Source organism: Puntigrus tetrazona, chromosome 16 (assembly GCF_018831695.1).
Source record: "Puntigrus tetrazona isolate hp1 chromosome 16, ASM1883169v1, whole genome shotgun sequence".
Classification (NCBI taxonomy): domain Eukaryota; kingdom Metazoa; phylum Chordata; class Actinopteri; order Cypriniformes; family Cyprinidae; genus Puntigrus; species Puntigrus tetrazona.
In genome coordinates, this window is record NC_056714.1 from 4,809,053 (window position 1) to 4,879,857 (window position 70,805).

General features: G+C 39.3%; 5 protein-coding genes across 13 annotated transcripts in view; all 5 read left to right on the plus strand.

Annotated features, from left to right (window-relative positions):
* The first annotated feature begins 2,461 nt into the window (after positions 1-2,461).
* Positions 2,462-8,288, plus strand: LOC122359903 (haze protective factor 1). 2 transcript variants are annotated; one of them, XM_043260122.1, is made up of 9 exons: positions 2,462-2,557; positions 3,830-3,893; positions 4,277-4,501; positions 4,837-4,862; positions 5,066-5,161; positions 5,279-5,438; positions 5,533-5,600; positions 5,676-5,780; positions 6,905-8,288. In XM_043260122.1, the coding sequence occupies exons 2-9, from the start codon at positions 3,830-3,832 to the stop codon at positions 7,157-7,159; spliced, it is 999 nt and encodes a 332-aa protein (XP_043116057.1). In that variant the 5' UTR covers positions 2,462-2,557; the 3' UTR covers positions 7,160-8,288. The 2 variants fall into 2 exon arrangements, with proteins under 2 accessions (XP_043116057.1, XP_043116056.1); XM_043260121.1 differs by having other exon boundaries at positions 2,463-2,557; positions 5,530-5,600; positions 6,905-8,281.
* Positions 8,289-9,736: 1,448 nt separating this feature from the next.
* On the plus strand, positions 9,737-31,391 carry inpp5b (inositol polyphosphate-5-phosphatase B). Of its 7 annotated transcripts, XM_043261158.1 has the most exons (24): positions 9,737-10,004; positions 10,090-10,160; positions 10,609-10,688; positions 10,919-11,016; positions 11,093-11,122; positions 11,214-11,324; positions 13,092-13,229; positions 16,091-16,166; positions 17,574-17,744; positions 18,517-18,618; positions 18,714-18,828; positions 19,088-19,204; positions 24,006-24,193; positions 24,288-24,399; positions 25,250-25,359; positions 26,015-26,150; positions 26,234-26,344; positions 27,345-27,510; positions 28,176-28,411; positions 29,029-29,139; positions 29,549-29,633; positions 30,480-30,607; positions 30,685-30,796; positions 31,069-31,391. In XM_043261158.1, exons 2-24 carry the CDS (start codon positions 10,104-10,106, stop codon positions 31,206-31,208), a joined length of 2,730 nt encoding a protein of 909 aa, XP_043117093.1. In that variant the 5' UTR covers positions 9,737-10,004; positions 10,090-10,103; the 3' UTR covers positions 31,209-31,391. The 7 variants fall into 7 exon arrangements, 6 of the variants coding, with proteins under 6 accessions (XP_043117093.1, XP_043117092.1, XP_043117095.1 ...); XM_043261157.1 differs by having other exon boundaries at positions 9,737-10,160; XR_006252810.1 differs by lacking the exon at positions 31,069-31,391 and having other exon boundaries at positions 9,737-10,160; positions 29,029-29,136; positions 29,545-29,633; positions 30,685-30,710.
* Positions 31,392-32,421: 1,030 nt separating this feature from the next.
* On the plus strand, positions 32,422-46,423 carry mtf1 (metal-regulatory transcription factor 1). 2 transcript variants are annotated; one of them, XM_043261798.1, is made up of 12 exons: positions 32,422-32,562; positions 32,980-33,056; positions 34,545-35,049; positions 39,924-40,162; positions 41,399-41,530; positions 41,678-41,751; positions 42,583-42,713; positions 42,813-42,887; positions 42,971-43,073; positions 43,556-44,085; positions 44,367-44,424; positions 45,125-46,423. In XM_043261798.1, exons 2-12 carry the CDS (start codon positions 33,034-33,036, stop codon positions 45,526-45,528), a joined length of 2,274 nt encoding a protein of 757 aa, XP_043117733.1. In that variant the 5' UTR covers positions 32,422-32,562; positions 32,980-33,033; the 3' UTR covers positions 45,529-46,423. The 2 variants fall into 2 exon arrangements, with proteins under 2 accessions (XP_043117733.1, XP_043117734.1); XM_043261799.1 differs by lacking the exon at positions 32,980-33,056 and having other exon boundaries at positions 32,426-32,562.
* Positions 46,424-49,504: 3,081 nt separating this feature from the next.
* On the plus strand, positions 49,505-54,142 carry yrdc (yrdC N(6)-threonylcarbamoyltransferase domain containing). The gene is made up of 6 exons (XM_043261088.1): positions 49,505-49,748; positions 50,132-50,327; positions 51,218-51,332; positions 51,660-51,779; positions 51,852-51,982; positions 52,518-54,142. The coding sequence occupies exons 1-6, from the start codon at positions 49,601-49,603 to the stop codon at positions 52,585-52,587; spliced, it is 780 nt and encodes a 259-aa protein (XP_043117023.1). The 5' UTR covers positions 49,505-49,600; the 3' UTR covers positions 52,588-54,142.
* An 11,708-nt stretch (positions 54,143-65,850) lies between these two features.
* The window catches only part of LOC122360358 (protein lin-28 homolog A-like), a 10,833-nt gene continuing 5,878 nt past the window's right edge, over positions 65,851-70,805 (plus strand). Inside the window, exons 1-3 of the mRNA XM_043260890.1 lie at positions 65,851-65,860; positions 66,806-66,981; positions 70,508-70,692. Coding sequence (XP_043116825.1) covers positions 65,851-65,860; positions 66,806-66,981; positions 70,508-70,692 — 371 coding nt within the window. The remainder of the gene's footprint in view (positions 65,861-66,805; positions 66,982-70,507; positions 70,693-70,805) is intronic.

The window sequence follows — 70,805 nt, forward strand, 5'->3', positions numbered from 1 at the left end:
GGGTTCATGCGCGAGGTACTTCTGGAGTTCCTCCACAGATTTGTCAGTGTCTACATAGATGACATCCTCATACTCCGAGAACATGCCTGAACATCCACACTGTTGCAGAGGTCAAGCCCAAGTCTCCATCCTGAACCACTGAAGCCTTTGCACCTCTGTAACAGGCCTTCACTCAAGTTCTACTCCTTGTACATCCAAATCCTAAACTCCAATTTGTAGGAAGTGGATGCCTCCACTCATCAAACTCAAGAATGGAGGCATTGGCAGGAGGCAGCAGCATATTCATTCCCCGTATAGCGACGGTAAAAGGTTAAATCCAAGAAAGGCAAAATGGGCTTTATACTTTAGTCATTTTAATTTCTCCATTTTGTATCACCTAGGTCAGTCCCATTGAAAAGGAAACCCCAGCCAATGCTCCAGGCTGTCCCCCTAACCTCCAGTATGTACCACGATCTCAACGCACTCCGCTCACATCTCTCTGGGCACTGGCTTATACTCACTGCTAAAAGATTGCTTCTGGTGGCCTCAGATGGTGGGGGATATGAGTGGGGGAAGGTTCATGCAGGGGTTGAAGGAGTGCGCCATGTCCAGAAATTTGTAGTTAGCTGGTGTAATTTGTTTCTGTTCATAAAGATGCATAAGACCGTACAAACTGCACTGTGATTTGCTGGAATATCTATCTTATTGTCGCTCACATTGGTAATCAATTTTTTAGTAGCTCAAGACAGGATGGAATCACATTGCTGAACTGCTCATACTTATCAAGCTTCAACTACTGATTTTTATTTTTTTTTGTTTTTTAATTTTTATATGGGTGTTTTGTCACAGACTGGGGAAATCTGTGCGCTTATTTTTTGACACAAAAAAATAAGTTTAAATTGAACTGTTCTGTAACGGTGTTATAGATACAATTTAACCACTGTTTTTGAAAGCATAAACAAAACCGTTTCATGGCACCTGCAGCAACACTACAGTGAGAATTAAAGTTCTGCCGCCTTTCTTTGCATAAACACTTGGGCGGTGTTATAAAAATAAACACACACCATAATGTAGATGTTGCATTTATGTCTTGGTTTTTTGACTTCCAGTTTGTTGGTTATTGCTCAAGTTACCTGGTGTGTGTTGTGCAGTTAGATTTTCTTTTTCTTTTTTTTTTTTTTTTAATAAATGAATTATTCTCTTCACCCTTTTTCGTCTTAATCCTTTTGTATGTGCACACCACAGTGACTGTGAAGAAGAAGTGGAGATGTTTAAACAAGTAATTGCTTCTTTGGTTTTGAAACTTTAGTGACCCTTTTAAACAACATCTACTGTCCTACAAAGTTTACCTCCAACCCCAGTAAAACAAGGACTTCAGGTGTGATGAAGCAGGTTTGGAGCTGAAGTCTGCAAGAAAATCGTTCTAAAGAGCCCTGGTCTATATAATAGGGTTTAAAATTGATGTATCAGAAGATGAAGCGGTTTAGAATGGGCGATTCAGAATTAACTCTCTTATTCCATATACATAAAAACAGTACACTGTAGCATGGTTTAAAATGTGTGAGAAAAGTGTATCAATTATAAAAGATGTTACAGCATTAGGAAGTCCCTGAAATCCATGTTAGTTAGTCTTTTGAGCACCCAACAACCCTTGAGTCTCTCAGAGCTGGTGCTCTGCATTTTTGTAATACACACCGTTACAAAGGGGTAATTGTTGCGGGAAAGTCTTGATTTCACCCGCTGAAAATACCTTCAAAGTCCATCTTACAGTAGTACCCAAACAGTATCTCCAGATCATTTGAGGCTTGCAGTGAATATGTGTATGTGTAGTATTGTTTGAATATTGTAGGTACAGTTACACGACAATTTTTGCAGACAGAGTACAACACTGTCAAAATGATCCCAGTTCACAAAGATATACAAAAGCTACTATAAATGCTGTATTATGCATGCCGGGCCACTAGTTGTCGATTTCAAGTTTTCCCAAATTAAAAAAACGGCACTGAATTAAAAACATGCATCGTCCTGAAAATTAATGGCCAAAACTTTCAGCAAATGTGTGTAAATGTTGGTTAAAATCTTTTAGGGTTACTTTTAATACCTTAAAATACACATTTATTACATATAATTAAATAAAGGAATTTCCCTGTCAAAAATGTTTTTTTATATATTATTTACATATGTTTTATTATTAGTAATAGTAGTACCATCATTACAAGGCTAATAAATCAATCTAAGTTGGTGCTTTAGCATTTTTGCTTCTACGCTTTTTCATTTTTCATTTTTGTCTAGCAGTTTCACTTCTCGTAAACATAACGTCAATAGTGAGTTGAATAGATCATTTCAATAAAGACACACCCCAGCATACTAGTTTTTCGCATGCAATCAGCAGACCAATCCCATCAGAGTTTCCACTAATTAGGAAACCTTCCCTCTGATGTCACCACACTGGAGGAGCAAATAGCAACAGAGAGAGAGAGAGAGAGAGAGAGAGAGAGGTAGGGGATCATTCATAGACACTCATCCAGAGCTGTTAAAACTCCAGTCCAATCTGTGCTTTCCCACTAGTTCGGCAAAGGTAAGCAGCATATGCCGTATTAAGATGTTCTAAGAGTATAAATGTGAGCTAAAGGTGTAGCTGGACTGATTTTTGCAAGAGATGCTTTTGTGCGGAGAGGGTTGCCATGCTTTCAAACAGGTGATACCGTGAAAAGGATGCTACATAAGACAGATGCTAAACATTACATGTGTGTTTTTAGTGGGAAAAAACCTGTTATTATCGTCTTTTAAGAGTTATTGCTTTATGCATGAGAATTTGAATGAGATCTATGCTTTTTTCTTATTTATCAGTCATAAAAATGATTAAAAGTCGATGGTTTTTGAACGATTAACAACATCAAATCGTTGGTAAATACAAAACATCCTCATCGTTATTTTATTTTCATTTTCCCATTTAGATACTTGCATTATTTGTGCAATTTACTAGCGATTTCTCAGCAATTACCGTAAATGCTTCAACCTTTTTTTCAGTGCATCTTGTCTTTTATCCAAAGCCGCTTACGAGAACAATTTAGGAGCAAAAAAAAAGGTCTTTGAGACAACTAGATTAACAGAGAGAGAGAAGACGAGAAATGCAAAAAGACGGTCAAAGTCATACAAAATCAATTTTATTACTATGGAGTAGAAAGAGAAAGAGTCATAATTTGGGTGAACTGATATTTTCATATACAAGACATGGTTTCCAGGGCACTTTCCTGATGGTGTTGATCACCGCCTCATGGGGAAAGGGGTAACAAGCCGTGCTTTGCACTTACGCCCGTGGGATTCACAGAGAACAAACAAGTTGTTAATTGTGTGTGGGCAAGCGGCTTCGTGGCAAGGGAACTTTTGTAACTACGATCTTCCAGAGATACTGTACTTAACCATACATTTCTGTGATGTAACATTGATGTAACACCGATGGCCGCACCAAGATGCCTCCTGTTTCAAATTCAAACCGAATCAATGTAGCTCTGTTTCAGCCAAACAATCGCCATCTATTTCGAAGAAATTGTCTCTGATGACACGCTCCACAGCAGATCAAAGCAGAATATCATGCTCAGGGGTCACGGGAGGTTAGGCTTGTTCCGCAATGCCAATTATGACTGGTCAGGTTTGCATAGCTCTCGGTGAAATTTTTTTTTCCAACGTCATGGATGCAAACCACCATCTAAGAATAAGTCACAGGGAAAGGGCTTTTTTGCCCACTTTTGTATTGTTTGTTTGACTTTTGAAACAGCAATCAAGCTCAACAATATCCACGATCACTTTAATATTCTTGCTGTTTTTCATCATTCTTTCATGCTTTCAGATGGCACTGGGAGGAATATGTTGCACTATCGATATAAGCAAGAACCAGAGGTCTTTGAAAACAGGTTAGTCATTGTATCTTGGAATGGTGTGTAAATTAATATTCGGTAGCATCTAAATTGGTTTTATTCAATTCAAAAATGTATATAACATCACTGTACCAATATATATATATATATATACTCACATTAATTTACACAACTAATATTTATTGGTATAAATAGCTCCCTATGGCATGGTAACAATTGCAGGTTACAACTTTTAACAGAGGGAACTTTTCATGTAAAAAAAACCCATTTATGTAAAGAAATGCATTAACATTTATTTCTTGTGTGCATGGTTTTCCATGCGCTTCTCAACTGGCCAAGTTACATTTAACCACATGCAAATACGGTAAACGTCCTAGTTGTCGCAGACATTTGCTGCCCCTTATCTGTCTTTCCAACAGGCTTCCTGTTTTTCCTTTTATTGCAAATGAGCCTGCTCTCTAAAGTACGGACTGACACGACTGCTAGTCCAGCAAACACTCAGACAACAGCTGTGTCGTCATCTTCGAGCCAAACCGGGAGTTCAGTAAGCGTGTCCCTCTTTTCTGCTGCCACATCAGGCTCCTCGGTGACAGGAACGTCGTCTGTCACATCCATTAATTCGAATGCTACTGTCTCCTCAGCAGGTATTACTACGACTGATATTCTTATTCCTTTTCTGTAGGTCTGTCTATATCTATCTTGTGCAGTTGTGGTGTCCATTTACATGTAGTTGTTTATTTAACCGTAATAATACACAAAAAAGTAAAACAGAATAGAATAGAAGCACACGAGGACTGACGGAATAGAAATAGAATAGACATTGCATGTGTATTTATATATATATTCTTAATGTAATATATTAATATATTGACGTGTACCAAAATCTTTCATCAAAGTTGTCCTGTTTGTTCCCTCCCTTGAATGTTCTACATTTTATTTAGTCTTATTTACTGTTGTCCTGATTTCTCTATATTTTCAGTGAATGCATCTTCGTCAGACAATGCGGTAAACAGTATCATTTACTTAGAGATAACTTCTCACTTACAAATCGCAAGTAATCTTCGCAGTGAGCTGCAAAGAAAAGCAAGCGGCAATTTAAAATAAATACGAAATTCCGAAAAACGGTATTATACCGTAAATTAAGTAGTGTTTTCCTGTAAATGTAATGTGTTGTAATAACTGAAACCGCTTTTTACCCCCCAAAAAAGCTGTCCTGTCCAGCATTTGTTTGCACGAAAGACTGTTACGAGCAGTTCATGAACGCGACGGCGAAGCCCTGCCTGTCCGGTCAATACGCCTGTGAGGTCAGTCCGTCCCGCTGCGCTTTCACACGGGAACCTCCAGCGGAAAGCAACCCATGCAAATCGCGCACTGATGCAGGCTTGATTTAAAGAGTTACTTCTCGCTCTGTTGTGCTTCAGATAATGAAAGGGGACGCAGGTTACTCTGTCAGCTGCAGTGCCTCGTGTGGCGTGTCCTGCGGGAACGGGACTCTCGCTAATTGTTCTGTCAACTGTTGCAACACGACCAACTGCCTCAACAGCACCCTGCTTGGCATGTTCAACTCGGTCAGCACCACAGGTGACCCCCCAGCTCCTTCTCTTACTGTTTCTGACACGGAGTGGAAATGTGTGAACGCTGACTCTTTTTATTACTGCTATCTTGTCGTTAGCAGCTACAACAAAAACCACTACTACAACCACAACCATGAAGACCACGCTTCCAACCACCCCAGCAAGCAACGTAAGAACTCTTTTAACTGTTTAACGGTTTCTGGCACCTTCTCACGGTTCTTTTCGTTTTTCTCACTCTCAAAAGGGCAAGAAGTGTCATAACATCAAGTGTAATGGAGCAGCGTGTTACAAAACCTATAACGTCGCCAGTAGTGTGGTATCGTGTATCGTTGGGCAGGACTACTGCATGGTATAGTAAAAATAAATCATGCTTATGTTTATTTCATGAATCGTCTTTTTATTTATTTCGATTGTTAAATGTTTTAGAGTTTGGGGCGCTGTGCATTTGTTATAACAATTCAAAATCTATAAAAATTCAATGAAAAACCATGTAAAATGAATCTATTTTAAAGTTAATGTTGTACCGGCCTAATATAAAACATAATGGTAATAATTGTTTTAATTATAGGCTAGTGATATGCTGAACAGATACTTTGCTTTTTTCTCCAAAAAAAAAATAATAATAATTTTAATTAATTATAACTTTAACTTCAGTTGTGTTTATAATAAAACTAATGTTTTAAAAAGGGGAACAAGTATTGCATTGACCTACACTGAGTGACATTTTTGCTTATGTTTAGAGAATATATAAAGTGCTTTAGTTATTATTATTATTATTATTATTATTATTATTATTTGTATGCATGTTTTTGTTTTTAGCTAAATTTAAGGTTTTAGCCAAAACATAATACAAACAAGATAACCAACATTCAGTGTTTGTTCATGTTCATACTAATATCAACAAATGACACCTTACTGTAAAATGTTACTTTATATGTTATTTAATAAAAAATAGATCTGTTTCTTTTTAGTGCATATTAGTTTATTAAATAATATAAACACAGAGAAGTTTAGATTTAAAAAAATGTATTAGGATTTTCTCAAATTAACGCTAAATATGATTAATTAAGGCATTAGAAGAATTTTTTATTATTCGTGTTAACAGATGCAGTCGCCTCAGAAGAACTAAGAAAGTTAAGTAAAGTGTTACTATAGAATTTGTGTAAACATTGACGCCCAGTCAAAGTGGACTCTATAATAAGCATCAAATAATGATCATATTGGTTCTTCCTTCCTTTTTCATTATCACTGAAACACACACACATATATATATATATATATATATATATATAATATATATATATATATATATATATATATTTAAATAAGCGCTTATTTAAATATATAAACACTTTTATACACACGCACGCACGCATACATGGTTTTTGGTTCGTTTATTTAGCGTGTATTGATTTAATGCTGATCTCATGCTCCGTACGTGAAATGAAAGCAACTCTTCGTCTCGCTTTCTAGCTCCAAAAGACGACGTCCGGCAGCACAGAGAGCTGGCAGGCAGGATGCAGCACGGACTGCAGGAAGTCGACGGCGTGTTCAAGCACCACCACTACTGGCTGTCTCCTGGAGTGCTGCAACGCCACCACGAGCAGCTCGTGCCTCAAACTGACGGGCGACGTGAACATGCCCAGCTCGGCCCCCGGGGGTCCTCGCTGTCCGGCGCTGCTCACGGCCTCTCTGCTGCTCTTCTGGATAGCCAGAGTCTTCACTTGAGCACAGCAAAGTCATATTTAATAGGCAATCCAGGGAAGTGCCGTTTTCTTATAGGAGAGTGCATGTGTCCGATTGTACTTATTTTACTGTCACTTTTACGTTCTTTGTCAAGTAAGCAAATGAAGGTGTGTGTGTGTGTGTGTGAGAGCAGCATGAGAAGCAGAATGCGTGCATGTGTGTATAGATGCCAAATAAGCTTTACATCGGGCATCTGTAGAGAGTTTTGTCGAGCGGGAACGTGCCTGTCGTTGGATTCTTTATCACAGAGCTAGACAGAAATTATACAGAGAGGAATATAATGCTTTGCTTCTCACGAGCCGTGCATCTTTGATTAATTCCCGCTCTTTTTTGACGTCAATGTGCACTGTAAGAAAAAATCTTTAAAAAACGGACTACGTCTTGGAAGACCACTATCGTTGCAGTTCAAGGACATCACAGTGCACGACCGCTAAAACACCCAAGGAAAATCGATACATATTAACAGAGGGCTGTATTTTTATGCATTTTTCATACAGCGTGCGCATGTTTGAATTTTGATTACGGTCAATCATAGTTATCTGAGGCTATTTTCGTTTTTTTGGTTTGGTGTCCGCTGTACACGTTATGTGCTTTCTAAAAAAAAAAAAAAATCTCTCAAAATACTCCAAAGAATATTATTAGGATGCTCAGATAATCCATTTTCTAATCCATTATTTGAAATAAAAAGCTGCTTTTTCAATCAGGCGGGCTTCACCCTCTGTGCATGCAGAAATAATAGCTACGTACAAACCTGTTAACCTCGAACGGAGTGTGCACTTTATGCATCAAAATGGAAATTAGACAATGTAAAATGTTTATAATGCCTTTATAATATTGGACGTGCAGAAGTCTATACTCATAAATATAAAGCTTTATTTTTTACAGAGAAATGTGTTTATTGTAAGTGGGTATATAGGCTACGCCGGTTTTTAATGCGTAAAATCTGACTTCACAGATTCTGTCGAAACTACTTATAATCTAATAAATGTCACGAATAGGATTTTGACAGCTTGGATAATAAAGGTTGCAGTGATTTTTATTGCTCTGTACTGCTTTAATCTGACAGCAATGAAATACTACTATATATATATATATATATATATATATATATATATATATATATATATATATATATATATATATATATATATATATCTGAATTTCAATGAGATTATAACCAGCTTCACTGTTACAAGAAATAGATCTTAATAACTGCTTTTGAAATTAATAAATAAATACTTATTCTAAGCACCCGGTAGTAAAGCATTTATTGGTACATTTCTTTACGTTCTCCTAAAATGTATTGCATTTCTTGAACTACTGTATTAGCAGATTAATTAACATGATAATTAACAATTAAAACATGATTCAAGTTTGGTCATTACAGCCATACAGCCATATGTAAATTCTGATAAAACGGTAATTATTACTACACTGTTCATTTTTTTAGCGTATAACTCTACTGGTTGTACTGTTTTCGGCAAGTGTAGTATGTAAAATATTCACTACCTGGAAAAATGTAGACTACAATACACCACAAAAAGTACACTACATATTTCTCAATTACTGAATGCAGGTGTTTCAGTTAGACCCACTACCTAGTGTACTTAGTCATGGGTCATTCTAAAGAGTTCACTGAAATTAAAGAGCGTTGTGGAGCATGCTGCATAAAAGTCAGCAACGCTCTGCTGATCCCATAGCTGAAGACTCCCAGACTTTACAGGCATTATCATCAGCACAAAAGCAGGAGCTTGGGTTTCTGCGGCAGAAAAAAAAGCAGCCATCGCTGGAAACCAGCATACCAGAGCTTTTTGGATACGCTACGCTTTCTATTTTTTTGGCGGGGGGAAGACCCCTTTCTTTTACAGCATGACTGTGCCCCGGTGCACAAAGCAAGGCCCGTAAAGACATAAAGACTTTGACTGGTCTTCTCAGAGCCCTGACCTCTTAAAACACCTTTGGGAAGAACTGGAACAGAGATCGGCGTCTGACCTCATGAATGCTCTAAATCGTGTGGAAACGCTTCAAAATGTTGTTGAAAAGTCTTATGAAAGTGAAAGAGAAGAGTAAAAGAGGGGACCGACTCAATCAATGCATATGTTTACTATAATTCCCTGTTGGTGTAATGATAAGGTGCTTTCAATACTTCTGTTCACACACACACACACACACACACACACACACACACACACACACACACACACACACACACACACATTACAGTATGATATACAATTAATAAAAGTTCAATTACATAAAACAAAAGAAGTATTTGAATTTTCAGTTATCATTTTATTCTTATTTAGCTCGCAATGTGGCTAGTTAGTTTACCTAATTTCTATTTAGCTTTTTTGCTAACCATCACTTGACGTAAATAAATGTCTACATTTTTTAAGCTTTTCGTTTATTGTTATTCGTGTATTCTATCTTTATTCTCAAGATATTCACATTTACCTTTTATTCATTTATTTGCTTACAATAACGCTACCGTTCTGTATTCGGAAATGGCGCTAATCGGCGCTTCAGAAGCGGCGGACGGTACACGGACCGGAGCGGCAGCGCCACCTAGCGCGCGGGCCGTGAGGAAGCGACGGGCGGGATCCGAGTCCTCCAACAAGTTTGGAGTTTCAACAGTCTCTGACGCCGCTTCTTGGCCAGGAGAAAAGTAACGCGTCAAAAGCAGAGAAAGTCAGAAATAGCGTCGATTGAGCGACCGCAGACGCTGTGATAAAACTGTTATTCGGGGGCTGGGCGTGAAGTCTTGAATCTGCTGCGTGGCACTAGCGGACGGGAAGTCGCTGGACTCCATGAGGAAACCATGAAGACGGTAAACCGCTTCGGACCGTTATCCGGCACACTTTGAAGCCCTATTGACGTAAAATGATCGTAAATGCGATTTCTTGCGCGTGAAGGCTCGCTGCGAGTAATGGACCAGTCCGTGGCAATCCAAGAGACTTTGGAGAAAGGAGAAAACTGCACCATAGTATCCTCTCAGCGCAAACCGTGATTGAATTGCAAATGTGTATTTCTGTTTTGCTTTTTTTAATTTGAGGCCATGTTTTTTTTTTTTTTTTTACATAGGAACTTAAGATTGTTGCGCTTTCTAAATATAGGCTACTATTTATATGCGCCTATGAGAAATCTGTTAACTGCAGCGACCGTCACGTAGTTAATAATCCCTACGGGTTTGTTTACAATGTATCTTACTAAGCACACACAGTTTTTCTTTTCCTCTCTTATTTTTTTTTATCGAGCATGACCGGTTTTAGTGGAAAAAGAAATTCCAGCGCGTCGGTCCCGGCGCGTCCGCTAGATGTCGCCAGTGCGCGGTGTTAAAAATGGCTCTTATGAATTGAACGCCGGTCATCTAATATCTCTGTTGATATAAAGGCAGTGGGGTTGTGTTAGATATCCTTAGCAGCATAACACACGCTGTGGAGTGCGCTTCACTGCTGAATGATGTGAGGGAGAGCAAACTGATCGGACTGGTGCAGCGGAGCAACGAACATGCGTGAGTTTCTAAAAAAGAAATAATTTAATGGAAACATTAGCTAATTGTTCACAGATCATAGTTTTGCTGAGTTCAAATTGCTCATCTGGGAAAAAAGCTTTCTACTTTTATCAACGGCATATAAAACGTAGCATTAATAGTTTTTAATTACTTGCATAATTAGAAAAGAGTTTCTAAAACCGATGCTGTGTTTGCGGATGTTCTGTTTATATTTAATTTACATTTTTCAGGTTATTCATATATTCCCATCGAAGAATGGCCATCACCGGAGATGATGTCACACTGGATGAAATCATACCCATTTCTTATGATTTCTCAGTTGTTGAAGGTAACTGTTGAAGGAAGTTAATATTCGGTGCTCTTATGATAAATGGATTTAATGGCTTTATCCGATATGTTCACAGTTTCGTCTCCGGATGAGCTTGCTGTTGTTGGTGAGCATTTGTTATTTATTAAATATCAGTTCATCTATATTCACTGTCTCTCGGGGCTATTTTAATGGCCAGTTTATTTGTCGTCACAAAGGAGCCGATACTCGCGTACGAGTAACTTTTTTGGAAGAGGAGTTGGAGCTGAAGTTACCGTTCGGTTCTCACACCCGTCTCTTCCTCAGCGAAGTCAATCGGGCCTGGAACGGTAAGACGCACGATTCTGTATGACTTCGGCTCAACGAGTGAGTCGATTATTTGTTCACTTGTTTGGCAATGAAGGAATAAATGGCAGCTTTATTCAGTTGGGATGCGCTAAAATGAAGAGACATTACAACTACGTTTTAAAAACGTTGGTGTAAGAACACATTTGCAACCCGGAGCGCAAAACCAGTCTTAAAGGGACACTCCTTTTTGGAAGCTCATTCCAGAACTAATAAGTTGAGTTTTACCCTTTTCGAATCCGTTCATCCGATCTCCGGCTCTGTCACTTTTAGCGTAGCTTAGCATAGATCATTGAATCTGATTAGACCAGTAGCATCGCGTTCAAATATGATCAAACGGCTTCTATATTTATAGTCTTCTTTAGTTATATTGAGTACGCTTTGTTGGCGTGGCTATTTCCACTAGCTCCGCCCACCAACATAGTAGTCACCGTTACAAAAAGATAACTGCTTCATATCAGTTTCAGTGGTGCAGGTGGTAAAACATATGGCGATCGTATTTCGATGTAGGTCCGAATTCGTATTACGTCACATCATCATAAAAGCATTTATGCTCAGTAATAATAAACGAAATAATCAAAAAGGTGTAGGGAGGGCTTTATTGTCCCAATAAGGGTGACAACCGTGACATCTATTTAATAATTTGAATCAAAATTAATATTTAGACTTAATAAGTTGCATTCTGTTTTCTAACGTCCTTCAATACCGAGGTGCAGATAACTGCCGCTTGCAATAAGTAGTAAGCTATTAGCTGTTTTCCAGTTGTCATGTAGCTGTGTTTTGTCGTAACAGACCGCGTATCGATGTAAAGCAGCTTTGAGATGATGCACAAACCTCAGTTTTGGAAAAAGTCCATATTTGTCAGCGACGCGTAAGAAAGCGTTTCATCCGTAGCGAACCTGCCAAACGCGTTTCCATTCATGACAATGCTATTCCGAAACTCATTCAGACGTTGAAAGCTATATATATATATATATATATATATATATATATATATATATATATATATATATATATATATATATATATATATATTTGCTGCCATAAAATAAACTGAGCTCATACGAAGCTGAGCAGCCGGTGTGCCCGACTCTCGTTGAACAGCTAAATCTAGCAAACACGCGTTAGGAAAGACGTAGGAGACAGCATTGAGGAAGGGAAGGCGGAGTTTGGGTTCAAAAAAAAGCAGGCTGTCTGCTTCTACTCAGTGTGTGGCTTTTAACACACAGAATAGGCAGCGGATCGCTGTTTCGTGATCTGAACGTGAGCGTTTTAAAAGTTCCTCCGAGGGTCTGAACCGAAGTCGACCGGATCTGAAGAGGAAGCATGTGATGTTTGACGAACGCTGGAAGGACCTTCATCGCTTGTGCGCCCATGGCGAGTGTCAGGGGCTCAGCAGATGTGCAGGTTAACCGGAAGAATATCAGAAATTTACACGGTGAGCGACTATATAGTTGTAAGGTTATTTGCGGTCGTATAGAAAGTCGGACACAAGCAGCCTGTTGCTTGCAAAGGGAAGTCGCAGCTCTTCTGTGTGATTAGATGTCGATGTTAGTGTGAAATTGCGGCTAGTAGTTTAGAGAGAGAGAGAGAGAGAGAGAGAGAAACGGCAGCGAAGGAAAGAAGAAAAATACACTTCCTCTTTGCCTTTCTCAGAACATGCATAGAAATGATTGATGTTCTCCGAGAGTGAGACTCCGCAACCGGGCTTTTCATCCATCTGTTTGAAACGAAACAAACGTATCTTTCAGATGTCTGTGAGCAGTACCCGAAGGAAGAACCGAAATTTGACTGGCTTACAAAGTACCGTAAGATGTCCAAAGGAGCCCGATCCCTGAGAAAGTCGGTTGGAGCGACCGCTGTCAAGATGAGTCAAATTAAGAAATCAGGTAAGCGCTGCGTTTGCCGCCACAGCAATCAGTTACGCTTTAAAATACTTTAAAATGGCTGTTTCATAGTATTATCAATTAAATAAAACTGCATAAATTGCATTTGCACGTGTTCACAAGATGACGTACTGTCACGTATTTCATAAGAAGATGGCGTGAAAGACTTATTGTGATGCTTTTGTGTAGATCTGCTCATTTTAAATTAGCTAAGTGCTGCATTCCTGCATTCCACACATCATTACGAATGAAAATGCCCCTTTCAGTAGGTTTGGTCACGTACCTGTGATATGTCTCTGCTCTCTGTAGGATATTTGCTTTAACTGATTACTGTACAGATGTCTCTACAATCAGCAGCACACTGAAACCCTCACAGAGGAAAAGTGGCCCTTGTACTTTCAATTTGCATGAAGTTCTTGTAGTAAACAGACCAGTACAGCCACATGCCGGCACGGCATCATCAGCGCTGTTTTATAACCTCAGCGAAACCACAAGCTTGTTAGATCATTAGTACTCATCTGTATCTCCTGATGAGATGTCAGAGATCATCATTTCATTAATCATTAACAGGGTTATTATATAGGGTTATAGCTTACTATATAGTGTTATAGCTTACATACTCTCCTAGTATCCATATGTTGCATTGATTTGAATCTGATCTCGTTTCGGAATTATTATACATTTGTTAAAGGTTTAAGAAAACCTTAATAACACTTTCTGTAATACAAAGTGATAGCAGAAGTCATATTTACATTATAGTCGTATTAGTTAGATAGCAGTGGGATACATCGTTAGACTGGACTTTTGGTGTTTGTAAATAACACGCTCTTTGTATTATGTTTTTAAAAGTTTGCTGGAATAGTGAAAACATTATTAGCTAGCTGAGTCTAATTCTCAATCGATTGCTTAGCGTTAGATCGCTCTAGTCTGCAAACGTGAGGCGTCGTGACGAATTCTACTATGGCGAAGGCCGCGCTCGTGAATAATAATCGAACGCGACGTCACGCGAACAGCTAATTTGATTGGCCGCGAATCTGACGTCGGTAAATAAGCGCTTGCGAAGACTCGTGATTGGACACTAGAGGAAGGTTACGAGGCGACGTCAGTAGGACGATTTTAATATTCATGAGCTAATCCTTCAACATGCTAGGACTCGGTGCCAAAAGCTATTTAGAGTCAAATCGAGTCGGTCCGCGTGTAACCGCAGTCAGAATGCAAAAACAGGGAGATGTCTAATACGACTGAATTAAATGGTAAGAAAAGTGCTCTCGGTTAGGTTAGTAATCCGGTAACTACATACATCTCATTGTGTGTGTATAAATAGGTAGGTGTTTTCTTAGTTCGTGTTGACAGGAACATCTCGAGCAGGTATAACTCTGTTCTTCTGGGTTGTCTCAGTGAAGTGTGTTTTGTCGTGATTGACTCTGGCTGTGTACCAAAACACACTGGGCTGCCTACTTAGACAGCGGTTACGAATCCGACTGCTAAAGCGCCAAAAACGCTAGAATAATTCTAGAGCTACTTACTTAAAGGTACATGAAGGTATTGATCTCGTGTACTGTATGGACGAATAGTCTGACAGGGTTATAAAGTATTAGGTGCTTTGTATTTGCTTCTATCGTTACTTTTCTGCTCATTTGCTTGTTTCTCACTAACTGTTAAGCATTAGGGGGTAGTTGAGTGTAGTGCACTGCTTTGTGATATGTTGTTCCAAGTGCATGAAAGTATTTTATTATAGTATACATTATTATTATTTTATATTAAGCAGCGCACTTTCTCTCAATGTTTATGGTACACCTCAGGAACATTTCAGAACTAACAAAATATAAAACGCATTAAAAATGATCTGAAATAAAAAGAGCACGAGCCCGGGATTCAAAAATATGTTTATAGATCGCAAGGTAAATAAGCAGTTTGTGGCTTTGGAGCGTTTGAAATTAGGGTTTTTTTGCCATTGAATGCTCTTTGCAAATGCTCTTTGCATCTATAAATCTATATCTAATGCATTATGATGCATTTTTGAAACGTAAATATTTGTATCAAATTAGAGAAATGAAAAAAATAATTTTCGTGTATCAAATTAGAAAATGAAAAAAGAGTAATAAATGTATTTTTTTATAACTGACTTATTTCTAGAAATTGCAACCTAAAATCTTGATGTCAGAAAGTGTAATAAATGTATTTAATCATAAATGGGCGGGTGTGCGCGTTTAGTTTATTACATTTGCGACGACTCAGAAGTAGCTCTTCTGTATTTTTGACGTTCATCTGAGTGTAATCGATTATTTTTTTGACGTGTCAACAAAGTTATGACATTACAAAGTCAAAAAAGGGAACTCTGTGTACAAATAAAATGTGCACGCGTTTTTCGTGCTGACTTTATAATCAAATCCTCACGGAATCTGGCGACGTCTTTCTTCATTGTCACTGAAACATGTCGCTCCAGCACAGAGGCCAGTATTAGCCGGTCAAAGCTGTAGGAGTTGTTACCGAACTTTATTGTGTTAAGGCAGAAACCACTGTTGCCAAACCTTTCCTTTGAAATTTCCTGCACTGTATGAAATGGTTTTGAGGAAGCTCGTGTTTGTTTTTGGTCCCTCCCTCATTCCTCTTTTTTTTTTTTTTTTTTTACACCCTCGTGAGATACACCCTGGACGCTCGTCCCTTCTGATTCACGATGGCCGAACTTTGACCCGTTCCGCTCTGCTTGTTATCAGAGGAGAGAGTTTCCTACAAATTGCTGCAACCAACTGGCTTTTAATACGTTCGGGTGCTAGACAAGAGCTGAAGGATTGGCGCTTCCCGAAAAACACTCCCCTGAAGTTATGAGAGCTGAACCCTGAGATCTGTCTTCTTCTTTGCAGAAAGAGCGCACGCGGCCAATAACGGTGGACAGAAGAAGGAGAACGAGCGGGCCAGAGGAGATGGTGCGCATGAAAGGTGCTTTTTTGCCACAGTTGGCTCTGGTTATTTTTATGTTGCACACACTATGTAGTTATAACCTAACGGCCGGCTGCCTGTGGGCCAGATTCAAGCTTGTCGATCTGTTTTTAATTAGACCGTCCTATTGATTTTGATTCAATCACAGCTGCCTCATTCCAGAAACAAAGTAGCTATTAGACTGCAGTTATAATAAATGTGTTTTAAAAACACCAGCATCGCTGTGGTTTTGTTTTTTGAAGTAAAGTTAAAATCTTAACGCTTTAAATTACGTTACGCGTTAAAAATATTTAAGGTTATGCTTTATTTTGATGCTTTATTTCACTTTCGATATTCTGCTGAGTGTAAGTAATTACTGCATGTCAACTAAATCTTATTCATTTGTGTTCAGCGTCATAAATAACCTGCCAATGCAAATAAAACAGTGATAATTAGCCAGTCATGAAAAAGATGGAATTAAACAAATATTAAAATATATACTTTGTTGTTTTTGCATCGATCTGAAGATTGAATGTGAAATTATTGCAATATGAAAGTGTATTTAAGAACTTTAGTGATAGGTGGGATTAATCGTGATTCATTTCAGAAAAAAGTGCGTCTAATTTAGTTTTTTTTATTATTTATTGGCAGCACAAGTTTATTTAAAATTTGCACAACTTTTATATGCATCTGGCTGTAAAATATTGTTTTATTGTACGGGTGTAAGAAAAAAAAAATCTATGCACATATAAATTGCGGTTCCGTCTTCTGCTTATTTCAACAATTTAAAAAAAAAAAAAAAAAAAGTTTTAAGTTTTTTTTTTTTTTTTTTTTTTTTTTTTTTCCTTAAACAATAAGCTCTGACTGGCTCACATCCAAACCACATGTTTAAAAAAACTGGCTCTCAGACAGCATGCGATCCAAAATTCAGTTCTTTTTCACACTTTTATCACACATGAATGGTCAAATACAGACACAGTTGCCTTTAGAGTGAAATGTCGCAGTTTGGGCATTTGTTTTATGATATTGAGTCAATCACGTAAGATAAGTTTGACACCTCACTAGTATTTCTTTGAAATGATTCTCTTATGCTCCAAAATACAGCTGTTTTCAAACAGTAATATTGTGAAATATTACAATTTAAAATAACTGTTTTCAATAGGAATATATGTATGTTAAAAGTAATTTATTCTTGTGATCAAAGCTGTATTTTCAGCATCATTACTCCATTCTATATATATATATATATATATATATATATATATATATATATATAATTTATTTATTTATTTTGGGAACCTTGATCTTTTTTTTCAGTAGTTTTTGATTAATAGAAAGCAAAGAACAGCGTTTATTTAAAATAATCTTTTTAAATGTCATTGCTGGTACTTTTGATGATTTTAATACCAACACTTTTTTTTGTTTCAGTCAGGAGAGAGTGAAGAGCGAAGGGAGAGATGACCTGATCCGAAACTCCCAGCCCATCCTGTCAAATAAATCCCAGATGCTCGGCATGCCCCAGTTCGGCCTGCGGGATAATCTCATCAAGTGTGAGCTCCTCAAGAACGAGGAAGCCTACACCTACATCAAGAACTACAGGTGCGGTTGGGTGCCAGTCGTGCGTGATGTTATTTGCATGTTATGTCGTTTTATTTCAACATTTGCATCATTTTCAGAGGCCTCCATGGTCCCATGTGGCCTACATTTCACAATGTGTAAACAGAAGTGTTATTTTGTGAAGTACTAAAGCGACACAATGTTAATTAAAACCCTGCACCCAGCGGGGCTTTACCTTTTTTTTATTCCCCTAATTGCATTTTTATATTAATTGTTAAATACTAAAATGTAATGCACAACGTAAAAAATGTCCTGTTGTTTTGAATTTGTATACAGTTCAATGGATCAGAATCAACTTTATTGCCAGGTATTTTTACACATACGAGGACTTTGTTTAAGTGACAGAAGCTCTAAAGTGCAACGGGATGGCAAGACAAGAAGGTTTTTTTTTTTTCTCCTTCTTGAGCGAATGGTTGCAGTCCTGTGATCAACGGTGCCCCCTTTTGGATGGAAACTATAGCTGCGTATGCATGAACCCTATTCATACAAACAGTGATGTTCTTCCCATTTACTTTAAGCGTAGTCGTTTTAAAACAAAACTATATTAAATGCAATCTCAGACATGGTTAATCTGACTTTTGTGTTGGAATGGCTTTTGGTACGCTTTATTTTGATCTTTGCAGAAGTTCTCTCTGGCTGATTGAGAGGTTTCAGTATGTGAGATGGTTCTTAATTTGTACTGACAGCTTCTCTCTTTGGCTTGTGTCGTGAGATCATGTGAATCGCTCACTGTGCTCTCATTGTGTGCCAACAGCTTTTTCTTGGGCACCTACAATGTGAATGGCCAGAATCCAAAGGAAAGTCTCAGTCCATGGCTGACATCCAATGCCGCTCCTCCAGACTTTTACCTCGTGGGGTAAGACTACAACACATTAATATGTTTAGGAACCTGAACAGTGATGAAGTTGAACATATCAGTGATTCTGATTCGCTGCTGTTTTCTATCTATAGGTTCCAGGAGCTGGATCTCAGTAAAGAGGCATTTCTCTTCAATGACACTCCTAAAGAGCCCGAGTGGATGTTGGCTGTCTACAAGGGCCTCCATCCAGATGCCAAGTATGCTTTAGTAAGGACTTCCTTTGCCCTCTCACCCTTGACCTAATGTGCACTAGTGTCCTAAGTTTTTAACACAAACAGAGAATTATTTGAATATTCGTCTGACATAGATCGATTTTAGTAAAACAGTCATTAAAGTGTGTGACAATTTATTTGAATTTTTTTGTACTGTCTTATCTGTAATTTTATTAATTGAGAACTAATGTTGAATATGGCTTTGATGTCCTTGTGATTTAATTTACTCAAACCTGATCTTTTGTGCTTTGCAGGTGAAGCTGGTGCGGTTGGTGGGCATCATGCTATTGTTTTATGTGAAGGCGGAGCATGCAGCACACATCTCTGGGGTGGAGGTTGAGACCGTCGGCACAGGCGTCATGGGACGGATGGTGAGCGGTGTCTATTTTTATGAGAACAATTCAACAATAATTCATACTCTACAGCATGACTAAACCAACTGAAGAAAATGAACAGTTTTATAACCCCAAATGCTAGTAAAAAAAATGATGAAAACAATTTTATTTTTATTATTGTTTTTATTTATAATAATAATAATAGTGGTAGTAAATAGCTCTGTCTTAAAAGTACCATATTGCTTCTAAAACTACATGAATGCATATGTAATGGCTATTATTATATATATTATATTCGAAACATTTATTTGATTATTATTACTATTAATTGCCATTTTTGTTCATCACTACTAATTTATTGTTATATTTCATTGTTATTATAAATTTAGGTTGTAGTAGTAGTTGATATAGTCTTATCAAATGTCTTCCAAAAGCAACAGTCATAATTATTTTAAGGTTACATGTAATTTGTAACAGTGAAGTGTGCCTAATTACAAACAACTAACTCTAACTAGCTTTGTGTACTTACTAAAGGTTAAGGTAAGGGTTTTGTTTAATGTTCATCATTTATCATAATTTGGTAATTGATTAGTTGACCAATTATGTTTTAATAATTAGATGAAAAGCCCAATTGTTTTTTTGTTTTTTATTGACAAAAAAAAAAACACATTCTGTGCAATGCCCTTCAACCAATCGTGTCAACTGTAAGTGCTTGATTATATCTATTTTCATAGATAACAGCAATAATTATATCACTAGAAATATCCAATACCTGTACTAAAGAACTTGCATATTGGAGGACTAACCAATACAGAAAGATAATAAGATTATTTTGGTAATCACTAATTATATATACTTTTTTTTTTAGAGTATTTTTGTTAGGCGCTGTATAGTGAATACTTACTTAAGAGCACGGTTAAGCATACCTGCAGGTATTTCTGCCTGACACACCTCAGTCGGAGCAGTTTGATATTTCACTCCTTTAATTACGGAACTTCTTAGGGTGGTGGAGCAGCAGCAGGGATGTCTCCCTACCGCCCCCTGAGGCCAGCATTAGGACCCTTCTCTTCTCAGAGCCAGAAGCTTCCTTTCTCTGCCTCCTCTGCCAGCTTTTTCAGTGCTCTTGCCAACTTGGGACCTCATATGTAAAGAGACTAGCCGGTGGATAGATATTCCGGTGAAGCCCCGGCAGCCTTCCACTGAATAGATGAAAGCCTTCTATGCATGCGGTTGCCAGGTGTATGTACTTCCAGGTCGTCTTCCCATGGAACTGTTAGCTATAATGACCATTCTTGAGGAAGTTGACCAGAGCACAATGTCTGTTATGGTGATCTCCTGAGGGAACTTAAGCTGGCAGTCAAGGTCAGCTCTCGACTCCCAGTTGTCTCCTAGTGATAGTAGGGACCACTGCTTAGTAGTGCTGCTTAGCGCCTCGCCCCCTTGCCTCACAAACTTCATCAACCTGTTGGGTGTTGCTGGGCTTGCCCTGTTTGCTTCCAGTTTGCATGCCTCAAAGACTTCTGCTAACTTACACAGGACCTGGTTGTGACGCCATCCGGAGCGACAGTGCCGTTTTGCAGCGGGACAGGATGTGCTGTGAATTGGGGTTCTGATATCCGACAAACTGTCAGCTCTCCTCTGCACCATACCAGAAGTGCAAATTTTGTGGGCTGGGGAGAGTGTCATAAGTGGCTCTAAGCTAAGCCTTGCATGAGGTATCCTCCACAAATCATCGCAAGTTAGGACCCTGCCGATGACAGTCTCCGACCTCTTCCATCTCCCTTGTTGGCCTTGGCCCACAGCTTTCATCTTATAGCTCTCCTCTTTATCCCTCACGACTTCAGAAATAATCCAATTTTTCCTCTGTCTTGGTAGCCTTTCACCACATCTTTGGTGTGGTTCCCCAATCTAAGCCTGTCCTGCCATGTTGCGCAATTCCAATGTCCTCTTGCTGTTTCAGACGGTTTATGTCCTTTTGTAATGCATGTGGTGCTTTCCACTTACTTTCAGTCCGCACTTAGGCTTTGGCACTTTGGACTACCGGATCTGGTGAGTTTTGTAGCTCAAATACCAGTGAGTGGCCTCAGTGTGTTTCTCAGCTATGCTTGATAAACATCAGGGAAGGCCCAGCTACTTCCGGATGTAATTGTTGACCTTTGAATCTGTCTTCTGGTCTGCTGATGAAGCGATATCGTACAGGTTAAGAGGCCACATCAGGCGGTAGTACAAGGTGAATTGGTAACCCAAGACCTTTAGCTTGCCTGGTAGAGGGCTTTGGTCGATCTTCTCCAGACCACTAGAGAGCTGTGCGGTGATAGAGATATATGTTACCAGACAGGTCTACTAAACTTTTTACTGGGTGGTCTCTTAAACATGGGATTTCCTGGCCATTCACAAAGATGTTATCCCTCCTGCCTTCTTTGCAGGCAGTGGTGGACAGTGGTAACATCATCCATGAAGCTTCGCATAGCCAGGAGTTGTTGTTCTGACTGAGATCTGACTTCTCTGACCATCTATCTTTCACCAGTTAGGATAAATTCAAAGGCTGCAATGAAGAGAATGGGGGAGATGGAACAACCCATTTCTATCCCTTTCTCCAGCTGATGCCACTCAGTTGAGACGTCAGTGGATATGTATACGTGGATGTTATTGAAATAATTAGCAGTGATAGTCTGGATGCATGGGGGGATATAAAAGAAATCATAGCCTAATTAATAAGCTGGTGTGGAACGGACCTGTAAGCATTTTCGAGGTCCAGTCAAACCAAGTAGAGGTCTGGCTAATTGCGTTTGGCTGACTGAATATGCTCCCAAATCATTGACGAATACTCTATGCAGCCCAGAAATCCTTGGACACCATCTTTCTAACAACTGGTGTCGTATGTAATTATTTGCCAGGAGGTAACTGGTCATTTGTTTTGTCATCACTGCGAAATAGATCTTTCTTTTTGTTCACGTTCAGTGTTTCTTCTATGGCTAATGTTGCATTTTTTTTTTGGGATGAATGTAGTGACTGCTCTGTTCCATGCTGCTGGGATAGCTTTGGATTTCCAAGCTGATGGACACCCATCAGTTTCCACAAGAGTTTCAGGACCATGGGGCAGTTCTTATAAAATCTATAAGGTACACCATTAAGTTCAGCTGCTGAAGCCCATCGTGTTCACTCCACAGCTTGCTTGACTTCCAACCCTTTTGGAGGGGTAGTATTAAATTGTGTGGACGGCTATGGTGGGCGAAGTACATGACCTGACCCCACAAGTTCTTCAAGCCTTCATTCTTGTGGTCCATGGCATTCTTCCATGCCTTCCAGACAAGGCGGTGTTCCTTTATCAGCTGCAGGATTTCCCTTTCCTGTCTCCCACTCTGTTTAGGAAATATCTTACTCTGTCTTAGTTTTCCAAATCTCCCTTTGCAATCTTCGTAGATAATGTCTCCGAAGATGTTCAGTTTGGCAGTGGAATCCAAATTTGTTGGATTCTTCATTCTCAGTCTTCACATCATTTTGAATTGAAAATTCCATGACAGCAGTAACAGTACCTCTTATCGAGTTCCGGAGGATTATGTGTAGCTTTTGGTCAAAACCTCTCAATTCCTGTTTGTCACTGGCTTTTGGCCATTTAACTTTGGCTTTCCAGACTGGCTGCCTTGGTACATCTCTTGTTGGTTCCCTCCCTGGTGTTTTGGATTGTTGGTCATGATGGGGGGTAGGCTGCTCTTGCTCTTCCTCTCCAGGTGCAGTGGTGGGCGCCACTATTTTAGCATTTGGCTTACACCATTCATTCCCTCAGTACCAACCAGGCATGAATTCAGAAGTCACTAAACTCTTCCATATTTTACCTATTTAAAGATGGTTGCTTGAGTAGTTATACGAGTAAGTTTTTTTTTGGTGACACAAAATGAACCATGATTTTATAAGCGGATAAAATGTTATAGTTATAACATATGGTGGAAGAGCACTTTGCAGCACTTTGGCCTTGGTGCAGTAATAATCATCACTCCTGAAAACTCCCCCTCTCCATCAATTCCATCAACCAATGTGAAATTTCATAAACGTTTTATAAAACGTTTTATTTTTATATCACCATACTTGTGTAACTACTCATATAATCATATTTAAAAAGGGAAAACATGAGAAAAACCATGTATGGTGGCTTCTAAATTAATTCCTGAAGGAATGAATAGTTATATAAAAAAGTTGATAAAAGAACATGGTGAAATATGGAAAAATGGTGGTGTTTTAAAGAATTCTCTTGGTTTGGGCCATTTAATTGCATACTTCTCCCGCAACATCCCATTCTGTTTCCTCCATTATTGTAGATTAAATTTTTTTCCATAGAAACGTGTTATTCGATGCTATAATTTGACATGTAGACCCGACTAATCGTTAATGAGAATCGTTGTTGATTATTTTCATTATTGATGATAATCAATTTTATTGATTCAGTGTTGCAGCTCTACTTATAATATTACCAAAAAATGTATTATTTAGAACAGATGAAAGAATTAACAATTCAGACATGAAAACTGGACTATAATATAAACAAGTCTGACACTGGGTTTCACAGTTTTCAGTCATGAGAATTTATTTTTTTTTTGAGCATATGCAAATGCATAGGTGCAAATTCACACATACAAACTCAGACATAGACAAAGCGCATGCCAAGATATTGGTCTGACAAGTATATTGTCGAAAAGCTAAAATTGTCTGCTGTCATGGGCATTTCAACTTTTCTATGGTGCAAACAGTTTAAGAGTTACTGTAATATGTATACAGCTTGGTTTTATGTGCTGGCAATAACACATTCAGTTTATTAATGTTAACTTTGTGTCTCGTTTAGGGTAATAAAGGTGCAGTAGCAATCCGCTTCCAGTTTCACAACTCGGACATCTGTGTGGTGAACTCCCACCTCGCCGCACATACTGAAGAGTTTGAAAGACGCAATCAGGACTTCAAGGACATTTGCCGCAGGACTCAGTTCAGACAGGATGATCCCACTCTACCGCCCCTCACCATCATGAAACACAAGTATGAGCTAAACTCAGCCTGAATTAATGAGAGAGAACATTTAAAATCGCCCTGTGTAAATGTTTCATATTCATGGTTCTTTCTTCATTTCCAGTGTTGTGTTGTGGCTGGGAGATCTAAACTACCGAATAAGCGACCTGGAAGTTGATCAAGTAAAGGATTTGATAGCTAAAAAGGATTTTGAGACCCTGTATAATCACGACCAGGTAAGACAGAACACAGCTGCGGTTTGTGTGGAGAGTGTTGAGGTAGATGGCACTGTAATGGCTCGTGTCCACTGAGCGGTACGGTTCAGTAAAGTGCACTACGGTATGATTTGGTACAGAATTAATCCAGCTTGTGTTTCCACTGCCGTTGGGTGTATGAGATAAAGCGGGACAAAGCACAGCAAACTTTTTTGCCATTAACAATAATAGCCGTTCTAAAAGTTTAAGACGCTTAAGAGGAAATAAAAACAAAAGTCAGCGCTGTACTACTGTCAAGTTCAAAATTAGTTCAATATAACTTTGCGCTTAGCCAAATATGACCAGGAACAAATAAAAGATGCATGAGACCGCGAATGGCTGTTAAATATATCATTACTCAGTGAAGTGTATCTCATGTGTAATCACTACAGAGATATATGTGTGTGTGTGTATATATATATATATATATATATATATATATATATATATATATATATATATATATATATATATATATATATATATATATATATATATATATATATATATGTATATATATATGTATATATTGTGCATTTGTCTTATTTACATCAGAGTGCAGAGCAGAACGAGTGAAGGGGATCCTATTGTATCACTCAGAAGTGCCAATTCTAGTCAACCAATCAGGTTCTGCAGTGAGTTTAGCTCCACCCTTTTGGTAACATTTGCTGTGCTAGGTGGTCTTACAGAAGGGTACTGGAAGTGGCACTAAAAGCGGTTCGCTATTTTGCTACCATTGAAACTGACATAATTGTGTAAAGTAACATACTGTACCAAACCGTACCGCTCAGTGGAAACGAGCCACAAGTGAACGTGGATGCGTGTGTTTCAGTTGAAACGGCAGATGGATGAAGAGGTTGTGTTTGTGGGCTTCACGGAGGGAGAGATTGATTTCCAACCAACATACAAATACGACACTGGCTCAGATCAGTGGGATACAAGGTCAGAAAACACTATTTCCTCTTACACGTTTCCTCTTTCTATAAAATATTCTCCACAACATAGTTGACTTGTAGTGTTCACAACCCAACTGGCCGTTCCAAACAGACCATTGGAGACTAGTACTGTTAACTTGGGCACATCATTTATTTTGTGCTGTGCGTGTAAAATATACTTCAATTCATGGTGAGCTACCGCGTTTCTAAGGGATCAGACCTATGTTTTTCTCAGGGGTAATAAAACAAATAAAATCTTGTCTTGTTAAAAATGACAGACCCAAACCATATTTAGAGAGCAGATTATTATAGAGACTTTCTTGACCAATGAACAATCACATAAGAATGATCTAAAACCCCACTCATAGCGTCTTAGCAAGACACATTTACAAACGTTATATGTGCACTAGGGCTGCGTGTGTGTGTGTGTGTGTGTGTGTGAAATATTAGCATTGTAATTTTACAATTACAATAAATGTATTTGACGAAAAATGGTGCTTAAATTCCCCACGTTTTTTTTCCGTCAGTATCATTCGGCCCTAATGTGGACTAAAAACAAACGTGAAATATAATAAAATGTTTCACAAGTGTTTGCGAGATGTTGGTAAGTGTTATTAGTGGTCTGCTCACTTCAACTAAGCAGTGTTGTTTTGTTCGTGTAGTGAGAAGTGTCGCGTTCCAGCATGGTGCGACCGCATCCTGTGGAGGGGAAAGAACATTAAACAGCTTCATTACCAGAGTCACATGACCCTGAAGACCAGTGACCACAAACCCGTCAGCTCTCTGCTGGAGATCGGGGTGAGAACGCCAGCCGAGATCGAGCGTCCTTCAGCCTGTTGTCGTTCTCTGACCTCTTACTGACCCGATGTTTCTCTGAGCAGATCAAGGTCGTGAACGAGGAGTCTTACAAGCGGACGTTCGAAGAGATTGTGAGGCACATTGACAGACTGGAGAATGATTGTATTCCTTCGGTGTCTGTGTCTCAGAGAGAGGTTAGCAGTCTTCCGTGGTCCAGGCGTTGACTTTTACAATTTACACTTATATTCAAAAGTTCAGGGTCGGTAAGCAGCAAATGTGTTTTCAACATTGATGATTAAAAAAAGGGGTTTTGGATAAAATCGTCATATTAGAATAATTTAATAATGAACACGTGAACAAATGACACTGAAGACTGGAATAATTATGCTCGAAAATGCAATTAATTGCATCAATTGTAAATGTTTTAAAATAGATTTTAAATGGTAATGATATTTATGTGTGTCACGATAACCGCTTTTTGTTGTGCGATATATTGCCCCATAAATAATTGTGATTATTATTGTAATTTTAAGACCATTTTATGTCACTGAATGTATAATCATAATATAACTGCATAATAATTCATAAAGGCCTGCACGTTTTCAACCGACAACAAATTTAATTCTTAAAAAATATTTAGATCATGGAAATTAAGTTTCAGAATATTAGATGCATTAAAAAAAACTTGAATAAATGTTAAATACACATTTTCTTATAAGAACTTTTCCAACTGCAGATTCTTATTTTTCAGAGAAAAAAAATAAGGGTGCACACTATTGCTGAAAAACATGATCCCTATTCAGCAGTCAGATCTCTGTATGCACAAAGGCACGCATCCCTATACAAGGCCATATCTACAGATTTTGTAGGATTTTAAAAAAAATTTAAACTAGCGCCTCATGACTACAGCACATTATGTATGTATTTTAATGTAAATATAACGGGCAATATATGGCATCACCAAAAATGATTGAGGTCATGTACATATATTTTGTGATAAGTCGATATATTGATTATTGCAACAGGCCTAATGATATTTGACAAACACAGTTTTTACTGTATTTTTGATCAAAGAAATGCTGCCTCTGAAAGCATAAGACGAAAAAAGTGACTTGCAAGTAGTATTGTGAATGTGTAATGCTCATTTAAATGGAAAACAAATGCTTTATATTTCCTTTTGGTATCTTTATCTAGTTCCTCTTCCAGGATGTCAAGTTCATGCAGCATCAGGCAAAGACCGTGACCGTTTATAACGACGGACAGGTGCCGTGTCAGTTTGAGTTCATTCCAAAGCTGGACGAGCCCGCCTACTGCAAGCCCTGGTTAACGGCAAACCCCGCCAAAGGCTTCTTGGCTCAAGGTCAGAGGGATTCACTACTACGCTTGCATTTGCCACAGTGTCGGCATTGATCCGATGTAGGTGGAGTGACAACTAGTTAACAGTTCTACATAAAACGGTATGACAGGCTGTCGCGTGCCCTCCGGTTAAAGCAACTCACGACCAGCAGTATTTGCCGCGGTGACACATCATCAGTTGTATCACTAACTCCTGTGTACTAACCGTGTAACAACAGTCATTCCCTGACAGAAAAATGCTGATCGAAGCAACCAAGCCGCATCGATTTAGAACATACTTGATGTGTTATTATACAGCTACATGAAGCAATTTATCATCATCAGTACACAAAATGTGTAGGAACTACACCGTGCTGTCAATGTTCTGTTAGTGCCGAACATAAGAAACTCATGAAGGTGTAGAACCGCTAGAGAGCGAGTAAATGATGACAGAATTAACTTGAAGGTTAATAGCAGTATCTTCTAACCGTATTAGATGAGTGCGTCATCTTTAAATGAAACTCGTACATTTAGTCAATAGTTAAATAAGACATTAAAGACGATACATAAGGCACATCGTAGAGTCCAAACTTCCTTTCCAACAACCATCCGTCATTGTTGGTTCAGATCAAAGCAGTTTTAATCGACCTCGGCGTTCGTGCCACTGACGTAGATGCGGTCTTTGCGTAGGTGCCAGTGTGGACATCGACCTGGAGGTGTTTGTGAACCGCTCCACAGCCCCAGAGCTGAACTCAGGCCAGCAGCAGCTGGAGGACATCCTGGTTCTTCATCTGGAGAGGGGTAAAGATTACTTCATCTCCATCACAGGCAACTACCTGCCCAGCTGCTTCGGCTCGTCTCTCAGTACCCTGTGCCTGCTGAGAGAGCCCATCCAGGACATGCCCCTGGAGACCATCAGAGAGCTGGTGAGATCCCGCCTCTACAAACGGTGCGATTTTTGTGATGGATTCACGGACGGTTGTATTTTCGAACCATGCTTATTGCCGTTTTAAAAATGGACAACTGCTTTCTGAGACGGCGTCCTAAAACTCTACTCACGACTGATTACAATATATTGTCAAATTAGCATGTAACTACTTCATTAAGCAGATACGATGTGAAATTAAAACAATTTTGAATTAGATTTTTGCTGGTTTTTAGTAGTCAGTTAATATACAGAGGTTTGCGGTCTTGCAAGTCTCACATGCTCACCAAGGTTGCAGTTACCAAATCAACTACAATAAGGACAGTAATATTGTGAAATATTAAAATGATGTGAGCATGGTTTATAATGTAATTTATTCATGTGACCAAAGCTGAATTTTTTCAAAACAGTGTTACATTTTATTTTTCAGGATGCTATGATGAATAGAAGACCTTACAAAAATAAATAAATAAATCTTACTGTTGCTGTCATAATTATTAACACATTATGGGTTGTCTTCTGTGTGAAAGACACTTGCATTTAATAAATACTCTACATATCCAAACTTGGTTACAAGCTGTAATTAACCTGCCTCCTAATCGTCTTTCGTTACGTCAGAGTATGAAGTCAAACAGCCAAGTGAGTGACCCAGAGACTGATAAACCTCAAGAAATCCCCAAGGAAATATGGATGATGGTGGACCATCTCTTCCGTTATGCAAAAAAACAGGTCAGGCTTGAACTTTTCTCAAGTATTACTGTGTTTTAAGGCTTGAACTCTTCTCTTTACCTGTCTTAAAACATTTATGGCGTGCTTTTGTAATTTTGTGCCGCTAAAAGCTGTTGGTATTTTTTATTGCGGAGCCATTTAACTCCTCTCTACGGCAACACCAGCACTCAAGTAGGAATCGTTCGAGGAAATTCACAACCCGTCGCCTTAGGAGTTGTTTCGGTAACCCAAAATGAAAACTTCCCCAACCCATTCTTTGTTGTTCAGAGATGGCCGACCAAATCTACTACACAAATGCGCATGTGATTCATCAACTGATCGTGCTTCAAAGCCTCGTTTGCAGTGCCTGGAGTTCATCCAAGTCTGAAAGCAGCCATTGTGAAAACGGTCGATGATTTCTGTGTTACAGGAAGACCTCTTTCAGCAGCCCGGCCTGCGCAGCGAGTTCGAGGAGATTCGGGATTGTTTGGACACAGGGAGCTTAGACACTCTCCGTATCCTTCCACACAGTCACTGGATGATTCATGTCTGCGGCGTGAACTGACTCAGCGGGCAGTTTGACTCAGTTCACCAGAAGCTTCTTTCATTGCTGTATGATTACAGAAATTATAATTCTTTCCTATCTTTTACCCCTGCAAAAATAGACCAGGAGAAAGACTTAGTAAGAGAAAGATTTGAAGATATTCCAAGCATAGACTAATGGAATATTATTGGCTGTTTTATCTTTTTCACATTGCAGGACTAAAATAAAAAATAAATATCAAGAAGATAACAGTGCTTTTTGTGATATCAAACATGTAATTAATTAGTTGTTAAAACATAAATTAGTAAAAAATTATTAATGAAACAAATGTCGTTTTCGTGTCATTTTAGGTAGTCTTTATGTTTTTAACTTTTTGATGTTATTGCCAAATTATATTTTTTTTGGTTCGCGTCTTTCACGTCCCACCGATAATATCTCAAATTATATTACCGGTACATACATTATTGTAAGTATTGCAAAAATGACATGTCATCGCCAGGCCACTAGCTGCTTCGCTTAACTGTAAGATGAATGATCGTTTCTCGATGGATGTAGATGAATGGACTGCATAAAACAATGTACACGGAAGCGTACAGCGGCGGCCGGATGTTTGGGATGGTTACGATTTTTCAGAAAGAGGTCTCTTACTTTCACAGAGACGATTTTAAAATGTCGCTTATTCCTTGGATACAAAGCTGAACTCTCAGCGACTTTAGTGTCTCGTTTGATAAGCTTCATGTGCGTGCAACCCCTCCGTAGACCTCCGCGTCTCTCTTCTACTTGTCTGCTGAGTGCCCTTGACCAGAAGCACTTTTAGCTGGCAGTAACCACTCTGTGGCTGAAGCCCTGCTCCTGTTCCTCGATGCCCTTCCCGAGCCAGTGGTTCCCTTCTCCTTCTACCCACAGTGCTTAGACTGCAGCTCAGACAGCAGCCACTGCAGACAGGTTTGTGTCTTAGACGCCCGTCGTTCAGCGTAGCATCCGTTTCTCACCTCTCTCTCTCTCTCTGTTTCCGTCCGCAGATCATTTCTATGCTACCTCAGTGCCATAAAAACGTTTTTAACTATTTGACGGCCTTCCTTCAAGAGATGTTAAAGCACTCCGCGCACAACCGGCTGGATGTCAATGTTTTAGGTGGGTTGACGATGCACTTTCACTACTTGTTTCTGTGTATTTTTGTCTGTCTGATTTTGACGGCACAGGCCGGTTTCGGTGGAAAGCAGAACTCTTTCCAAGACACGTCGAGCACTCGTTTTTATTAAAAACCCATCCGCTGCATGAACGAGTCTAGCTATGCACTTGATTTCGAAACGAAAGAAAGCCGATGCCTGTTTGGATTTTCATGGAAAACCCGGAAACATCAGGGAAGTTGATGCGGAACTGACTCGTTTGTCTTTGGTTTACAGCCCCGATCTTTGCCGGCCTTTTGCTCAGGTCGCCCACCAAGCAAGATCTGACGGAGAAAAGAAAGGCGAAGGAGTTTTTCCTGCAGTTCTTGGTCCAGACGCCCTCCGACAGAGATATCCACGATAAATTATCCGAGTAGCGTGCTGCCTTTTATTATTTCACATGCCTAGTTTTTCCAGGTATCAGCAAAAATGATGTCGATAAAACTTTGTAGTCGCCATTTAATTCAAAGCATTTTTAAACGGATATTAAAGCTAATAATTTGTTTTGTTGCGAAACAAATGGGAGTTTTTATTTGAAAAATAATGGTTATTTAATTAAATATATTTGTATTTTGATGTTTGTAAATAAAAAAAGTTGTTCTTTTTATATTAAATCTCAACAATTACAACAGTCTCGGTGTTTGCCTTTTCCTTTCGTTTTCTTCTAAATAATTCTACAAAATCAACCACAGAATGCAATTACGATTTTTGTAGTATTATATAGCATCATAAGTCATTATATATTTGCCTTTTTTATTTTCGTGCTCATCTTCAAGATTTTTTTTTACACTCGCCTAAATGAAGTATGAAAAAAAAATTATTTTAAAGGTAATTTATACAAAGAAAATGTAAATATGTTTGTAAAAGGTCTATTGCTCAAAACCAAGTATTTCAAAGTGCTCATTTGGTATTCCAAATATTTAGCATTTATTTTGCTCGTAACATGCATAATTTATTACATGATAAATATGCAAAAGAAAATGGTTCACAGTGGTTGTTAGTCACCACAGAAATAAATACATTTTACAGTTGGGTCAGTACTTTAACAATGAGCCATACATTTGTTACCATACTTATACATCTTTGTTAGTGTTAGTTGCTCATTGTTAGTTCAGGTTCGTGAAATATTAAAATAATGAATTAGTAAATGTTATAATTAAGATCCGCAAAAATAAAAAAAAAGAAGCATATTTCATTATTAATTCATTTGAACTATTGTTACCTTATTATTGTAAACCTTATTCTGGTGTCATGAAATACTTAACCAAAAAATGTTTATAAAATATTAACACTTTACACTTTTTCCAGCGTTATTATACTAAAAATACAATTGTTCTTTATGTTAGTTCATGCAATTTTTAAAATGCGTTAGTAAATATACAACGAACACATAAATGCTGCAGAAGTATTGTATATGTTAACTATAATTTTAATGAGACCAGTGCAGTGCTTGTTAAAACGAATGCATTAAAGTGATAATATTCTGCATAAATTGTTAGTTATGTTTCCTGCTTGTTTGCTGCTAATGGGTTTTTGATGTAAGATGCGATGTGTCTGTCGGTGGTGTGATGCTGATATGAACTGAACGCCGTGTGAAGTGAATCTGAACGGCGGTGAAGTGAACCGATCTGGAGTCTATGCGCTGCTGTTCATGATGGTGCCGCTGGGGAGGAATGAAGACAGGACCCTATACACAACATTACAGAGGCCTCTAGCGTCTTCATAACACTGGTAAATGCGTTAAAATATTTGGATCTGCTTTGTTTGGCGGTGTGGAAGCTTGTCGACGTCGTTCGGGGTTTTAAACGGCTTGGTTCGGTTTCATTAGAGTTTCTATTCAATGCTACCGGGGGAAATCAGCTAGCATACATCCACCCTACGTGCTTTAACCATCACTTATTCGCCGTGTTCGGGGTGTTTTAGACTTTAACTGGTTAAAATGACAAATTAACTGCGCTCGTGTTAGAAGGCACCGGTTAATATGATCTAAAAAGTGACGTTAATGACGTGCTAATGATGCTAACGCCTGTCAGTGATGTGAATGGAGACTCTGCTAGCACATTAGCCTGTTAGCTTCTCTCTGCATTCTTAATAAAATACGACCGCTTTAAGTGATTATGTGATGTACGTGTTGCTTGATTATTTCAGTCCTTTCGTCTGCGGGATATTATTAATGTTGACCGGACAGAAGCAGATGAACTAATGACTGGAGCTTCAATACACAGGTGAGCTAACAGCTAGCAGTACTGACATGACAGTTTGTTTTTATGAAAACATTTTTTTGCCCAAGCCGAACGTGACACGTTTGTGAGCGCGAGGGCTGCGTGTTTTTAACGCCTGTTTCCCCGTGTGCTTCGAAATGGATAAAATGTGAACGTTTTCATGCATGGCTCGTGATTGTTATCGATGTCAAAGTGAACATGGAAACTTCCAGAAAGTGTCCAGAATGACAGGAGCCTCCAGAGTCGTATAAACTCACCTGCTGTAAGGTTCAGTGTGTAATATGAGAGGGTTTTTTTTGTTGTTGCTGTTGTCACAGTGCGTTCGTCGCTTTGAGACATAATGTCCTCTTTGTAACTGAGTAGTAGTATGAGAAAGGCATTCGTAGTGTACACTACATGCCTTACATGCCGCCTCAGTCAGCTGCCTTCCTAGACTGCGTTTTTAGGCATGATACAGTAGTCAGCTGTCTCTCTAGACATTGTTTTTGGGCATAATAACCAAAGATCTGTCATAGTTTCGTGGCAACGGTGGTTTCGGTTTACAAATGCACCTTCACCCTGATTGTTTTGTAGTTACTCTAACACCGGCCAAAAATAGTTTCCTGCATTGTCCTAGTTTCTCGTGACGAGACATGGTGCTGTTTTCCCAACAGTTATTAAGAAGACCTCTTATGGTTGTAATTATACTGATTTATATGAATGATTTGTGTAAATGGACCTAAATTTACAAACATTTTTCTTGCTAGCTTGCACATTACAGTGTAATAGACCTTGACTTATTTCCTTATCGTTCCTCATTTTGTCATTTATAATAACCTGCGGTTGTTATAACAATTCAGTGAGGAATAGTGTTATTTTCGTTGCTATTTTCTAACTAACTTATTTATTTAGCTCAGTTTCCACGGCAAAATTTAAGTTTAATATTTTTGATGTTTGTATAATTTTATTTCAGCTTTAGTTTTTTTTTTTTTTTTTTTTTCATTTTCCATCTGATATTTATCATATTATTTTGTTTCTCTTTAATTGAGTTGTTTTGATATTTATCTTTAGTTCAGCTTTTGTATTTGCTGAAAACCATTTTTATTTTCTCAGTAAGTTTTTATATAATATTTGTCTTATTTTTGTCTTAAAATATTATATATATATATATATATATATATATATATATATATATATATATATATATATATATATATATATATATATATATATATATATATATATATATATATATATATATATATATATATATATACATATTTATTATTATTATTTATTTTTATTTTATTTTTTGTTTTTCACTTTTTTTGTTTTTCATCTGGTATTTCATATTCTCATTTCAGCTTTATATGTTTTTCACTGATCCTATTTCAACTTAATTTCATTTACAAAAAAAAAAAATCTTATTTAATTTTATAATTTAAAATGATTTATTTCAATGATTTATTTAAACTATGAATATTGTCCTAAACCTCTTTGAATGCATTACAGCCGCAACAAAAGCAAGCACGTGGACACCAACCCAGGACTGAGCTCTTCCATCAGGATCATGGGAGAGAATGGCCCTCTCACGGAGACAGCCATGCTCTTTGAGGACGAGGACGAGGATGTGGACAAACTGGGCCGAGAGGAGGAAGATGAGGACAAGATGGCCGACTTCGACAAAGACGACGGCATAATCTCGGGACCCTCGTCCTCCTCGGGACGGGTCTACGATCGCACCACCGTGCTCATCGAGCAAGACCCCATCCGCCTGGACGAGGAGGGCGAGGAGGACGGCATGGCCTTCCTGCCGGAGGGTGAGGGCGACGGGGACGAGGGCTCTCTGGCCTTCATGGGTGACCCGGATGGCATGTCGCAAGGATACATACACCACACCATCTCTCCAGACCAGATCCAGTTCATCATTAACCCGGGGTCCACCCCTATGCCGCGAAACATCGAGGGCGCGACGCTAACGCTACACTCCGAGTGCCCCGAGACCAAGCAGAGAGAGGTGAGCGGCTTATATGACAGAGCACTGACCCTTGTCGTTTTTGTCTGTCAAGTCCGGTTGTGCCGGTAAGACTTGTTTTGTGTCTATCGGTCGGATCTGCTTGTTCGGTGAAATCAAATCAGATAAGCTGGGATGGGGGACGTGTGTGTTTGTATGGGGCGTTCATCCCCACAGGATCTGTGTCTCCGCATGATTTCACATCGGAGCTCTGGACTCGGCCGGGTGCTGGTCCAATAAACGTCCTCCGTCTGCGAGTCTGCTAAAATCACAAGAGGCCTGTGTTTTGTTTTTTTGTTTTCGTAACCCAGACCTCACTTTGCCCCTAAACGTCCAGTCAGACGTTAATACACTGACCAGCTTATTTATGCTGGGTTTATAGCGTCCTGTAAAGTTTCGTTTTTTTTTGCTTTTTCCAAGAATTCTGTGCTATCCGCTTTTAATATTTTCATTTAGACGGTTCCATTAAATGGTTACAATCGTCTAAAAATGTCAAGCAGCGGTAATTAAATCTGTTTTATTTTGTCCCAAATTCAGATTTATGTTCTGTTTTTGGCCTGTTTTAGATTCCGTTTTGATGGTTTTATTAAATTTTAACAACCGAGAAGCATGTTTGAATAATAACGGTCTAAAAAATAATTCAATATTAGTGTACTTTGAAATAGTTTGCACCAATATCCACGTTTTCCACGTTTCTGTTTAAATTATTTAACTTTTTAAAATGTTAACAGTAATAGTGAAATGCGTTAATGTTATTACATTAATGTCTTAATGTTTTTAAATATTAATAATAAATGAATTCCTATACCTTTAACAAATGAATAGTTTAAAAAAACTCAAATAATAATAATATAGTCCATATTTTATTCTTCATTCTTGTCTGTTTTCTTTTTTGTGGGTTGTATCTTTTATGATTTAATACAAATTTATTACAAAAAAAATAACGGTAATCAAATTAAGTGTAAATCTACCAGTTTTATTATTTAAAAAAAAAAAGCAATCAAAATTAACAATACTTTTTTTTTTTTTTTTTTTTTTTTTTTGGCAGATGTTTACTGTACAAAGTTCATTTAAAAAAAAAAAAAAGAATTGAAAAGTGTTTTGTTCTACACAGAAGCTAAAAATGAAAGCTAAAGCACTGCATCCTCGTTTCTGGTTACGGTGAAGTGCGTTCGCTTTGCTGACGTCGGAGACGGGATACTTTTCCAGCCCTTCAAAACTGTCGTGGCTGCCGAAAATTTTGTGCATCACTAGCAGATCTTTTAAATGTGTTTTTGGGAGCTAATTGTGCCGCATCCATTTTGTTCTGTGATTTAAAAGATGATGAACACGAAACGCTCTTCCTCACGCCAGTGTAATGTGAAGTGCCACATACAAAGAGGTGACCTGCTTGTCTCAGTTAAGCGTGATATTTGCCTTCTGGTTATTTATCCGTTTCGTTTGACTTATTTTGCATTGGTTGTGGTTGCCAGATTCTGAGAGTTTAAATTCTCCAATAAATATACTGTCCATTTCCTGCAGTGCTTTACTTAATATTCCCACCCTGGCTGCATTGTTAATGTACGTTGGAGTTAAGCATTCTCTATTGAGATATTCTGCTCGAATAAAAGATTTTTTTTTCTGTAAGTCCATTATTTTGCTGAAATGAAATGGCAGTGAGCGTGATTAGTAATCGTGATCATCATCATCATCTTGCAGTCCTGCTAAAAGGCTTACGTAAATGTTCATTGTGAAGACGCGAGCGTCATTCAGTCTCTCTGTGAGATTGACTATTAAGCTGACGGATGTTATGTAACATTTGCAATGATGCCGTGCTGAAGATGCAAACGCAGAGCATTCAGATATTGTCATCATGTAGTATTTCTCGTGTGGAATGGCCACCGCGAAGCAGAAATACAATGATTTGCCTGCAACAAATGGCTCCAGGTGGTTTATTTGCATTACACAGACTTGCAAATGACCGGCTTTTACTGCCTATTATGTCCCACACACACACACACACGCATTCATATTGAAAGGTCATTCATCACATGGCTTTGTCTCATAATAACCCTTAATACTTGGATATGTTTGTAGTTGTTACACGAGCTCTTTATTCTTGCTCTTGTATTCAGAGAATGACTGATGACGTTGCTCGTCTACGAGAGCTCAGCGTGAGACACGGCTCAAACCCGGCGTTTTCGGTGTTGACCTTTTAACTCTTTCCCCGCCATTGATGTCTCATCGTTCAGATTACACGGCTTCACCGCTTCCCTGCTCTAGGTGTAGGGGAAGCCCCAGCGCATGTTCTGAATGAGTTACGGGACTATCCGGGTCTACCAGGCAAAAAACAAGGAGCAGAGGATCAGAGACAATATAGATCATAACATTCTGTTTACTGAATGCAATTTCAGTCACTCATATCATTATTTACAGGTGAACGAATACCATATCTGAGCGTATTTTGCCTGAAAACGTAGTGCTTTGATAAAACTGCACTACTTTGTTTAAAAATGCATTTTTCTCAGTTTTTTGTCCAAGTAATAAGAAAACATGAAGACATAATAAATAAATATATATATATATATATATATATATATATATATATATATATATATATATATATATATATATATATATATATATATATATATATGTATATATGTATATGTATATGTTCATATATGCTTAGTAGAAAATATTCTGAAGGACATCAAATTTAGGTGAAAATCATCAAAAATGCTAAATGTGACCCATCTGTGATATTTGCTCTAAAATAGGCAAACTATTTAAAAAATGTAACATTTTTTATATTCATTTCATTCATTTGTAATATATTCATGTTTGCCGCTGTTTAAAGGTTTTGGGCCAGTAATATTGAAAGATTTTCGATGTTTCATAAGTCTCTTATGCTGAGAGGCTGTATTTATTTAGACCTATTTATTAAAAAAAAAAAAAGAAATAAAATGTAAAAAATATTACTAAATACATTTTTTATGTGAATATATTGTAAAATGCCATTTCTGTCGATTGAACAGAATTTTTTACATTTTTTGCATCATTACTCCAATCTCACATGATCTTTCAGAAATCATTTGAATGCTTTAAAGCATAGCATTAAAAGAGCCCTGAGATGACAGTGCGATGCATCACTAAAGTTCAATAGTAGGACAAATACAATGCAGTTGACCATACGAGGATGAAAAATCACATTTGAGCTAGACTGTAGGCTTAAAGTTGGCACATTTCCAGAACAACTGAAGTAAGGTGTGTGTGGGTTTTTTTTAGTTATTGGTGTGTATTTTATGAGCAGAGAGAGGAATCAGCGTTATCTCATGGTTCTTTGCTCACGGGAACAGAGATGTCTGTGCAGCGAGAGATTATGCTGCTGAATACTGACCAGTGACTTGATGTGAAAGGGAGTCTGTTTGCTTCTAAAACACAGACGCACTCACACACACACACACACACACACACACACACAGAGGCGCAGGTCATTCAGGGCCACACGTAAACCACTCAGAATAGAGCTCAGTGTTTCCCAAACAAAGCAGGACACACATTATTGATCCATTGTTATGATACAAGCAGCTTATGAAACATTCGAGCTGAATAGAATAAAATAATACCCTATGATATTGATATGTCCTTTGAACGGTCCAACCATGCCATATTACAAGAGAGTGGAGAAAATAGGCCACTGAAACATACCTTAATTTCTAATTCTTTTTTTTTTTGTTTTTGTAAAGAATTTTTAAATGCTACCTAAATAATTTGTATACCACCTCTTGAAACGTTTGGGGTCAGTAATGGTTTTGAATGATGTCTCTTCTGCTCGTGTTTATTTGATCATAAATACAGTACAAACTGCAATATTGGGAAATATTATTACAGTAGGTATTTTACGTAACTATATATATATATAAAAGGTAACATATTCCTGTCGTGCAAAGCTGAAGGTTCAGCATCATTACCCCAGTCTTCGGTTTGTAGTTAAATGTAATGGGTTGTGTTCTGCGCATGCAGAGATTTTGCACAGAATGCATGCTGCAGAATTAGTATGAGTTGTACGGCTATCGTTACGACGGGAAATGAAGAGAGAAGAAGTGGGTGGATTGGGAAATGTCACGAGCTGAATTTGATGTCGTGCTGCACACATGAGCACCACGGGTAGCACCATGTGAGTTAACCACTCGTTGCACGTCTGACCCACATGACACCTAAAGAAACGGTACACCCAAAAATGAACAGATTTAGTGAAAAGTGCCATCGCGCTTGCTCGGCAATGTATCCTTTTCAGTAAATGGGTGCCATCGGAAAGAGAGTCCAAACTGAAATCCACACCACTGTAGTCCGTCAGTTAACGTCTTGTGAAGCAAAAACATGCATGTTTGGCATCATTAATAGTTAAACTAGTGTATAGTTTAGTGCAGAAAGTCACCTCGTCTGAATCAGTAGAGAAATCTGCACAGACAAAGCACCGTTTAAAAGCTAAAACAGATCTAAAAACATATGGTCAAATGACATTCGTTGTAATTAGTTTCTTATAAACAATCGGCTTTTCTATTCACAAGATATTCATTGGCGCACTGGAGTGGTGTGGATTGTTGTAATGGTTTTTATAATCTCTGTTTGGACTGACGGCACCCATTCGCTCGCATCCGCTGAATTTCTTCAAATCTGTTCCCACAAAGAAAAAGCATAGCCTAAGGGTCAGTAAATTTCTAAAACATTTTATTGTATTGATAACAAGTATCGGTACGTTTCTCATTCCACTACATCTAGATCTTTTAGGTCAACTATATTTTGTTCTCTGGGAAAGCGTTGTCTGTGTTGGTTCGACAGAAAGGAAACCTTTCGACTCATTCCCGATGCGACTCTTTCTGCTCATCTCTCAGGTGAAGCGATACCAATGCATGTTCGAGGGCTGTACGCGCACCTACAGCACGGCGGGAAACCTGCGCACGCATCAGAAAACGCACCGCGGGGAATACACGTTCGTGTGCAACCAGCAGGGCTGCGGCAAGGCCTTCCTCACGTCCTACAGCCTGAAGATCCACGTCCGCGTCCACACGAAAGAGAAGCCCTTCGAGTGCGACGTGCAGGGCTGTGAGAAAGCCTTCAACACTCTCTACAGGTGAAAACGAGGACCGAACGCTCGAGTAGCTGCCCTGCTGTGGGCTTTACGCTTTGTATCGGGGTCTCAGAGAAAGCTCGTGCTCATCAGATCTGCCTCTAATGTCGTCCACCCTTAGATGTGCATCTAATCATCATAAATGCAGGTCGTTGGTTTCTTTGATCTGAAATCACACAACCTAAACCTAAAATAATTGAGATCGCGGGCACGTCTGTGTTCTTGGAGCGACTGAATGGGGAGTCTATCAACGGGCGTCTATGACTGCAACAGCAAGCATGATGTTATTGTTTACTCCGTCGTCAAGGATACGCAGAGGCAATGTGAACAGCTACGCCATCGTTTTTAAAAATCTTGCTCTGAAACGCAACCCCAGAGTTTTCTAACTAAAACGGGGTCTCCGAGTCTTCGTTTTTGCCCTCGAAAACGCTGGAGCGGTGTAACTGTAGCCAAACCTAAGTGTTTTAAATCAAAAACGCTCTAGAGTAAAACGAGCCACAGATTCTATTTGCGAGCTCTTAATTCGTTTTGACTTGGAATCGATTCATCTATATAAGTACAGTGCATGTCATTTTTTCTTAAGTAAAAGTTTTTCTTCATAAATGCTGTAAACTTTAAAGGTGATTTTGTCATCCCTGTGATATCACTATTATATTGAATCTTAAAATAAATCCTTGTTTCCTTCAATCTCAAAACAATTTCCGTAAAATTAAATGAAAGGCATTTACGTTTAATGATGTTTCGGATTCGATTTGTTGTAGGAATATAAACATTCAAACGCCTTTTTTGTTTAATGATGACAAATACGAAATAATTAAAAATACTATATAATTAATCTCTAATATAGTGCATATTTAAAAATGATCTTCTGTTATTTTGTTCTTGTTGACTAAAGATTCTGTGGACATTGAATGTCTTTTCTGAGATGAATATAATATGGCAAGATTATTGGATGGCTGGCATGTTAAAAAAAGTCATGTTTGATGAAGTTTTGTCAGGAAAAAAACATCAACGGAAAACAGCATACGCTAAAAAAAAATCCTTGGATCTAAGAATCTAAAGCGAAGCTTGATTTAAAATGAATTATTGTTTAACTCTCGGTGCTTTGCATCTAGTTGCTTCCGAGTGTTCACTTAAGTTTGTCATTATTCATTCATCCGTGCATAATGAATTCATTTTTACTTTGTATGAAGACATCTGCTCGGTGACTAAACCTGATTACTGCGTTGCTCTCTTCAGACTGAAAGCACACCAGAGGCTGCACACTGGCAAGACGTTTAACTGTGAATCAGAGGGATGCACCAAGTACTTCACCACCCTCAGTGACCTGCGGAAGCACATCCGCACACACACGGGGGAGAAACCATTCCGGTGAGGGTATCTGATTGATTTCTCACACACAGGAGTCATCAAATATTGAATGTGCAGCCAGCATCAATGGAAGCTGGACGCAGTGGTCTGCTTTGTAATATTGCAGTCACCTACTTAATGGTGAATGTGGTACGTTTGCGTCTGCAGGTGTGATCATGATGGCTGTGGTAAGGCTTTCGCTGCTAGTCATCACCTGAAAACACATGTACGGACACACACTGGTAAGCCACTGGCAGTATGGCCCATTAAAGTTTCTATAAAGGCCTCTAATTTGTCAACATGATCAAAACTTTGCCTAAAAATCTAACAAAAGCCTTTTGTTGTATGACTGATGTTTTTTAAGTTTGAGCGAATACATTTTATTTTATAAATGTTTTATTATTTTATAAAATTGTTAAAATAAAGAAATTATAAAATAATTTTTAAATATTTTATCAAATGTATTTAAATTTTTTTAAAGTCTAATTGTAGAGATGTTGTTCGTGCATCTTTTTTCTTATTTCTTTTTATAATTTTTCTTTTTCAAATGTGATCTGTTAAGTTTTTGAGGGATGGTTATCTCTCTATAATTATTGTATTGCGTTGTATTTTATAACTTTCATTATAAAAGTAAGCATTTAAATTTTTTATATTATTGGGAAATAAAGAGTAACATTGACATACACTACCATTTTCATTAAACAAACTAATACTTTTATTTATCAAGTACGAGTTAAATTGTGGTGGTAGAAACATTTATATTGTTACAAAAGTTGTCTGTCACAATTTCCACACAAATATGAAGCAGCACAACTCTTTTCAACAGTGATAATAACAAATAGAGAGACAGGCTTGTGCTAAAATGAAATGAAAACAGAAATATGAAATTAAAACTCATTTAATTATTAATTACTATTCAACAAAATATAGATAGATAGATAGATAGATAGATAGATAGATAGATAGATAGATAGATACATTGATTTTTGTATAGCTATACATAGATAGATAGACCTTATTTAGATGAGAGAAGTTGTCTGGTTTTTCTCTTATGGTCTCTCTTCATGTTCCAGGAGAGAAGCCGTTTTTCTGTCCGAGCGATGGCTGTGAGAAGACCTTCAGCTCTCAGTACAGCCTGAAGAGTCACATTCGAGGTCATGATAAAGGTCCGGCGTTCACCATGAGCAGTCATCCGCTGTCAGAGGTGCGCACTCACATAATCACAGCCCTATCTTGCTGCTTTGTTTATGGCCTCTTCAGGACGGTGGTCTTAACCGGTGCTGTTATACTTGTTTAACTGCAGGATGCGAATCACTCATTGTGCCTCAGTGATTTGAGCCTCATTTCCACAGACTCTGAACTCCAGGAGAACCACAATGTGAGTCACTTCCTCGATCACACAGAGCTGTTTTCAGTCGTCTCACAGATACGAGTTCATCTCAGCACATGTTCATGTCTCAGTCTCAGGGTTTGGATCTGAACAGCGTCACCCCCATACGAATCTTTGAGCTGATGTTCCAGAGTCCCGAGAACAGTGTCAGCCCGGACGACCCTAAACCCACAGGCAAGAACTTTAGAGCCAGCTCAAAATACACCGGGTCACTCCTCTTGTGCAGTACAGTTTGTTAGGGTTTAGTGTAAATATATTCACTTGGCCTGTTTATTTTAATTCATTGTTGAGTATATCAAGAGAATTTCACATGCACTTAAAATTTATATTGTAAACACGATAGCAACATCCATATCAGCCTGTAGCCCAAGACTGGTCGCCGTGTCATCGTGTTAAAAGATAACAGGACAATTTCAAACATGCTAAAAATATAGTGTTCTGGAAATACACTATTGTTGTCCTCCATAGAAAGAAAATGCTAGAAACACGGTGCGAACAGCGCGCTAAACCTTGCACGATCTTGTTAGAAGTTCACTTATTGATTATTTTTAAGGGCCTGATTTCCAACCAGCATATTTCTGACACGATGGTACTGCAGTAGGAGTGAGCCGTCACGTGTTCAGTGGCGATCTGACGTCAAGCCTGTGTCTCTCCAGAAAACCTAGCAGAGTCCTTTGGCCTCGAGCCGTCACCACAGACAGCCGCCGCAGACGTGTCCACTCGACCCCCTTCATCCACCTCTTCCCCATCCTGCTCCATCACGACCCCCGACGTGGAGGCGCAGACTTCGCCTACGACACTCCCCTCTCAGCCGGCTCCGCCCCCTCCCGCTTCCAGCAGCTCATTACTGACCTCCACCTTCCCCTGTGCTCCGCCCGCCTCGTCACACTCACCAGAAGTGCCCGCTCCATCCGCCCCCTCGGTCGGCCAGCAGTACGTGACCCTGACCTCCACGGCTCAGCCGGCGCCTCCTCCACCCGCTCCCGGAGTCTCCAGCACTGGGCCGGCCGTGACGACTGAGGTGACGGCGGCAGAAGCGCCCGCGTTGCCTTTGGCTCCTCCTCCACCTCCTACGATCACTATCGCCCCCACCCTCGGCCTGCAGCCCAGCATCGTCATGTCCGATCAGAACCTGCAGTGGATCCTCAGCAGCGCCGCCAGCGCTCAGCAAAACCCTGAACAACAGGTCCTCAAAAGGCACACATCATAAAATATACATGAAGTTGACGTAAAAGTAAATTAATAAAACTATTATGGCCTTCATACAAACATCATTGTTCAATAGGTTCTTATTGCTGTATTTGGTGCACATTGTTATTGCCGTTTAGCTGCGTGTGTATGCATTGTGCTGTTATTATTTAATTTTATTATTAGATCTTAATAATTACTTCACGTTCAAATTAATGGCATACCTTTTTTTTTTTTATTCTGCTCAGTTTTTGACATTATTACTGCTTTTATTTGCAGGGCCCAAAAGTAGAGAAGGTCTTTTTTACAACAGCCATACCAGTCAGTGGACATTCAGGTATGATTCAGTGTTTATTGATTTTAACAACATTATTATAACCACTTTTTTTTTTTAAAATTACAATTCCGGTAATCAGAGTTTTTTGATAGATTAAGAAAAATCGTCTTATGATATTGACTCATTGGTTATTCATCCCTAAAACATTTGTCCATTTCACATTATCTTGCACTTAAAATAAGCTTGAGGTTGCCAGATGTCATGGGTTGAAAGACAGTATTTTCTGCTTAATCTTCTCAATTTGGCAACCACGCATCACAAGTAAATGCTGGCAACAGCAGGAAGAAATAATAATTGTCTACATGTTTTTAGCATAAAAGTTATGTATCAGACAAATTATATATCATCAAATACCTCTTTAAATCCTTCAAAGTATAGATATAGGTATAGATACACAAAATGTACAAGATTTCTTACTCATTTGACACCTCTAGAAAAAGTGCGAAAAATACGTTTCAACTGACCTTGAAAAAAAATGATGGTGTCTTACCTTAATAGAAAAATGACATAAGTGGTAATTTCTGGTATTAATATAAGATATTTTACTGTTTTAGCTTTTGAGAGCAGCTTTTTTATATTTAGTGAATGTTTAAAATGGCGTAATTTATTTTGAGATCGTGATTAAAAATAGCCTTGATGTTGCGGCATGGCGTTTAAAAGTGAATGAATAAATATGTTCTTTTTTTATTTGTTGTTCCAGGGAACGCAGTGCAGCAGATCGGTCTGAGTCTGCCGGTCATCATCATAAAGCAGGAGGAGTCCTGCCAGTGTCAGTGTGCCTGCAGAGACTCGGCTAAAGACAAGAGCGCTGCCTCCTCGCTGGAGAAGTCGAAGAACGCGTCGCCGCCGCCTCCTCCTCCTCCTCCTCCTCCTCCTCCTCCGGCTCCTCCTGCCCTCCCCGAAGAGCCTGGCTCCTGCTGCCCATCCAAACAGAGCCCCGCTCAGCCCCAGCAGGACAACCTGGCCGCTCCGGTGACCCCCGGCACCCCCAGCGATGGCCTGGCCGGCATGGATGTCTCGGATCTTCTCAGTCCAGACACCACGGCCAACATTGAGGCTCTGCTGATGGTGGACGAGTTCGGTACGACCGGCGGCGCCCCCTAGAGGCCGAAGCCTCGCTGATCGTCTGTACCGTGTACGGATGGGTATCTCGCACACACCTGTACCTCTGCTATAGGCACGCGTCTCTCCCTAGGCCCGCGTGGCGTCCTGATCCCACGGAGCGGTTTTCGGTGCACTTTTAAGGGAGAGTAGCAGGCGGAGCAGATTAGGGCATCGGGAGAAGCGGCTTGGTCGCCTCTCGTAATAATTCGAGTCTCTTTAACCCCGCTGTTTCTGTAGATTATTTCAGAGATCTGAATCTGCTTATAGTGATTCACCGCACGAAGCGAGATGAGTTTTGGCCCGGCCACATGCTGTACTTGAGTTTAAACTTGAAACCCGGGAGATCGGTGGGAACGTCAGTCCGCTGATGTGTCCGAGACGTCCACAGCAAGGCCTTCGTAACAGTTTGCGGGTAATGAAGTCATCCACGAAAAAAAAAGTATTTTATGTGTAATTTATTAGAAAGGCTGCAGTGCTCAAAATAATAATAATAATGTGATTTTTGAGAGATTTTATTTTACAGTTTGTCGCTCTCGATGAACTGCAGTGAACATTTACCTGCCTTTTTAAATGTAATTTAGGTTTGTTTGGCTGCCTATAACTTAGTATTTAATTTTATGTATGTTAATTTATTAAAAAAAATCAATTGTTGGATAAATGTAGCTCTTTTTCCCAAGTTTTCACTATAGTTTTCTAGATGTCCCCCCAAACTAAGTCTGTCTTTAAATGAATCTCACGAAACATGTCTAGAAATATTCTGGGTCACGTTTCCCACAATGAAAAAATTTAAATCTATAAAATGGTACTTTTTGCATAAAGAAAATAGAAAACTCTGTTTTGCTTTTTTATGGCAAATTCATACCTCAAATGTAAAAATAGTATAAACAGTGAAAAATCTAAGTATATTTAAACTGAATTAAATTTAGACTAATTTTAATGTTGAAAAATTTGTGTAATATATATATATATATATATATATATATATATATATATATATATATATATATATATATATATATATATATATATATATATATAATTGTGACCACAAATTAAGAATTAGTTCCCACAACAATTAACTGACTTGTTTTAATTATACAATGGCCATGATTTACTACAATAAGGACTCAAATTAGTACATTGTGGCCACAATTTCTGAATTCACATCCTCGTCGTATTAAATGTAGTAAATCGCGTTCCCTCGTTTTAGTTGAGTTCAATCATGGGAACGAGTTCTTAATTTGCAGCCGCGATATACAATATATTTTTCTTTATGCAAAATTTTTTAGATGACATACGATCACTCTTAAATACTCTACGATGAAATCAAACGCTTTTGCCTTTGTGAGGGGCAAGTGGTTTCCTTTGTTACAGATTTGTTTCCCGCCTTTTATGAGTGTCTCCCTGCACTTTTACTTTAGCGAACCCCGTTTTTAAACCCACCTGAGTCTCTTGTGACCCGCTCAGGGATGCAGAAAAACAAGCAGTGTGCGTGTGCGTGTGCGTGCGTGTCTGTATTTATGGGTTCCCGACCAGGCGAGCAGACACAACCCATCTGACCTGTCGTTTCGAACCTGCTTGTAGTGCACTACCCAGCCACGGTTCAGCCGACCCGGCCAGCGCCGCTCGTCGTTTGCCCCTCACTTACATACCACTGCTGTATAGAGGTTGTAAAGAGCTGACCGTAATGTAAATACATAGTACATTTGAGATGATAAACGTCTAAGCCTTTAGATTGTATTTGTATTTTTGTATAGAACTATGAGAAATCCGACTTTGGGTGTGAGATGAGAGACGTGACTCTGCACTGCCTTTACCGTCACCTGTGCATCTCTTATGCAGTACGTAGTTTTCTCGCGGATCCTTGCGTTTCAGACTCGAATAGGACGAGAATTGCCTTACAACTCATGCCATTTCATTTCAGCGCGGACCAGATACGGTGAATCTGAACTGGATAGATATTACTGAGCAAGCCTTTTCCTATCCTGTGCCAAATCAAACCGATAGCGATGCTTGGTAGAACCTGTACGTCGCTCCCAAAATCAGATGCTTTATTTATCCACTACATTTTCTTGTTGAATATCTATTAATGGGATGTGTGCAAACCTAGTGCTAGGACGTTGATGCGATCCGACTGAACAGCAGTTTTTCCCCTAATAAATGCACTTGCTTTGGGGGTCCAGCCAATATAACGATCAACCGTACCTTGATAATAATAAAGAATGCATGATTTCTGACCTTGTTTGTTCTCGTGTTTCACGTAGGACTCTTACTTCACACGAAATATCGATTTTGATCGAAGGCAGAATGAAGTAACTATGCAACGTCACAGAGCATATAGAAAAAAAAACACACACAAAATCACTCCATCTGTATATGTTCATAAAGCAGAATATCACGTGTCGGCACTCAGTGGTCATTTTCGTATGCAAGTCATCGTTTAGAGGAAGAGCCGTGTCCTATCGCATTGAGTATTTCGAGTTTAAAAGCCTTTTTGTTTCCTTAAGTCCCACCTATCACAATGTGTTGTGTGGTTATGTTCGGCGTGACTTAAACCGTTTTGTTTTGTATCTGGGCATTGCAATGTTTTGTACGTATATGTATATTTTCCTGTTGAAAATGATTGCTGCTTTAATGTATTTTTTTTTATTTTACTGTCCCCCACGCGACACGAAAACGTGCATTTGTTTCAGTGTTGAAAAAAAAAAATACTGGTGGACGAACTACTTGCTTGACTGTCAACCTTTCTGGATTTGTTCTTGCTCTAGATCAAGTGTGGTTAACGTAAACCCTTTTTTTAAAAAAAAAAAATCATTCCACCTTCATCGGGTGCCATCGTATTTTTATTTCTCACATGGGTCTTTCTAAAGGCATTAACCTGTGATTTTTGGTGCAACAGACTAGCTTAAACCATTACTTTTCACTATTTTCAATTTCTTCTGGTTCAGGCGGCAAAGGACACTAGACAAGAGAAGAAGTTGAGTCTCAGAAGCTTGAGGTAAAGAGGAAACAAATGCTTCCATAAGGACTGCTTTTGATACCCAAAGTGTGAGGAAACTGTAAAGATCTGTATTTTTAAAGAATGTATAATGTGAAATTTTTCTCATATGCTCGTTTTGTATAAAGTATTATGTATTATGGCAAAGTAATAACTTTTTGAATCAAAAAGCAATACAATACCAGTAAAATCCTGTCTGTCTGAGTCGTTAAATGATTTTTACGCTCGAAGAAATTGCTCCATTCCAACACATTAACAGATTTTATTCATATATACACAACTATGATTGTAGATTTGAGGTACAGAAAGGAAACGGTTCAGTTATCCGGTCCTCGAAGTGATGCATTTTCAAGGCCTCTTGCCTACAGAAATAAATATTTGAATGAGTAGCTCTGCAAACAGCATTGAAAAGAATCCGTAAAGCGTTAAAAACCATACAGCCACTATTTTCTGAATCTCCAGCAGGTCATTCAGGATCATGGCGCAGAGCTCCATCTGCTCTCGTCTGTCAGAGATTTTGCCATCAAGAGCTTCCAGGTACCTCATAGATGGGCACTTAAAAAAAAAAATTAATTACCAGTGATAAAAATACCTAACAGTGGTTTTCAAAAAGAAATAAATATAAAAGCATGCAATTTACCTGGTCTGCGGGAAGCTCTTTTATTTGGTTGTTGGATTCTTGAGTGCTTTCTGAAGTTTTAAAAAATTTCAGTCTATTAAATAATTTTTTTTAACGTACGAAAATATCTCACCTGCAGCTGACTCCATTATTACTTTTCCTTGAAACGTGCTTAATTCGGCCACGAGGTGGTCGGTCTTCATTATATTAATGAGTAATTGGTCACAATTAATGAATACAGCAAGTCAATTCTAGTTATCGCGCTTAACAAGATGCACCTGGATCGTTCACTCGGAAATTGGTATTCCTGCGGGACTGAAATAAAAATCTAAATTTATAGGTAGGCATAACCGAAGTATTTGCGTGACTTTTATTTTGAAGCGGGCTTTTATTTTGAAGCGCGCTGTCGAGCGTGGCTTCCTGCTTGGTGAAGGCATGCCGCGGCCGAGCTGTTTATGGTGCTCTTCGGCTTCACTCGTTTAAGTATCCTCTCGTACTCGCTAAGCAGGCTGTATAGGAGCGTCAGCATGTGTAAAGAGCTGAAGACGAGAGTCCTGCGGTTATCGGCGCAGAGCCCCGACGACCCGAGCTCACAACCGCGGGGTAAGAACACCACCGTCAGTGATGCTTATTAGTCACGTGGCCATTTATGCTGTCAAGTGTGCTTATTTCGTCGAGAAACAAACGCTACTGTCATTTTTTTCTGGTCGTCATTTATAACTCACTCTCCAGGTGCTTTTTTTTTTTTGCTGTGACACCTTTTGGTTATTTGAAATACACTCGTCGCACCCTAGCTAGGCATGTAATGTCTTTAAAGGGCCAACTACTTATATACAGTGATGTTGTCATGAGTCATTCTACTGCAGTATTAATTTTTACTACAAGTTATGTGCTGTGAATGACAGGTGCTAAAATGGGTTCAAATCTGTAGTTTGTAGTTTTCTAATCCTCACTTGCTGGTGTATGTTTTGTTTGTCCTGACCCAGAGTGGACGGAGGTCCTGGCAGTCACGTTCAAGGCTCTGAAGGCCGGTCAGGTCGTGGCCGTTCCCACAGACACCATCTACGGCCTGGCCTGTGTGGCTCAGGACTCTGCGGCCATCGCGAGAGTGTATGATATCAAAGGAAGGAATGGAGATAAACCCCTGGCCATCTGCGTCGGAGAAATACAGGACATATACAGGTTTGTTTAGTCTTCGGATCCGTTTACTGGGGCCCGTATTCACAAAACGTTTTATCTCGCCATTAAGAGTTCTCTTAAATGGTGAATGGGGTTTAAGACAAACCTCTTGGCTAAAAACTACCAAGTTTCTAAGACAAATGTTTAATAGTGAAAAGAGAAGTCTTAAGGCAGGGTTGACCTCAATGCTATGGATGGAGATTTATTTATAGAAATATGCCACATTCAAATAAACAAGGATGGAATCAATGGAAAATTTGGGATATTCGCCACAACCAAAAAAATAAAAATGTTTCTAGATTATAATCACCCCAAACCCATTCTAGGTGTATATGACTTCTTTCTTCTGTCAGATCGGTGTGTTTTTGTAATTAAAATATTTCTAGTTTTATCATTGTAACGTAAATGACTGCTTTTTGGCGTATGATGCAAGTTACCAAGAAAGTTTGAGCAATTTTAAAACTCGAAGTATTTTTCTTACAAAAATCCATTGACCTGCTTCAGAGGACATGATATCCCTCAAAGATGTATAGGTTAGTTTTACGTGGCAATACTTGCCAATGTATCCGATTCATGAGTTCAAAATAATGGCCACTATCCACCAGCATTACTAAGCTTGGACGAGAGAGAGGTTACTTTTTTTTTTTTTTATCCCAGTAATGCTACATTTTAAATTTAATAAGTGTATGTGTTTTGTTAATTGAGGTTTTATTGCATTTTTTTTTATATATATAGTAGTAGTGACATTGAAATTGCTCCTTGGTGATTTGTACGGCAGCAAATATTTTTCTTCGTATCTGACTTCATATGCGCTTATGGAATCTAAATCAAGTGGTCATGGCGCTACCCTCTGTTAAAGTGACAGTGCTGTGTTTGTGTTGTAATGCTTTCAGGTTCTGTAAGGTGTCTGTGAAGGAGGAGCTGCTCAGAGATCTGCTGCCTGGACCCGTTACGCTGGTTCTGGAAAGATCCACCACACTAAACCGAGACCTCAATCCTTTTACCAAGGTCTGCTTTAGCTATTCTGTTTGCTTGACTACACTCCCTATGAAAAAAAAAAAAAAAAAATGACCCACTTATTTAGAATTTCAGTAGAATTCTTTGTATTATTTATCTTTGCAGTATGGTTAAAGTCTTGCTGCTGAATGTAATAAGCGTTTATGATAAACTGAAATATGCTTTAATCTAATTTCTATTCAAATTTGTCATGTTAGTAAAAGTCACGTGCACTAAATTAAAAACATTATAATCGGGTTCTTTCCTTGTGCTTTAGTATGTCGTTCAACACTGAATAAGTGTACCTCATTAAAGCACAACCAAAGTCTCTGTCTTCAGCTCATAGGGGTTCGTATTCCAGACCATCCGTTCATGAGGCGTCTGTGTCAGATGTGCGGCGAGCCTCTTGCTCTCACCAGCGCTAACGTCAGCTCCCAGACCAGCACGGTCGCTGCTAGCGTGAGTACGCAGCTCGGACTCGTGTCTAAACGGGTCTCGGCGTGCGTTTGACCTGCTGCATGTCTTCTGCAGGAGTTTGAGGATTTGTGGCCCAGTCTGGCCGTTGTGGTGGACGGAGGTCCGATTGCAGATCAAAGCCGCTTGGGTTCAACGGTTATGGATCTGTCTGTGTGTGGCAGATACCGTATAATCAGACCGGGATGGTGAGCAACACAATTATTTATTCTAAATGTCGTTAAAGTGTGTCTGTTTTGTTAATCAGGGCTTTATTTATTGCGATTTTTAAACTCTCTGGTAGAGCGTCAGTCTTTTTATAAAATGAAAACGGCCTCAATCTAATGTCAAGAACTTTTATCGTTGTACCGCTTTTGCTTTGTGGACCGTTAGATTCTTATACCATGGTTTATTAATCCATTTTGTTAGCAAGAGGTTTTTAATAATTTAATTTATCTAAAGGGACTTGATGAGTTAATTTGTGAACAGTTATTCTTCCTTATATTGTAGCTACTTTTCTGCTAACTCCTATAAGTTGCTATATACTTAGTTTTTGGTGGTATGTTGTGGAGCCATCACATTAAAGAGTGAGAAGATCTTAAGCAGACTAATTCTCTAACACTATTTCGATAGTCCGCTTTAGATAATGTATACTTTTTGTACCTCACTAGCCATATAATCAACCATCTTGGCGCATCCTTACATCAAATAAAATATGTGCCTGTCTCTTATCTCGTCTTGCAGTGCTCTCTCTGCTACAGTTCAGATACTTGAGGGCAAGTATGGACTGCTGGAGGATCCCGCCAACCAATGAGATTCAAGCACCGCACAACCCTGCTGTAGGTCAAAGTCAGCCAGAGATCAGACGCTCTTCTGAAGCCTGCGCTTCTCAGTAATGGCTCTTGAGGGTCTGGCTTTCTCTGCTTGTCCACCTCTTTTCTGAGAGGTTTCTTGGTTTTGACCTGAAATGATAATCTCAGTCTACTGAACTCAATTTAGAAGATTCTCGCGTTAAAGATTCACCATGTTCTAACTCGGATGTTTAGTTTGTAAAGAGTGCGTTTAGACGTTTTATACAGTGGGATAATTCTCCTGTTGATGTGACCTCTACACCACTGAGATGCCTTTTGGGAAAACGCTAACATGTTGGGAATATTAGTGAATACCGTAAGACTTGGAGTTGATTGCTTTGTTACAGTACAGTAATAGTTTAGATTTAAGCACTTTTTGTTAATCGGGGTTTTATTTATTGCCGTTTCAAACTATTGTGCCGAGTCTTCAGTGGTCACTTGCTCTCTGGTAGAGCATCAGTCTTTTTATAAAATGAAAACCTGAATCTGATGTCAAGAGCTTTATTTATTATTGTACTGTTTTGCATTGCGGACCAAAGCAGATTAAATCTCGTGCAGATGTTATGCAGTAGTCACAATCATTTGATATTTAAAGTAAACTCATTATGTCCCCGTTGGCCTTCTTTAATTTCATACAATTAGTAATGAATTGTGGAAGTTTTGCATGCCTTACTGTGTTGCCCAGCCATCGTAGATGGAGTTAAGCCATGTTTCTGTTCTTCTGAGACATGTTGACGTCGAGGGGGAATGACTGTATTCACAGGAGCAAAATTTTATTTGCTGTTATGAGAAATGAGTCTCTACAGTATAGATGTTTGAAAATTGTCAGTCTCCTTGACCAGATCGGAGAGCTAGCGTGCATGAAATATAAAGCATTGCATGTAATGGTGCATGCAAGTCATTTCAGAAAGATTTAAATTGAAGCGTTGAAGGCATCAGTATCCCCACAAAGTCTGTAGGGTACGATACATGCAGTGTTTCTAATCAGAATAAAAATGATAGGCCAGTTATTTGACACTGAATCAGCGAATCGCGGCGGGAGGTGAGTTTTAATAATGCATCAATAACTGAATACTGGAAAAGCAACATGGAAATGAAATACAATAAAATAAACTTAAATCCTAAAGGCCTTGTCAAGGCACTGTGACTAATGACTGTGGATTAAAATGCCGTTTATGGTGTACCTGATCAAAAATGAGGTTCGGGAATCCCCCTGAGATGACGGGAAGGTTTTAGATGCAGCAGTGTATCGTGATGTTTAGGGCTTCAGTTCAGACTGACACCTTGACATTTCTTCAGAGAATTGTCTGCTCAGTCCAGCCTTTCACGGAGTCACTCTGTAGTACACTTAACAACATACTGGTTTCAGTCTGCTTATCCTAACTATACTGCTCACTTTATCCTGTAGAAGACAATTGTAATAAATCCCTGTCCATATACCTTGGCATTGTTTATTGTCAGCATATGATATTCATTAGATATGGCTGCTACAAGTTAATAAATGTACAGTTTGCTTTATAAAGTTGTTTTTGTTTTTCGACCTCTTATAAGACAATTCAACATCACTTGACTCTTATGCACTTTTTATTTCTTCATCCATTCATAATATTCATTAATCTTTTTGCTAATAAAATCTGCACTTTTTGCAATGGGTGTACTTGCAATATACTTAACTAAGAAGGCTGCAGCCGGGATGAGAAGAAGAATTTAGTAAATGGTGGGGTTTTTTGGGGTGCACAAAAAGTATTCTTATAGCGTGTAAAATTACAGTTGGTGAACTCGTGTTTCTCAGACTATTTTACCAGCAACGAATGGATCTCCTAATTTCCTTTATACCAAAATTGGCCAGTCTAGTATTGGTACATTTGTCACACAGTTAGTCAAGCAGCAGAATTTATTTTTAAATAATCCAAAGAAAAACTAAATTAAATAGACTGCCACGATTTACATTTTGTCAGAGCAGCTGGTAATTCTAGAAACTCGGGAGAATCATGAAACGCATTGTTTTTAAAATTTACAAGGTTCTATCATTTAAAAGCCCTCATGTTTTTAGCAGTGGATGTTAACCACCAACACTATTTTCATTCACTCAGTCAAACACTATATTAGTAAAATAATGCAGTGCATTATAAACATTATACACTATATTGCCAAAAGTATTGGCTCACCTGCCTGGACTGGCATATGAACTTAAGTGACATCTCATTCCTAATCCATAGGATTCAATATGACGTTGGCCCACCCTTTGCAGCTATAATGTCCACAATGTTTAGACAAGTCAAGTTCATCCACACCGGACTCTGTCATCAATGTCTTTATAGACCGTTCTTTGTGCTCTGGTACACAGTCATGTTAGAAGAGGAAGGGGCCAGCTCCAAACGGTTCCCAAAAGTTAGGAGCATGGAACTGTCCAAAATGTCTTGGTTTGCTGAAGCATTCAGAGTTCCTTTCAGTGGAGCTAGGGGGGCCAAGCCCAGATCCTGAAAAACAACCCCACACCATAATCCCTCCTCCACCAAACTACACTTGTACACAATATAGTCAGACAAGTACCGTTCTCCTGGCAATCGCCAAACCCAGACTCATCCATCAGATTGAGGGATGGAGAAGCGTGATTCGTCATTTCAGAGAACACGTCTCCACTGCTGAGTCCAGTGACAGCGTGCTTTACGCCACTGCATCTGATGCTTTGCATTGCACTTGATGTATGGCTTGGATACAACCGCTCGACCATGTGCACTGTTCTTGACCTAATCTGAAGGCCACAAAGTTTGGAGGTCTGTAGCGATTGACTCTACAGAAAGTTGGCAACCTCTTCACACTGTGCCTCGGCATCCGTTGACCTTGCTCCGCCAGTTTATGTGGCGTACCACTTCGTGGCTGAGTTGCTGTCGTTCTCAAAAGCTTCCACGTCCTTATAATACACCTGACAGTTGACTGTAGGATAAAATTTTGAAGAGAGGAAACTTTTACGATTGGATTTGTTGCACAGGTGGCGTCCTATCACAGTTCCATGCTGGAATTCACTGAACTCCTGAGAGAGACCCATTCTTTCACAAATGTTTGTTAAAAACAGTCTGCGTGCCTAGGTGCTTGATTTTATACACCTGTGGCCATGGATGTGATTTGGAACACCTGATTCTGATTATTTGGATGGGTGAGCGAATACTTTTGGCAATATAGTGTGTATACATAGAAATTATACATTTTCACACATCCACTAAAGAGTTTTCAAATTTGATGTTTGCTACAGGTCTCAAAAAAGTTGACACAGGGGCAACAAAAGGCTGAAAAACAAGATATTGAAAAGGCCAACATAACAAATGTTTGTTTGTTATTTTGGCCTTGTCTGCCCCTGACATTAACCCCTCAGTTGTCAAATAAATTCTTGTAATTCAAGATGTCTCTAGTATTGAAACTTTTCCTTTTGTCCTGTAACGGCTGATACTTAACGGTCAATCTGCAGATGCCCCAGATTGGAGCTGAATTGGCCTGCTGCAGTCCAGATCTTTCACCTGTAGAGAATATTTGGCACAACATTACACAAAAAATGCCAAAGATGATAAACTCTTCAGCTGCCACTTATAAATCATACAGTGAGATTTTTACTCCTTTAATAGATAGGTTTTAGGTATAGGGTAGGTGTATGGCGATAGCACATACAGTTTGTACAGTATAAAAACCATAATGCCTATGGGATGTCCCTACTTTCCACAAAAATGAGCATGTGTGTGTGTAATGGTAGTGTGAGGACAGAAACGCACTCACCTCTGAATACCAGCCCTGCTCAGTCAGGATCGAGTGTTTGATTCAGTATAACAGGCACAATCACATACACAAAACCCACTGGAGTCTGAATCTCTGCACTTGTGATGTTATACATGATTCAGTGCTGAAAAAGAACCACAGAAATATGTGTTATTATTCTTATTATTATTGCATGACAAATGTTTTAAAACAATTTAATATTCACAATTTGTCAAAACTGTATCGTTATATGCATTTAATTGTTAATATTCTTTTATGGTTTATTCTTAAAAAATATCTTAAAACATACAAAGAATCATAATGTTTTGAAGTAATGGTTTCCAGCAAATAACTAATTAAATTTCAGTCCAATCCTTGACTTGAAAATCAGAGCTATTATACTGGGGAAGCCAGGAGCAGGGGTCTGGAAGACCATTGCGGAGCCGGAGCAACCAAAGATGAAGGTGAAGCCAGGAGGACAGAGGTCGAGTCCAGGCCTCAAAGGCTGGAGGCGGAGACAGGGGACCTTCACGTCTGAGCAAGCTGGAGACTATAAGGCTCGAGGTGGAACAGCGTGCCCTGTTGGCGAGGGTGAATGGAGGGGCTGACAGGAACCAGTGGAGATGGGGCTGAGGAACTGGCTGACTTTAGAGGAGGTGGAAGAGGGAGGCTGGGAGGGAGCACTGGAGAACAGGAGCTGTACGGAACCAGCAGCGGTCTCTTTGCTCCAGGCAGATAAGTTTCAAGGCGGGATAGTCCATACTGGGAAAATGCAAGAAGTCCATTAGCCCAGCGGCCTAAGTGTGTCAACTCCTTTAAGGACTTTCCAGGGGTTATGTTGTCTGCTATGTTCTTTCCCGACTCCACATATCTTCAGAAATTGACATCTGTGAGAGACTGAATTTCCGATGCATCACAGAAGATATGCAGGTCTCTGGTGCACATTTCCTCATGCACTTGAGAAGGAGTGTAGCATCTGGGAATCTCTAGCTGTTCCAAACTGGGCAGTTCCAGTACACAAGTTTGCCATCTGTTTTGTAGGTTGTCAGATGTTGTCTTGTAAGATGCAAGTTCTTTGCAAGGCTTGCATGCTCGCTTCAGAGTACAGTTGTCTGCAGGGTGTGCTCTACCACATCTCCAACACCGTTTACCCTCTGCTATCCTCTTTAACTATTTTCTCTGTGGTCAGAAGTTCGAATTTTGAGCAAGAGATTAGGAAATGGTCCTTATTAATGCAGTAGAGGACCAGGTTGGAGTCTGAATCTTTGTTTGTCCTTGAACAGGTGAGGTACTGTTAGTTGAGTAAAAGATTGAAGTGGATCTGTCCTTAGGTCAAGAAGGTGAGTGTGAATCCTTCTTGGTTTTCCTGGCTGCCTGACTTTGGTAGAGTGCTGCTGCCCTGTTTGAGATACGCTTAGCCTGAGACTTCAGCTTCAGTTTCAAAACAGTCATGATATGATGGTGGCATTTTGCTCAAAAGGTGATCAACATGTGATCCACACCTTAGCTCATAGCCATTGGGGCCTTCGAGAGTCTTGAGCATCCCTACCAGCAAATGGATGGATAAGTCAAAGTCGTCAAAAGTTTCAGCTGGACTTCATAATCCTTTAAATGGTCTGCTGTGCTGGCAGGATCAGAATCCATCTCTACAGAAATATTATCTGGCTCAAAAGACCATGAACTAGTGTAAGGGACGCTCAAGGGTTCGGTTTCGTACTCGTAGAAATGGTGGTAGGAGTTTCCAGTTAGAGAAACGGGAACAAGAGAACATTTTATTTTAATTATTCTTGCACAGATGATGCATGTTGATGTAAGCATGTGGTCTACAGTGAGCAGAGAAAACAGTATACAATATAGGACTTACAATACAAACAAAAATATGGCTAGTGTAATTAAATGAACATTATACACAGCCACGGTGACGGTAAATCAAAGCCCCAAATGTCATGTAATAAAGGCATTCAAGATACATTTAAATAGCAGCATTTCCCTGCTGAAAAAACAGCTAAATCCAGCCTTGGCGGGTTTGCTGGTCTTAGATGGTTTAAGCTGGAAGTAGCTGGTCTCCCAGTCTGGCTAGGCTGGTCATGCTGGTTTTAGCTGGTAGTTTCCTGGCAGGCTAGAAATGTGGACAAAAACCCTTCTAAAACTGCTAGGAGACACCTAGGCTGGTTTTACCGGTTTGGTGGTGGACATTGAAAGTAAGGGATGCTGTCAAGCTGAAGGAGTCTTATTTAGCCTGGTTGGCTCACGGGACTCCTGAGGCAGCTGATAGGTACCGGTAGGCCAAGCAGACTGCGGCCTGGGGGGTTGTGGAGGCACAAACTCAGGTCTGGGAGGAGTTCGGCAAGGCTATGGAGAAGGACAATCGAATGGCCTCTAAGAGGTTCACTGTCCGGCGCCTCAGGAGGGGGAAGCAGTGCCCTCTCAACACTGTATACAATGGGGGTTGGAATCTGCTTACTTCAACTGGGGGCATTCTCGGGCGGTGGAAGGAATACTTTGAGGATCTCCTGAATCCTGCCAAAGTGTCTGGGCCAGGGGCCAGAGGAGGACTCGGCCACCACCCTGGCTGAAGTCACCAAGGTAGATAAGAAGCTCCTCGGTAGCAAGTCACCAGGGGTTGACGAGATCTGCCCTGAGATCTTCAAGTCTCTGGATGTTGTGAGGCTGTCTTGACTGACCCACTTCTGCAGCTTATGGAGCGTATAGAGCCTGGGAACAGTACCTCTGGACTGGCAGACCGGGTGGTGGTTCCTCTTTTTACGAAGGGGTACTAGAGAGTGTGCTCCAACTATAGGGGGAATCACACTCGTCAGCCTGCCCGATAAAGTCTATGCCAGGATGCCGAGGAGGAGAATTTGTCTGATAGTTGACCTCGGATCCAGGAGAGTTCATGGGAATTTACCCAACCAGTCCACATGTGCTTTGTGGATTTTGGAGAAGGCATGTCCTGTGAGGGGTGCTCTGGGAGTATCCGCGGTCCTTTGCATCGTTGCAGACACCAGTCGAAGTCTGCGGCGGCGCTCTCGAGCAGAAGTCCAGAATCTCACCCCTGAGCGCGAAATGCGTGAGGCGAGAAGTCCTTAATTATAACCTTTCGCGATCACTCCTGCTTCCAGCAGGAGGATGAGAAATTTGAATTGTTGTAGGGAATCGCGAAAAACAAACCCAAAAAGCAAAAAGGAAAAAATTCGGATTATCCTGTCACGAAGGTGGTTTTCTTGTAAATAACTGACGCAACTGATGATAAGACAAAAATGCAATAAATGATGCATCAGTTTGTCATGCCTTGATTGCAACAAGCCTCATGGTTTTAACCAGAGCTACACTGTAACCATCAGTATCCTTTATATTTTTTTTTATTCAGTGGCGGAAACGGCCTTCCGTAAGTCCGTGTGGTAGCCATTTTGTTTTTCTGTTGATGTCGGATGCTAATAGAGCTCATCAAAATACTTTAAATAATTTTCTCAGAAATTGGAACATGATGTTAACATATCATATGACACAGGAAATATTAACACTATAATTTAAAATATTATAAAACTATAACTACATGTAGATAATCCCGCCAACTCTAAACCGGTACTAAACTGCAGTGGAAACGCAAACCGAGCCTTACCGCGCATTGTGTAGCTGCTCACATCCTGCGTTAGATCTTCTGCAGTTTCTTAAAACGTCCACTAGATGCCAGTCCCGCTCAGGGCTAGCCTAAAAATTTTTTTTGAAGGCACAACCAGGTCATGGAAGTCTGCAAGGCTATGGATCAGGACTATCGAATGCCTATGATTGCAACAAGCCCTGTTTAGCAGAGCTACACTGTACTACCATGGGGTATCCTTTATATTTTTTTTTATTCAGTGGCGGAAGCGGTCTTCCGTAAATTAACAACATAAAAATAAAAATACCATATAATTACCTCTCCTAATTGTATGGTATTTTGCTTTTGGTGTGCTTAGGTATTGTGTAGGTGAAGTTCACTCTTGCCCCTTACTGAAACATCAGATTATGAAAAGATATCAACTGAGTGACTGAAGCATGACCGGTCAATGTTTGTATTTTTGTTGCATTACAGGGCTGCCTTACAGTAAACCTGCATGGGCTAAAAGGTACAAAAGTTGCTATCGTGCCCGAACGGACTGACCCTATTTAATGTCAGCATCATGTTTCATATCAAATTCCTACATTTCATTGATTATTTTAACTATTTTTTAAAATGATGACACTATAGTACTGTTTCCAGTCAAATCAGCAAAATCCATCTTTAATCTTCAGATCAAATGCGCACAGAATTACACAAGTTTCAGTCTGGATCCAGCCCTGACAGCACCTCAGGAGAGGTGATGCCAACCACCATAGTTTTGCCTAAAAAATAGTTAATTCTGGATGCAACAATTACAGTAGATTTTCATTAGGGCAACAACTACAAAGAAACATTTTTTTGTTTTTATAAACTTTAAGTGAAAATATAAATTGATATACACCATGCATTTGCTGTATGTTCAAAAACATCTATTATTATCATTTATTAAACAGTAATTTATAATCAGATAATATAAGATAATTAATTCTTGTTTTAAAACACCAGAAAGCATTATTTTCTAATACTAATAATGACAATACTGTTTAAAGTAAACTCCCTAAGGCAGTCGTTTACTCAAACGTTGTTGATGTTTCTGGAAACCTGTTTGCTTTGACCTCAAATCTGATGTTAATGCATTTATAGTTTTAATATGTTGGAATATGTAGTATAAATAAACGTTGTACCTTTGTGTTAAAGAACTGGTTTTGAATAAATAGATAATTAAAAAACATTGTGGTAGAAATGACGTTGCACAAATATAGGCTAAAGGAGGCCCTTGGGTTTGCTGTGGTCCCCGGGCCCTAAGTCTCAATAGGAGAGCTATATAAACTGAACTATGAACTCTGTGCTGTGTTCACTTCTCTTATCTCTGCTCATATTGTCCCAACAAGCTGCTAATCTGAATCAGATGAGTTACAATATATCTAAAGAGTTGAGACTCTAGAGAAATGTTTTCACAGTCGTATAACAGGGTAATTTTTAAAATGTAGTTAAAGTAGAAATGCTTCAAAACGTACAATATTTAATTAGTACAGGTGCATCTGACTAAATTATAATGTCATGGAAAAGGAATTCAACTCAAATTGTGGAACGTGTATTAAATAAACTCAGTGCACGCAGACTGAAGTAGTTTAAGTCTTTGGTTCTTTTAATTGTGAGGATTTTGGCTCCCATTCAACAAAACCCCACCAATTCACTCTCAACAAATTAGAACATGGTGAAACGCCAATCAACTAATCAACTCAAAACAATTCAAAGGTTTCCCGAGTCTTCAAAATGGTCTCTCAGTTCGGTTCACTAGGCTACACAATCATAGAGAAGACTGATCTGACAGTTGTCCAGAAGACAATCATTGACACGCTTCACAAGGAGGGTCAAACATTCATTGCCAAACAAGCTGGCTCTTCACAGAGTGCTGTATCCAAGCATGTTAACAGAAAGTTGAGTGCAAGGAAAAAGTGTGGAAGAAAAAGATGCACAAGCAACTTGGGAACGGACTTGTCAACTTCACAAGGAACAGACTGAGGCTGGGGTCAAGACATCAAGAGTCACCACACACAGACGTGTCAAGAAGTTTTTCTACAGTTGTCTTATTCCTCTTGTTAAGACACTCCTGAACCACAGACAACATCAGAGACATCTTACCTGGGCTAAGAGAAGAAGAACTGGACTGTTACACAGTGGTCCAAAGTCCTCTTTTCAGATGAGAGCAAGTTTTATATTTCATTTGAAAACCAAGGTCCTGGAGTCTGGAGGAAGCGTGGAGAAGCTCATAGCACAAGTTTCTTGAAGTCCAGTGTTAAGTTTCCACAGTCTGTGATGATTTGGGTACAATGCCATCTGCTGGTGTTGGTCCATTGTGTTTTTTGAAAACCAACGTCACTGCACCCGTTCACCAAGACATTTTGGAGCACTTCATGCTTCCTTCTGCTGACCATCTTTTTGAAGATGCTGGTTTTATTCTCCAGCAGGATCTGTCACCTGCACACACTGCCAAAAGCACCAAAAGCTGGTTAAGTGTCCATGGTGTTGGTGTGCTTGACCGGACACAAACTCACCAGACCTGAACCCCAGAGAATCTTTCAGATATTGTCAGGAAAATGAGAAACAAGAGACCAAAAAATGACTTAAACTACTTCAGTGAGTGTGCAGCACTGAATTAAGTTTAACAACTTGAGTTGAGTCACCGAAATAAATGAACTTTTCCTCAACATTCTAATTTATTGAGATGCACCTGTATATTAGTAGCCCTATCTAGGAAACTTTTAAGTGTTTATGTTTGTGCACAAATGCACATACGAAAAGAGACATTTTTGAGACATCTTTGTTTTGTTTTTTTTACATCAACTGATACTATAGCTCTTCATAACATAGATAATGTTCAAGTCATGAGTAGAGTCCTGTGGGAAAAAGCACTGTTGTGTACAATCTACAAATATCTGTGCTTTACATTTACATTTAGTCATTCCGAATTGACTTACAATTGGAAAATACATAAAGAGATTCAGCTTAAAGAAGCAAACAGACAGATGAAGTTGTCGTAATACCTGCCTCAGGCAGTGTTCAAATAAGTACAAGCTGGAAAGGGAAAATAATAATTATAAGAGAGAAGTTTTTTTTGCTGTTCTATATGCAAGCATCAGTGTCTTAAATTTGATACAAGCTGCAACCGGGAGGCAGTGAAAGGAGGTGATAATAAAGAGAGGTGTAACATGGGTTGTTTTGGGCTGCTTGAAGACCAGTCGTTTATTCTGAATCATTTGTAGAGGTTTGACTGTGTTTGCAGGAAGTCCAGCCAGAAGAGCATTGCAGTAATCCAGCCTAGAAGTGATAAAGGCCTGGACAAGAAGTTGTGCAGCATGCTCTGTAAGAAAGGGCAGATCTTTCTGATGTTGTGTAATGCAAATTTGCTCTTTGAAGGTCTTCAAGATTGCACCAAGATTCCCGACTGAAGTTAATGCGGAAATTGTACACGAACCTAGCTAGAGGGTGAAGTCGTGCTGTAGAGCGGAAATGGCCGAGAGGACAAGAAGCTCAGTCTTGGCCAGGTTCAGCTGTAGGTGACGATCCTTCATCCAGGCTGAGATGTCTGATAGGCAGTGTTACGACCCCAAGTAGGTCTAGGGGTACAGGGGTATAACATTTAAAAAGACAGACATTAAAAACGTGCGTATAGTGTGTGGGACAAAGAAAACAGTGCAAACTAATGTACAAGATAATATTTTTTTATTTGAGATCCGGGCAGCTATCGCTGGATCATCTGGTGGAAACAAAAGGTAGAGCTGTGTGTCATCAGCATAGCAGTGGTAGGAGAAGCCATGTGTGTGTATGATGGGACCCAGTGATGTAGTGTACGTGAAGAAGAGGAGGAGACCAAGAACAGATCCCTGAGGAACCCCAGTGACCAGCTGATGTGTTTGGGATATCTCTCCTCCACAGACCACCCTGAAAGACCTAACGGTGAGATTCAAACAAGCGAAGTGGTATACGCATGATGCCCATTGATGAGAGGAGGATCTGAATCATATAAAAAAAAGATGGCAAAACCCATCTGACTAATGGAAAATGCAGAAACATTTTCATTTCATTTTTTAAAGTATTATATTTCTAGTTTAACTAAATAAATTAATAATAACAATAATTTAAAAAAAAATATATATATATATATATATATATATATATATATATATATATATATATACATATATATATATACTATATATATATATACATATACATATATATACTATATATATATATATACATATACATATATATATATATATATATATATATATATATATATAGTGTTTAAGCTTATTTCTATCAGCGTACATTTCATCTTTGTTTGGCCATTTCAAATATCATATTTATCACAAATGGCTCTTTAAATAATTATTTCACAAAAAAACCCAAAAAACAATGTTTTAGTTTGTTATTTATAGATCAGAATGTCTCTTCTCAAACCCCTCGAGATGTGCTGTACACGTGCTTATTGTCTATACAAATGTAATTGGAATTAGGGTTTATTGATAGATGGGTTACTTGTTGCATCTCCATGGCAACAGTCCATTGATCAATCGGCTTGCTGGTTTGATTATCGATTGTTTGGATGGAGGAGGGCAGCTCTGCTTTCTCTCCCTGCATCTCTGATCACAGAATAGTGACGGATGAAACAAACGCGGTTTAAAGAGGTAACGTCCATCAGACCTTCCTTCAGGTCGGTCATCATTCAGAGGATCAGAGCCTGCTGTCTCTGGGCTTTCTCCTGAATTCTTACATCTGACAGTTATTCCACATTCAAGCGAAATTTTAACACCATGAGGATTTTAACTGGTGAAAGAACAACGAAACATTTCGCTAAATATTATTAGCTTTACGCACGCAACTTTGCGCAATGCGTTTCATTAACAATCAGAAACACCATACTTTTATTTTCGTTACTATAATAATAACTAATAATAAACGGCCTATAAATATAATAGGCATATAGCTTATAATAATAATAACACCTGAAATAATGTCGAATAAAGCGATTTATTTTGTGTAGCCTAACATCTGATTTAAATCAAAAGATCGATTAGTTCACATTTTTTCTTAATCACAGATTTATTGTTTCGGTACAATAATGAATGTGTAAAATTAAATCGTGTTGAGTAAAATCTTTTTTTATTCCGCAAGAAAAAAAAATCTCTTCAGCCTTGTTCGTTACGCTGTAATCGGTTTGGCAGGAGTTTGTTTCATAAAGCTAAAATTCATTTAAAAAAATAAAATAAATAGCGAATGATCATATTTAGAATTTGAACATCTTAAACGCGCGTTTGTAAAAATTAAAAACAACAATTAAAATGTAGTTTTTCTTTGTTTCTCATAACCACGTACTAGTTTATACAGCTTTGACGCTGCATTCAGTCCGTGTCGAACATATTTCTATTTTTCTGTGATCAGAACAGAATATTTAAGCAGAATGGAGTGAGCGTAACTTAAGACCGTTTCATTTGGAAACATCTAAAGAGATCTTGTCGTTAAAACGAAACGGTTAATTAATCAGAATTCAGCCGATCGATGACCAATTAAATGTTGAGTACCAGTTAACGAAATGATCGTGCAAATTTTGATCATGTGCAAGCAAACATCTATAAGGTGGGCCCTTGGTCACCTACTGGGGGCCGGCCGTTTGCGCGCTGGTCTCTATGTGTGATTGGCTTGATTTGGACAAAGGGGGGCATCCACTGAGGAATTGGTGTTGGTCATCCTCGAGGGGAGAGTGATTGGGAATCACGTGGACTTGACCGAAACACACAGAGAGAGGGGGTCGAGCGCGAGAAGCATCAGCAGTTCAGAGCAGCCGCCGGAACACCGAGAGGTCACCTGGAGAACCCGAAGAGAGGAACCCATGGCAGAGGGTATGTCAGTGGCTTTTTTGGGGAAGTTCTGGTCCTCTTCGTGAAGGTAGCCCACGTCAAGGTGACGCGGGGGTTGGGGGGCACACTCATTGTCTTCAGCTTTCTTCTCCTCCGAGTGTTTTCTTCTCCGCGCGCGCGCGTGTAAGTGAGGGAACCGTGGAGATCCTCTTTGTTTTGCTCGCGTTCTTCGGAAGACTTTGCCGTGAGGGTGTTTTAATGAGGCTCGAGGGGTTTTAGGCCCTCTCCGGTCGCAGAAGGCAGGGAAGCCGAGCGTGTGGATCTCGTTCGGCTCGACACGGGTTCGGTTTTACACCGGGACTATCAAGGTGAAGTAGCACAAAGTGCCTGACCACGTTTAGACGCATCTGGAAAAGTCTCCACCGCTTTGCACGGGCTTGCCATCGAGGCAAGAGAGCGTGGATAAATTGAGTTTTGAAAATATTCTAAATCTATTTATTGTTGCCACATTCGCGCTACAAGAGTCCACTTCAGATATTTATTCGAATGAACATTGCAATTTCATAGCCTAAATAAATAATACGTTAAATAGTTTGAATCGTTTTATCAACGTCGATACGTTGATGTTGTTACGTCACTATGTAAATTAATTCGTTGCCTCTTTTTTTCCAGTTAAAAAATAAACGAGAGTGATGAATAGCCTACTAAATTGCTTTTCAAGAGACAACAAAATTGTCTGTTAATATGTAAATATGCCCAAAAGAGACGACTAATCAGATGAGTAGCCTATATGGTGCAGATTTACTGTGTAAATAATTTAAAACAACCGGGTGTCATTTTGGCGGCAATTTTTTTATAACGCAAGTTTCGAATGTTTCTGTAACGTTCGATTTTTTTTTTAATTTAAATTTAAATTTCGCCGCCCGCGTGCATACATTTACACTGATGGCGATTTTTAATTTTTTGAATTAATAATTTTTTTTGCAGGAGGCTGTACGAAAACGGAGGAGGAGGAAGGGCAGGCCGCAGAGGAAGACCCTCAGTCGTACCACGGCGTGGGTGTGTGCAAGTGGTTCAACGTTCGGATGGGTTTCGGCTTCCTGTCCATGAGCACAAGAGATGGCGTGCCTTTAGAAAGTCCAGTCGACGTGTTTGTCCATCAGGTACGTGTAGCGTTGAGAAACACGTAGGTCTATCTATCAGTGCGGGCTAAAAGCAGGCTTCTGGGTTGAAGCTCTGTGACCAACAAAAGATTCACGCATTAATGCATTTTGTTCATGGTAGTAATCTTAACAAACGAACGCATTATAAACACAAGTCCCATTTTGCAGCTAGATGTTGCATGAACGTATCTTGAGCTTGAGGGGTTTTAAAAGGTCTTAACAAGTTTCAATTCACTTCCACAAATCTTAAGTCTTAAGTTGATAATGTTATGGAAATGTTTTGCATTGCTAAAAATAATATCATCCAAAGTCTTTTGAATAGAAATAATAAAAGAACGAATGGTTTTAACTAACTTTGTTTGTGGACATTTGTTCTATTTAATCATAAACTTGATCAGTTTAATCGAAAAACGAGACTTATGACATTTAGCTTTAAGAATAAGAAGTTATGTCCATATTCTAGTGTTTGGCAGAGCTTATCAAACTTTATTTATTTATTGGTAAAATGAATGAAAAACCTATTGCGATCTATAGGAAGTTGTATTATCAAATTTTTAGGTGTTTATAAAACGAATGATTGGGTGCTCCCTAGAAATTTAGAAAATTCTTTCATTTATTCCTTCAGTTTGGGCTTTGGGTTTTAATGTGCCTTCACAAAACCTGAAGAAACAGCCGTGTGCACCACAGACCTATTGAGAAAACATCTGACTCGAACGCTGACTTGCTTTGGGTTTTGATCTTCAGAAAGACGTCGCCTCTGCAGCAAACTCTTATTTGCATTGACCACTTTCTCATTTGGAAAGTCGGCAACTCAAAGCAAAAATGAAGTTAGCCCTTAAATATCTTTCGTGGTCTAGACGGCATCACTTCCCAGACAAAGTGTTTGAACTTCTGCATTCGTCCGCTCCGGTGTTCATCTCCCCTTTACCTCTGAAGTCCCGTGTAAGTGTCATGTCTTAAAACAATGCCTGGCCTGTCAGCGATTGCACCTTCAAGGAGGACGCCTTTAATCTTGTTTCCTGCCATAAAGCCATTAGCCAGATACGTGTATGCTATCATTTAGGAGACGTTTTTTTGTTGAGGTGACCAACTGGGTGGCCGTTTGCGTCTCGGAAACCTACTACAGTCCGCAGATTTGCGACTTCATTTACTATAATTTGGCACATTATAGCCGAACCTGAAATATCCAGTTTACACTCACAACTCAGGAACCGATCTCAACGCATTTAGATATTTTACAGGCCGATATATCGGTCCGTCGACGCGTTCCTTAACGATCCACGTGCTGCACACACGTTCAGGCCTCGGCCACACAACATTAACTCCACTGCTCTTTGTGAGAGCGGACAAAAGAAAGAGAGCGTGACAGATCCTTTCTTTATTCGTGCGCTCTTGCTTCCTGTTATGTCACGATCTGCTAGCTCGTGATTTCTCCGTCACCTGTGCGACTGTTACGAATGAACCAATGCATGTCCGTACAGTACGGATGCTCTCTTTTACGCTGCTTTTACTGTAAGGAGAGCTTTAAAGGATGCATCGGGGGGACGTCGGTGGGAGGAAGGGAAGTTGGGGGTTGGGGTGGGGGTCACACGTGTCTAGGGAAATAGGTTAACGGTCACTTTGACCGACACACAATGGAAGTACTTGAAAGGGAACACTGCATCTGCCACAACATAGACGTAACCAGTGATGTTTACACAAAACGTACACATCTACAGACACCTCCAAGGCCATCAAGATCTGTAATAATAGCCCCGTAAGGCCAAACATGACGATCCACCAAATGTGTGTTTGATGCATTGGTCTTATTTCCTACGACCCTATATAAGGCATCAGTGAAAAATAGAATAATACAATTCTTAGTTTTTAGGAGAGTGTTAACAATAAGCTATGTGCTGCATGAACTATACAGCATCAGTTAATTATTAATCATTACACCTATCGCATATTTTCGCAAATGTAATGTTTGCATGACTGTAGACTACTTGTAATTGGAAGAGGGAGATATGAATGCAATTCACAGTCATGGAAAATCTTAATGGTCTCATATGCAAAATACAGTTTCATTAATTTTCCACTTGTTGTGTTCATCGACATTCATGCATTTGGCAGATGCTTTAATCCATTTTTTTTATCAGGTCTATCAATGATAAGGTCTGCGATGTTTTGTGGCAGATGAATGAGTACTGTAAAGCACAGGGTAGCATTGGTTGGCCCGTAAAAGGCTCTCTGTTAAATGAGTAATTCATATTGTTCCATACATGATTAGCTTTCTTTCGTGGAACACAAAAGGTGTATCTTCTGAGGAATATTTACTCTATTCCATGCTACGGCGATAAATAGGAAGCGAGGCTTGCAAACTTCAAAAATAACATAAAAGTGTCCCAAGCCGATATTGATCTGAATTTAAAAAGTGATTTACTTTTAATGTAGTTTTGCATCCTTTTTAAATGTATGCATTTAGCAAACATTTCTATCCAAAGCGGCTTACATTGCATCGAAGTTATACGTTTCCAAGGAATCAAACCCACGACCTTGGAGTTGCTGGCAGCATGCCCTACTGTTTGAGCTCTGAGAAAGTCATTTTTTGAAGCCAGAAAGCTACACTTTCCAAAACGTCACGGGGAATGACCAGGTCTGGTCTGTGTATGTTGTGATATTAATTCAAGTGCAATGGTAAATTGAAAAAGGAGGGGATAAATGTAGAGTGGGAACTGGGTTTAAGCTTCAGTTGTTACTTTGAGATGTGATCTGAATGAGAATTATGAAGGGTTGTCCCTTTTTGATTGAGTCAAAAAATTAAAAAAAGGCGTGGATGAATCGATCACAATTAGAACATGATAACATGTATTTAGTAAACAGATTTTCATTTTATGCTGCCTTTAAGAATTCCTGGAAAAGAGAAAGGCTTTTTGTGTATGGTGTTTTGAATGGCACGAGTGTGAGTAAATGATGTGTGAACTGTCCCTTTAAATAATCAGCTCAGGTGCTCATTTACACTCTGAAACGGGAGCTGGTTCTTCGGGGGGGAACTTGTTCACCCTCAGGATACACTAAAGCCAAGCAACCATGTGAAGAATTTTTCTGGACCCCACAGCATCTTCCCAGTGGTCAGTGAGGGGGATTAAGAGACCTGTGTGTGATGTGGGGGGATGTGTGTGTGTGTGTGTGGAATCTGGAATGCTGTAACCTGGGTCGGGGGATGGTAAGGCATGGGTTTTTCACACATAAATCACTCGCTTTCTCTTTCATATCCCATAAGAACATATCACCGCATTCTCAGCTAGGAATAGTTCACCTAAAAAGGAAAATTTGCTGGAAGTTTACTCCCCCCTCTGTCCGAATTTTAGATGAGCTTGTTTCTTCGTGGGAAAAGATTTGGAGAAATGTAGCATTATATTATAAAAACACCACATTAATCCACACCACTTCGGTCCTTCTGTTGCTTTAATGCTGCGATGTCTTGAGTTCCTGGACGAATTGCTCTTACTGACATAGTTTTTCTGTCCTTGTCTGCCTCTCTCAGAGTAAACTGCACATGGAGGGCTTCCGAAGCCTGAAGGAGGGTGAGGCTGTTGAGTTCACGTTCAAGAAGTCCTCCAAGGGTCTCGAGTCCCTGCGGGTGACGGGTCCTGGAGGAGCTCACTGTCTGGGCAGTGAGAGGAGACCCAAAGGCAAAAGCATCCAGAAACGCCGGGCCAAAGGAGACAGGTGAGTCTTCTCAGAGCTGTACACTCTTTTGTCTTGAAGAACCATTTCGGGCGCCCCAGTGAACAGTTCATTGATCGGAAAAGAACATTATAATAACCCGAAGGACCCTTTTT

Excerpts from the sequence above, each read along its gene's own strand:
- mtf1 (XM_043261798.1), top strand. The coding sequence starts at position 33,034 with ATGACTGGAGCTTCAATACACAG. Across the intron at positions 35,050-39,923 it reads CCGAGACCAAGCAGAGAGAG|GTGAAGCGATACCAATGCAT; the intron begins GTGAGCGGCTTA and ends CTCATCTCTCAG. Across the intron at positions 44,425-45,124 it reads ACCAGTCAGTGGACATTCAG|GGAACGCAGTGCAGCAGATC; the intron begins GTATGATTCAGT and ends TTGTTGTTCCAG.
- inpp5b (XM_043261157.1), top strand. The coding sequence starts at position 10,068 with ATGCGATTTCTTGCGCGTGAAGGCTCGCTGCGAGTAATGGACCAGTCC. Across the intron at positions 18,829-19,087 it reads CAGATGCCAAGTATGCTTTA|GTGAAGCTGGTGCGGTTGGT; the intron begins GTAAGGACTTCC and ends TGTGCTTTGCAG. Across the intron at positions 19,205-24,005 it reads CAGGCGTCATGGGACGGATG|GGTAATAAAGGTGCAGTAGC; the intron begins GTGAGCGGTGTC and ends TGTCTCGTTTAG.
- LOC122359903 (XM_043260121.1), top strand. The coding sequence starts at position 3,830 with ATGGCACTGGGAGGAATATGTTGCACTATCGATATAAGCAAGAACCAG. Across the intron at positions 5,601-5,675 it reads CAACCACCCCAGCAAGCAAC|GGCAAGAAGTGTCATAACAT; the intron begins GTAAGAACTCTT and ends CACTCTCAAAAG. Across the intron at positions 5,781-6,904 it reads TTGGGCAGGACTACTGCATG|CTCCAAAAGACGACGTCCGG; the intron begins GTATAGTAAAAA and ends CTCGCTTTCTAG.
- yrdc (XM_043261088.1), top strand. The coding sequence starts at position 49,601 with ATGGTGCTCTTCGGCTTCACTCGTTTAAGTATCCTCTCGTACTCGCTA. Across the intron at positions 51,780-51,851 it reads CCAGCACGGTCGCTGCTAGC|GAGTTTGAGGATTTGTGGCC; the intron begins GTGAGTACGCAG and ends TGTCTTCTGCAG. Across the intron at positions 51,983-52,517 it reads CGTATAATCAGACCGGGATG|TGCTCTCTCTGCTACAGTTC; the intron begins GTGAGCAACACA and ends CTCGTCTTGCAG.